This window comes from Ornithorhynchus anatinus, chromosome 2, assembly GCF_004115215.2.
Source record: "Ornithorhynchus anatinus isolate Pmale09 chromosome 2, mOrnAna1.pri.v4, whole genome shotgun sequence".
NCBI lineage: Eukaryota > Metazoa > Chordata > Mammalia > Monotremata > Ornithorhynchidae > Ornithorhynchus > Ornithorhynchus anatinus.
In genome coordinates, this window is record NC_041729.1 from 137598191 (window position 1) to 137670279 (window position 72089).

Consider the following 72089-nt stretch of genomic DNA (forward strand, 5'->3'; position numbering starts at 1 on the left):
GCTCTTTCAGGCTAGAAATGCCTGTAGGGTGGTGATTCAATTACTCTATCAGAGATTCTACTGTATTAGTTGTCTTGTTTTGGCGTATGCTGTCGAGTAATCTCCGACCCATAGTGATTCCATGGACACATCTCTCCCAGAACACCCCACCTCCAACTGCAATCGTTCTGGTAGTGTATCCATAGAGTTTTCTTGGTAAAAACGCAGAAGTGGTTAACCATTGCCCAGCACAGATAAGTTCTGACTTGTAGCAGAATGCCTTCCACTTGCCAGGCACTGGCCAAGCTAGGAATGGATTGGGTATGTCACTGCTTGACTCTCCCTCCCGTAGCCGAGACTGGTAGAGTACTGGAAACTCTCCAGGTGAGACCCTGAGAGGGGTATTAGGTGTAGACTTTGCTAATTCATAAAAAGAGGCTTCACTATGGAATTAACAATGTGTGGGGAAAAAAACTGAATGTAAAGAAAAAATGTGTTCCTTTCTTAAACAATTTAATTTGGAAATTTGTTGTAAAAGAAAATGTTCTGGGGGAAAAAAGCCAAGATCAGAAAGGGAGAATTTGGGATGATAACTGAATTTGGATTTTTCATGAATAGGAATTAAAAGAAAATTTGAGGAATCTGTGCCAAACTCCAGGAGGCCTATCAGGTTGCACAAATATCTTGGGAAAATGCCCCTGGAGTGTGACATCTTATTTGATGGGGGATTTTAGGTCCACATAATGACCCATAGAGAAGCAGCGTGGCTCAGTGGAAAGAGCACGGGATTTGGAGTCAGAGGTCATGGGTTTGAATCCCTGCTCTGCCACTTGTCAGCTGTGTGACTGTGGGCAAGTCACTTAACTTCTCTGTGCCTCAGTTACCTCATCAGTCAAATGGAGATTAAAACTGTGAGCCCCACGAGGGACAACCTGATCATCCTGTATCTCCCCCAGCGCTTAGAACAGTGCTCTGCACATAGTAAGCGCTTAACAAATACCAATATTATTATTATTACCCACCTCTCAAAATGGCTATTAAGGGTTAACTGGAATAGGATTAGGCTGAGAAACTGTTAGCCAGTAGTCTTAAGAAATGCATGATAAGGGGGGCAGCTGTCACAACATCACAACCTTCCCTCTGCTCCCTCTACCCCCTTCACCTCTCAGCAGCTAAACCCTCTTCTCCCCCCTTTCCCTCTCCTCCTCCCCCTCTCCGGTCCCACCCCCTCAGCACTGTACTTGTCCACTCAACTGTATATATCTTCATCACCCTATTTATTTTGTTTATTTTGTTTAATGAGATGTACATCACCCTGATTCTATTTATTTGCCATTGTCTTTATGAGATGTTCTTCCCCTTGACTCTATTTATTGCCACTGTTCTTGTCTGCCTGTCTCCCCCAATTAGACTGTAAGCCCATCAAAGGGCAGGACCGTCTCTATCTGTTGCCGACTTGTACATTCCAAGCGCTTAGTACAGTGCTCTGGACATACTAAGCGCTCAATAAATACTACTGAATGAATGAATGAACCTTGCTTGTGCTCCAAAATCCTACCCCATAGGCAGTCTTTTGGAGGACATGTACAAAATATGTGGGCACAGCAAACACAAGTTAATGAGGTGAGTCAGTTACAAGCTGAGATTGCAAAAAAAATTTTAAAGACAAAATCCAGGACATCCTCAAATAATATGTAATTATACCAGCCTGGCATGAAGCAATTTTATGTGGCTCACTTTGATTTATGGCTTTCTTGTCTTATGCTCTCTAGTCATTTCCGACGCGTAGCTTCTCCATGGACGCATCTCTCCCAGAATGCCCCGCTCTCCATCCGCAATCATTCTGGTAGTGTATCCAGAGAATTTTCTTGGTAAAAATACAGAAGTGGTTTACCACTGCCTCCTTTCGCGGTTATCGAGTCTCCACCCTCGGCTCTCTCCCACATGGCTGTTGCTCATCACAGGTGAGCTTTGACTTGTAGCAGACTGCCTTCTACTCGCTAGCCACTGGCAAAGCTAGGAATGGAATGGGTAGGCCTCTGCTTAACTACCCTCCTCCTTAGCTGAGATTGGTAGAGTACTGGAAACTCTCCAGGTGCGACCCTGAGAGGGGTTTATAGCTTTAGGCACAATGTAAGACAAAAGGCAAAGGAAGAAAAGTTCCAGGCAATGCAAGGACAGAGTGGTACAGTAAAATAGTACATTGTCTGTGGAATGTGGTAGGACCAGCTACTCATAAGAAAAATGTTTTCTTCAAGAATACCTACATTCACAGATAATTACTGTCATTTGTTTCTTCAAATATGAAGGAAAACTACCTAATGAAGATGAAGTTAGTCTGCACCTTTGCTTAATTCTTCTACTTCCCTCTCTGCTTGAAATATCATATTTACATATATGATTGTTCCTGACCAGTTGTTTCACATTGTTTTTGTAACAATAAAATAGGGGTGGAGTTATTGCACAGGGCAGATAAGAATTAAGTCTAACAATAAGGGGAGGAGGACAAAAAGGTGTGAGTCCATTGTTGGGTAGGGATAGTCTCTATCTGTTGCCGAATTGTACTTTCCAAGCACTTAGTACAGTGCTCTGCACAGAGTAAGTGCTCAATAAATACGAATGAATGAATGAATGAATGAATGAATGAATGAGAAGAAAGAAAAAAGGAGGAGGGAAGAAAGTAAGAGGACACTTGAGACTGCTAGTGGAAGGAACACGGGTGTAGGAGTCAGAGGACATGGGTTCTAATCTTGTCTCTGCCACATGTCTGCTATGTGACCTTGGGCAAGTCACTTAACTTCTCTGTGCCTCAGGTACCTCAGCTGTAAAATGGGGATTAAGATGGTGAGCTCCATGTGGGACAGGAACTGTTCCAATCTGATTACCTTGTAACTACCCCAATGCTTAGAACAGTGCTTGGTACATAGTAAGTGCTTAACAAACACCACACATTATTATTGTAATTATTGTCATTGTTATTATTATTGTCTCTTTTAGCTAAGATCTGCTCTTTCCTACCCATCCAAACTGCTACCTTGCTGGTACAAGCTCTCATGATATTCCGAATGGATTACTACATCAGATTCCTTTCTGATCTCCCATCCTCCTGTCTCTCCCCACTTCAGTCTACACTTCACTCTGCTGCCCAGATTATCTTTCTACAGAAACTCTCTGGGCATGTCACTCCCCTCCTCAAAAATCTCCAGTGGTTGCCTATCAATCTCATATGAAACAAAAACTCCTCACTCTTGGCTTCAAAGCTCTGCATCACCTGGCCCCGTCCTACCTCATCTCCCCTTCTCTCCTTCTACAACCCACCCCATACACTCTGCTCCTCTGCCGCTAACCTCCTCACACTGCCTTGTTCTCGCCTTTCTCGCCATCAACCCCTGGCCCACATCCTACCACTAACCTGGAATGCCCTCCCTTCTCATGTCCGCCAAGCTCTCTTCCCCTCTTCAGAGAGTTCACCCTTTCCGGAAGGCCTTCCCAGACTGAGCCCCCCCTTTCCCTCTGCTCCTCCTCCCCTCCCCATTGCCCCTACTCCCTCCTTCTGCTCTACCCCCTTCCCCTCCAGATAGCACTTGTATATATTTGTACATATTTATTGCTCTACTGATTTTATTAATGATATCTATTTATCTATGATTCTATTTATCTATTTTGATGGTATTGATGTCCACTTACTTGTTTTGTTTTGTTGTCTGTCTCCCCCTTCTAGACAGTGAGACTCGTGTTGGGTAGGGATTGTCTCTATCTGTTGCCAAATTGTATTTCCAAGCACTTAGTACAGTGCTGTGCACACAGTAAGTACTCAATAAAAATGATTGAATGAATTAACGAATGAATTCATTTTATCATATTTATTAAGTGCTTATTCTGTGCAGAGCACTGTCCTAAGTTCTTGGGAAAATTCAACACAATTCCTGCCCACAACGAGTTCACAGTCTAGGGGGGTGAGACAAACAATACAAATAAAGAGACAGCATTACAAATTAATAAAATGACAGATATGTACATAAGTGCTTTGGGGCTGGAAGGGAGGAAGAGCAAAGGGAGAAAGCCAGAGAGGCGAAGAAGGGAGGAGGAGCTGAGGAAAAGTGGGGCTTAGTCTGGGAAGGCCTCTTGGAGGAGATGTGCCTTCAGTAAGACTTTGAAGGGGGGAGAGTAATTGGTGAATTTGAAGAGGGAGGGCATTCCAGGCCAGAGGCAGGATGTGGGTCAGGGTTCTGCAGTGAAACAGGCAAGATTGGGACACAGTGAGAAGGTTAGCACCAGAGAAGCAGAGTATGCAGGTTGGGTCTTAGAAGGAGAGAAGGGAGGTGAGGAAGGAGAGGGAAAGGTGATGGAGTGTTTTAAAGCCAATAGTGAGGAGTTTTTGTTTGATAAGGAGGTGGATAGGCACCAATGGAGATTCTTGAGGAAGGGGGTAACATGTCCTGAACATTTCTGTACAGAGATGATCCTGTCAAAGGAGTAAAGTATGGACTGGAGTGGGGAGAGGCAGGATGTTGGGAGGTCAGCATAGAGGCTAATGCTGAGGCTGATTTTTGTAACTTGTATTGCACTTTTCCATGTGGGGTCCAGGTCTTAGAGCCCTAGAGAGCAAAGGATAACACTCCAGCTCTGTAGGCTGTTGATTTGGTCTTGAACCTGAAACAATTTTGCTGTCACACTGTTTCCCAATCTCCTAAAGGATATACTGTCCTTGATTTAGTTTCCTACTTCCTCGTCTATTACTGTGTCACTGGTCAGTGTGCTACCAAGATGGCTCTGTGCTGTCAAAATGAATTTTGTATTCGTGTGTGTATGCCTTCTCTAATGTAATTTTCCACAGAATTATCATCAATGTGTAACAGCATGACCTGATGGATAGAGCCCAGGCCTGGGAGTCAGAAGGACATATGTTCTAATCCCAGCTCTGCCACATGTCTGCTGTGTGACCTTGGGCAAGTCACTTAGCTTCTCTGTGCCTCAGTTACCTCATCTGTAAAAATGTGGATTAAGACTGTGAGCTCTATGTGGGTTAAGGATGTGATTAGCTTGTATCTATCCCAGTGCTGCCTTGCACATAATAAGTGCTTAACAAATACCATAAAAAAGTTTAAAAGCATTTGCATGTCTTTCTGGATTTGTGTGCCTTTGGACATTATGTAATTTTCGAATGACTGTTTATAGGACTTCCTTTTTTCTGTTGACTTCAGCCTCACAGCTCTTATGTCCATATCCATGATTTACTTATATTATTGTCCATCTCGCCCTCTAGACTGTAAGTTCTCTGTGGGCAGGAAACTTGGCTACCTACTCTGTTATATTGTACTCTCCCAAGCACTTAGTACAGTGTTCTGCACACAGTACACACTCAAGAATTCAACTGACTGATTGATTTAGTTGGAAGAGCTTCTAGTCTAACACCCGCATTTATGTGGTATTGCTGCACAGCTGCAATTGATAAGTATCTTCTTGGTGAAGTATACTGTCCTAGGCACCAAGGAAATACACAATAAAGAAGTGACAAATTCCCAGGCCACAAGAAGCTTACACTCTAAAAGAGATAAACATAAAAATATTTGCAATTAGAATGGTCAAAATAATTGCATGCACATACATAATGAGCTCTTAGGGGGATGTAAATAAACTCCTAAGTGTAATTTTCTGGTCTTGTTCCTGAATGTTCTATTTCACTATATGAGCCTTCCTCATGGCACTCAGAGAACTGACTAGAATCCTTGTGCTTTCCCAGAAAACCTGAGTGAAAGTGAAAGTGGAACAAGGGGCAAAATTGTACCAGGGTGGGAGAGATATACAGGGGAGTTTCCCTTCTGCTGAGAAGATAACGAGCACCTCCAGGCAATCTCAGAGATGATTCTGGCTTTGCCCCTCCCTCTCACCTCTGGGTCTTGCTTCATAAATGCAAGTCAGACACCATCCTCCACAAAGACGGCACCCAGTCTTTCACCAACCAGGCCCACCAACTCCGCAGTGTGAGAGGATGCTCCAGAGATCAAAGTAGGTGAATGTTCCCAATTTTCCTTCTCCTCTCCCTGTTTTAGACATCCTTTTGAGATGGTGTCCAACCTGATTTCCTTATGTACGACAGTATTCGGCAATGAGGCCGGGCTTAACAAATATCATTATTATTATTATTATGATTTGTATTTACCCCATATCGTTTCCTACTGGGGATGAGGAAAGGGTCCCACAGGGCTCCTGGGCACCAGCCATTACTACCTTGCACCAAGTAGGTAATGATAATAATGATGATGATGATGGTATTTGTTAAGCGCTTACTACATGCCAAGGACTGTTCTAAGTGCTGGGGGAGTTACAAGGTCATCAGGTTGTCCCATGTGCGGCTCACAGCCTTAATACCCATTTTACAGATGAGGGAACTGAGGCACCGAGAAGTTAAGTGACTTGCCCAAAGTCACACAGCTGACAAGTAGTGGAGCCGGGATTAGAACCCACGACTTCTGACTCCCAAGCCCAGGCTTTTTCCACTGAGAAGAAGAGAGGTGGGGGTTGGAGATGTAGATCTGGGAGTCATCTATGCAGAGATAATAATTATTATAGTATTTACTAAGTGCTTACTACGTGCCAAGCATTGTTCTAAGCTCTGGGGTAGATACAAAGTAATCAGGTTGCCCCACGTGGGGCTCACAGTCTTAATCTTCATTTTATAGATGAAGTAACTGATGCACAGAGAAGTTAAATGATTTGCCCAAAGTCACAAAGCAGACAAGTAGTGGAGCAGGATTAGAACCCATGTCCTCTGACTCCCAAGCCCGTGCTATTGCCACTAAGCCATGCTGCTTCCTATAATAGTTCTTCCCCTGCACTGCAGAAGGAGTCTTCCTTCCTAGGGATCGTGGTCTCTCTATCCCAACTTCTTGCATCCTGCCCAAAGATTGATCAGTCCCAACTCTGAAACTTAAAATGTCTATGGAACTTCTTGCCCTGCATTCAGAGAGCCCAATCCTCTTTTCTCAGTCCTCATCTGTGATTAGCTATGTTCCAGGTGACTCCATGGGATAATTTCCTGGTATTTAATTTTCTTCTCTGCATACAGTAAAACCTCAGTAAATACCACTGATTAATTAATTGCTTAGGCAGATAAGCTTTCCCTCAGCAGTAGGGCTTTCTGAAGTGAGTTTCTACCTCTGCTAGCAACTTCTGAGATTTTTTTCCCCCATCTATACATTTGTGGGGTTAGATTGAATGTCTGTCAGAGCATTTCAGTTCTGGGAATTAAAACTGTGAGAGCAAGTGAAGAACAGAGGGTAAGGGAGCTGAGCTCAGTTGAGAGGGTGTGGACTTCTACATCAAGAGAAGGGAGAGCTGTTAGGGAGTCTAAAAGGGGTATTCATTCATTCATTCAATAGTATTTATTGAGCCTTTACTATGTGCAGAGCACTGTACTAAGCACTTGGGATGAACAAGTCGGCAACAGATAGAGACAGTCCCTGCCGTTTGACGGGCTTACGGTCTAATCGGGGGAGACGGACAGACAAGAACAACGACAATAAATAGAGTCGAGGGGAAGAACATCTCGTAAAAACAATGGCAACTAAATAGAATCAAGGCGATGTACAATTCATTAACAAAATAAATAGGGTAATGGAAATATATACAGTTGAGCAGACGAGTACAATGCTGTGGGGATGGGGAGGGAGAGGTGGAGGAGCAGAGGGAAAAGGGGAAAAAGAGGGTTTAGCTGCAGAGAGGTAAAGGGTGGGTGGCAGAGGGAGTAGAGGGAGAAGAGGAGCTCAGTCTGGGAAGGCCTCTTGGAGGAGGTGAGTTTTAAGTAGGGTTTTGAAGAGGGGAAGAGAATCAGTTTGGCGGAGGTGAGGAGGGAGGGCGTTCCAGGACCGCGGGATGACGTGGCCCGGGGGTCGGCGGCGGGATGGGCAAGACCGAGGGACGGTGAGGAGGTGGGCAGCAGAGGAGCGGAGCATGCGGGGTGGGTGGTAGAAAGAGAGAAGGGAGGAGAGATAGGAAGGGGCAAGGTGATGGAGAGCCTTGAAGCCTAGAGTGAGGAGTTTTTGTTTGGAGCGGAGGTTGATAGGCAACCACTGGAGTTGTTTAAGAAGGGAGTGACATGCCCAGATCGTTTCTGCAGGAAGATGAGCCGGGCAGTGGAGTGAAGAATAGACTGGAGTGGGGCGAGAGAGGAGGAAAAGAGATCAGAGAGAAGGCTGACAGTAGTCTAGCCAGGATATAACAAGAACCTGTAGCAGTAAGGTAGCCGTTTAGGTGGAGAGGAAAGGGCAGATCTTGGCGATATTATAAAGGTGAAACCAGCAGGTCTTGATAACGGATAGGATGTGTGGGGTGAACGAGAGAGACGAGTCAAGGATGACACCGAGATTGCGGGCCTGAGAGACAGGAAGGATGGTCGTGCCATTCACGGTGATAGAGAAGTCTGGGAGAGGACCGGGTTTGGGAGGGAAGATGAGGAGCTCAGTCTTGCTCATGTTGAGTTTTAGGTGGCGGGCCGACATCCAGGTGGAGACGTCCTGGAGGCAGGAGAAGACAGGGGCGGAGCCCGAAGGGAGGGTGAGAGGACAGGGGCGGAGATGTAGATCTGCGTGTCATCTGCGTAGAGATGGTAGTCAAAGCCGTGAGAGCGAATGAGTTCACTGAGGGAGTGAGTGTAAATGGAGAACAGAAGAGGGCCAAGAACTGACCCTTGAGGAACTCCAACAGTTAAAGGATGGGAGGGGGAGGAGGCTCCAGCGAAGGAGACCGAGAATGACTGGCCAGAGAGGTAAGAGGAGAACCAGGAGAGGACAGAGTCCGTGAAGCCAAGGTGAGATAAGGTATGGAGGAGGAGGGGATGGTCGACAGTGTAAAAGGCAGCAGAGAGGTCAAGGAGGATTAGAATGGAGTAGGAGCCATTGGATTTGGCAAGAAGGAGGTCATGGGTGACCTTAGAGAGAGCAGTGTCGGTAGAGTGGAGGGGACGGAAGCCAGATTGGAGGGGTCTAGGAGAGAATGGGAGTTAAGGAATTCTAAGCATCGATTGTAGACGACTCGTTCTAGGATTTTGGAAAGGAAGGGTAGTAGGGAGATAGGGTGATAACTGGAGGGGGAAGTGGGGTCAAGAGCGGGGTTTTTTAGGATGAGGGAGATGTGGGCATGTTTGAAGGCAGCGGGGAAGGAGCCATTGGAGATTGAGTGGTTAAAAATAGAAGTTAAGGAAGGGAGGAGGGCAGGGGCGATGGTTTTAATAAGGTGAGAGGGAATGGGGTATAGACCTTGGTACTGGTGGACAGGGGCCGGAGACAGAAGGTTTCTGTGGGAGCAAAGGATAATTTGGGGAAGTGAGGGGATGAAGGTGAGAAGGCAGTTAAGAAGGTTCTGGTAAGAGAGTAACTGTTCAGAGATGAAAATGGCATGGGATCCGTTAATTGTGAGGTGCAGAGTGGATCCACGTTTGAATGTGTATAATAAAGATGGTATTTGTTCAGCACTTACTATGTGCCAAGCACTGTTCTAAGCACTAGGGGAGACACAAAGTTATCAGGTTGACCCAGGTGGGGCTCACAGTCTTAATCCCCATTTTACAGATGACGTAACTGAGGCACAGAGAAGTTAAGTGTCTTGCCCAAAGTCACACAGTTGACAAGTGGCAGAGCCAGGATTAGAACCCATGATCTCTGACTCCCAGGCCCGTGCTCTTTCCACTAAGCCACGCTGCTTCACTCTCTGATGGGTGGTACAGGTAAGTTGAATTGAGAAGAGTGGAGAAGGAGGTAGTTGATCAACAGAATCATCAACTTGAATATGGTAGACCTTGAGTTCCACTCTAGGAATGGGAAAGAAAGAAATCACATTCAACCAGAAATGTCAAGATGGGAACAGGAGGGCATGATGGTTCCTAGCAGCTGAACTGGGGGTAGTAATGATGGATGATGTGGCCTTCAAAAGGTGAGACCTGGAGGGGAAGACACTCCAAAAGCAGCACTGCAGAAAAGCACTGGGGAAAAGATTGGCCAGTTCCTTTACAATTTCCCTTGAGTCACTGAGAGTCAGAGGTGGAGTTCCACTCTGGAGAGAGGGCAAGTGGGTAGTGTTATCAGTAGAACCAGGTCTCAGCGATCATGAGAAAATGAGGAAAGTGGGACAGAAACAAGCCAAGGTGAAGAAGCAATCAGTGATATTCGCTGAACACCTATTGTATGCTCAACATTGTACAAATTGCTTGGGAGAGTATAATATAACAGAGTTGGTAGACATGTTCCTTGCCCAAATGACCTTGAAGTAAGCACTAATATAAATAAATGAATTAGAGATATGTATATGAGTACTGTGGAGCTGAGGGTGGTTTGAATGTCAAGTGCTTAAAGGGTATAGATCCAGGTGCCAAGGTGATGCAAAAGGGAGAGGGAGTCAGAAAAAAGGCAGTGTAATCAGGGAAGGCCCCTTGAAGGAGATGTGGCCTTAATAAGGCTTCGAAGGTGGGAAGAGTGATGGTCTGGTGTATGTGACGTATGTGAGAAGCCACATGGCGTAGGAGATGCAGCATAGTATAGTGGATACAGTACGGGCCTGGGAGTGAGAAGGTTATGGGTTCTAATCTTGGCTCTGCGACTTGTCTGCCGTGTGACCTTGAGTAAGTCACTTTACTTCTCTGCACCTCTGTTTCCTCATCTATAAATTGAGGATTGAGACTGTGAGCCCCACATGGGACAGGGACTGTGTCCAACCCTATTTGCTTGTATCCATCCCTGCCTTTAGTACAGTGCCTGGCACATAGTAAGCACTTAACAAATTCTATAATTATTTATTATTATTATTATTATTTGGAGGAGTGGGTAGTTCCAGGCTAGAGGAAGGACATGGGACAGGGTCAGTGGTGATACAGGTGAGATTGGGAAGCAGTGAGCAAGCTGGTATTAGAGGTGGAAGTGTGTGGACTGGGCTGTAGTAGAAGATCAGTGAAGTGAGGTTAGGAAAGGTACAAACTGAATAAGTAATAAATTGGTATTTGTTAAGTGCTTACTATGTGCACAGCACTGTTCTAAGCGTTGGGATAGATACAGGGTAATCAGGTTGTCCCACGTGAGGCTCACAGTCTTCATCCCCATTTTACAGATGAGGGAACTGAGGCCCAGAGAAGTGAAGTGACTTGCCCACAGTCACACAGCTGACAAGTGGCAGAGTGGGGATTCGAACCCATGACCTCTGATTCCCAAGCCCGGGCTCTTTCCACTGAGCCACGCTGCTTCCCTAAGTACTTTGAAGCTAATGGTATGGAATTTCTGTTTGATGCAGTGGTCGATGGACAACCACTGGAAGTATATGAGGAGTAAGGAGATATGTACTGAAAGGTTTTTTTTAGAAAGATGACTTGGCAGCAGAGTCGAGTCTGGACTGGAGTGGGGAGAGATAGTAGATAGGGAGGTCAGTGAGGAGGCAGATGCAGTAGCCGAGGAAGGATAAGTGTTGGTTCAACCTTTACAACATCAGCGTGGCTCAGTGGAAAGAGCCTGGGCTTCGGAGTCAGAGGTCATGGGTTCAACTCCCAGCTCTGTCACTTGTCAGCTGTGTGACTGTGGGCAAGTAATTTAACTTCTCTGTGCCTCAGTTACCTCATCTGTAAAATGGGGATTAAATGCGAGCCTCACATGGGTCAACCTGATTACCCTGTATGTACCCCAATGCTTAGAACAGTGCTCTGCACATTGTAAGCACTTAACAAATACCAACATTATTATTTAGGTACAAATCTGTCTGTAATTTATCTTAATGTCTGTCTTCCCTTCTAGTCTGCACGCTCCATGCAGGAGGTGTCTTCTATACCTACTCTTTTGTATTGTATTCTGCAATACTGTACTCTATAAGAGAAGCAACACGGCATAGTGGATAGAGCACAGGTGTGGGAGTCAGAAGGTCACGGGTTCTAATCCCGGCTCCGCCACTTGTTTGATGTGTGGCGTTGGCCAAGTCATTTTACTTCTCAGTGCCTCCATTATCTCATCTGTAAAATAGGGATTGAGACTGAAACTCTCATGTGGGGCAGGGACTGTGTCCAACCTGATGAACTTATATTTGCCCTAGTGCTTAGGACAGTGCTTGGCACATAGTAAGTGCTTAACAAGTACCACAGTTTTTAGTATCTATTATTATTATTTCTCTACCAAGAATTTAGTCCAGTGCTCAGCCCAGAACATGTACTCAACAAATACAATTGATTGATTGATTGATTGATTGATTGACAAGTATCTAGTTAGAGAAGCAGTGTGGCTCATTGGAAAGAGCACAGGCTTGGGAGTCAAAGGTCATGGATTCGAATCTTGGCTATGCCGCTTGACAGCTGTGTGACTGTGGGCAAGTCACTTCACTTCTCTGTGCCTCCGTTACCTCATCTGTAAAATAGGGATTAAGACTGTGAATTTCATGTGGGACAACCTGATCACCCTGTATCTACCCCAGCACTTAGAACAGTGGTCTGCACATAGTAAGTGCTTAACACATACCAACATTATTATTATTATTATTATTATTATTATTACTTGAAACCAATTGAGATCAGACATCCTTGTGTCCTGAGGCAAGGACAAGGATTACCAGGGGGGTTGAGGAGGAAGGCACCTGATCATCAATGTGCCAAACCACACTGTCATGGAAAGGACACTTATAAATAATGAAATCATTCAACTTGCATCTAGTCTCTTCATCCATTTCTGGTTGGGCTGTAGAGGAGGCTCCCTTTGGAGAGCCCCTGTAGTCAGGGACCACAATACTAAAAACCTGTGCTTGCTAATATGTGCAGTCCAGGTCATTCAGTTACCATGGACCAGAACGGGGGCTGTTGAAGGCACATTACCAGAACAGAGATTTCAGACCACAAGGAATGGGGGGGTTCCAGTTACAGGAGGGACACATTCCCTGTTCACAAGGAGTTTACACTCTGACAGGGGAAATAAACATTCAAACATTTTCAATTAGAGAGGTCAAAAGAAGTTAGCTCTTTTAGTTATGAATGAGTGCTAAGGAGGACGTAAATAAATTCAGAACTACTATTTCCTGATACCGGTATGAGAAAGAGTTTCTCTTTCATCAGTCACTTATCCTATCCTGCCTTGATTACTGCCTCAGACTCCTTGCTGACCTCCCTGCCTCCTGTCTATCCCCATTCCAGTCCCTACTTCACTTTGCTGCCCAGATCACTTTTGTACAGAAACATTCAGGCCATGTTTCCCCACTCCTCAAGAAATTCTAATGGTTGCCCATCCATCTCCACATTAAACAGAAACTCCTCACCATAGGCTTTAAAACACTTAATCACCTTGCCCCCTCCTACCTCACCTCAAATTTTCCTACTACAACCCAGCCCACACACTTTGCTTCTCTAATACTAACCTTCTCACTGTACCTTGATCTCATCTAGCTCGCCGCCAACCTCTGGCCTCATGTCCTGCCTCTGGCCTGGAACGCCCTCCCTCCTCATATCCAACAGACAATTATTCTCCCCACTTCAAAGCCTTAGTGAAGATACATCTCTTCCAAGAGCCATTCACCGACTAAGCTCTCTTTTCCTCTTTTTCCTCTTCCTTCTGCCTCTCCCTTGACTTACTCCCTTTATTCATTGCCCCTCCCAGCCCCTTAACACTTAAATACACACCTGGAATTTATTAATTTATATTAGTATCTGTCTCTCCCTCTAATAATGTTGGTATTTGTTAAGTGCTTACTATGTGCAGAGCACTGTTCTAAGCGCTGGGGTAGACACAATCTCACCTTGGCTTCACGGACTCCGTCCTCTCCTGGTTCTCCTCTTATCTCTCTGGCCGGTCATTCTCAGTCTCCTTTGCTGGCGCCTCCTCCCCATCCCATCCTTTAACTGTTGGAGTTCCTCAGGGGTCAGTTCTTGGCCCTCTTCTGTTCTCCATTTACACTCACTCCCTTGGTGAACTCATTCTCTCTCACGGCTTTGACTACCATCTCTACGCAGATGACACGCAGATCTATATCTCTGCCCGTCCTCTCCCCCTCCCTTTAGGCTCGCATCTCCTCCTGCCTCCGGGATGTCTCCACCTGGATGTCAGCCTGCCACCTGAAACTCAACATGAGCAAGACTGAGCTCCTCATCTTCCCTCCCAAACCCGGTCCTCTCCCAGACTTCCCCATCACCGTGGATGGCACGACCATCCTTCCTGTCTCTCGGGCCCGCAATCTCGGTGTCATCCTTGACTCATCTCTCTCGTTCACCCCACACATCCTATCCGTTATCAAGACCTGCCAGTCTCACCTTTATAATATCGCCAAGATCTGCCCTTTCCTCTCCACCTAAACGGCTACCTTACTGCTACAGGTTCTTGTTATATCCTGGCTAGACTACTGTTAGCCTTCTCTCTGATCTCTTTTCCTCCTCTCTCGCCCCACTCCAGTCTATTCTTCACTCCACTGCCCGGCTCATCTTCCTGCAGAAACGATCTGGGCATGTCACTCCCCTTCTTAAACACCTCCAGTGGTTGCCTATCAACCTCCACTCCAAACAAAAACTCCTCACTCTAGGCTTCGAGGCTCTACATCACCTCGCCCCTTCCTACCTCTCCTCCCTTCTCTCTTTCTACTGCCCACCCCGCACGCTCCGCTCCTCTGCCGCCCACCTCCTCACCATCCCTCGGTCTCGCCTATCCCACCGTCGACCCCTGGGCCACCTCCTCCTGCAGTACTGGAATGCCCTCCCTCCTCACCTCCGCCAGACTAACTCTCTTCCCCTCTTCAAAACCCTACTTAAAACTCACCTCCTCCAAGAGGCCTTCCCAGACTGAGCTCCCCTTCTCCCTCTACTCCCTCTACTGCCCCCCCCTTCACCTCTCTGCAGCTTAACCCTCTTTTCCCCCCATTTCCCTCTGCTCCTCCCCCTCTCCCTTCCCATCCCCTCAGCACCGTACTCGTCTGCTCAACTGTATATATTTTCATTACCCTATTCATTTTGTTAATGAAATGTACATCACCTTGATTCTATTTAGTTGCCATTGTTCTTACGAGATGGTCTTCCCCTCGACTCTATTTATTGCCATTATTCTTGTCTGTCCGTCTCCCCCGATTAGACTGTAAGCCTATCAAAGGGCAGGGACTGTCTCTATCTGTTGCCGACTTGTTCATCCCAAGCGCTTAGTACAGTGCTCTGCACATAGTAAGCGCTCAATAAATACTATTGAATGAATGAATGAATGAATCAGGTTGTCCCACGTGGGGCTCACAGTTTTAATCCCCATTTTACAGATGAGGTAACTGAGGCACAGAGAAGTTAAGTGACTTGCCCACAGTCACACAGCTGACAAGTGGCAGAGCTGGGATTCGAACCCATGACCTCTGACTCCAAAGCCCGTGCTCTTTCCACTGAGCCATGCTAGCTTGTTATGGGCAGGGAATGTGTCTGTGTATTGTTATATTGTACTCTCCCAAGTGTTTAGTACAGTGCTCTGCACACAGTAAGTGCTCAATAAATATTAGTGACTGACTGACTGATTGACTGATCGACTGATTGACTGACTTCCTCATGGGGTCCAGAGCACTTACAAGAATTCTTGCCCTTCCTGGAAAGCCTAAAATGAAAGTGAAAGAATAACACATGCAAATAGTACAAGGGATGGTAGATGGATGGGAGTGCCCCCCTTCTGCTGAGAAAATAGGGAAGCCTCCAGCCAATGTCAGAGCCTGTCCAAGTTTTCTCCTCCCTTCCCATTCTCTGCTTTATAACTGGAGGCAGGACGCTGCCTCCCTACAAATGGTCCCCAGACTCTCACTGGCCTGATAGTGTGAGAAGACGCTCCAGTGATCTAAACAAGTGAGTTCCAATTTCCTTTCTCCTCTGTCTGTTTTCCATTTTCCCTTGAGAAGGTATCTATTTCCCCAACCTCAGTTCTTCCAGGTAATGAAAAGCAGCCTGGCCTAATGGATAGAGTGTGAGCCTGAGAGACAGAATAATAATAATAATTGTGGTATTTGTTAAGTGCTTACTATATACCACGTAATGTACAAAGTGCTGGGGTGGATACAACCAAATTAGGTTGGACCCACTTCCTGTCCCGCATGGGGCTCACAGTCTTATTTCCCATTTTACAGATGAGGTATCTGAGGTACAGAGAAGTGAAATGACTTGCCCAAGGCCACATAGGCAAGTGGTAAAGTCAGGATTAGAACCCATCACCTTCTGCCTCCCAGGCCAATGCTCTATCCACTATCCCATGCTGCTTCCCAGATAGTCCTGGGTTCTAATTTAGGCTCTGCCACTTATCTGTTTTGTGATTTTGGTCAAGTCATTTCTAATAATCTTCATTACCTCATCTGTAAAGTGGGGATTAGGGCTGTGAGCCCCAGGTGGGACAGAGACTTTGTCCAACTTGATTTCCTTGTACCCACCACAGCACTTAGTGCAGTGTCTGGCACATAGTAAGCGCTTAGCAAATACCGCAATCATTATTATTATTCTAATTATTATTATTGAAGGGTCCCATGGGATTCCCAAGAATTGGCCATCATGACATGCACCAAATAGGCCCTTGATGAGGAAGAGGAAGATGGCATCAGCTGCCAGGTTGGTAGGGAGCAGTGTGAGAGAAGTAGTTGCCCCAACCTCCCTAGGCTAACAAGATCCATGATCTCCGTGGCACAACCCCAGCCCCTTTTAGGTGAAGTCCCCCAGAATTCCCCACTAGCCTGGGACATATGCTCCCCTCTGGGAGACTCCATTAAGCTTGGCTCAGGGAAATATATATTACCCCACCCAGAGAACTGAGTGCAAGCTGAAGACAGCCCCGGGTCTCCCCTCTCCCACTCTGCCCTTTCCTTTTCTTCCCTGCCCCTCCAGGTCCCACCACTCTTCCCCTCCTATCCTCTCTCTTACCGACCCACCCTCTGACCCCCTTCAGTCCTTCCCTCCAGCCCATCCTCTGACCCCACCCTTCTTCCCCAGTTTTTCCCTTCATCCATAAGAGGGGACTGTGTCTGATGCTTTCTGACCTTCCAACCTCCTGCCTCTCCCCACTCCAGTCCATACTTCACTCCACTGCCTGGATTATCTTTCTACAGAAACATTCAGAGCATGTCACTCCCCTCCTCAAAAATCTCCAGTGGTTACCTATCTACCTCCATATCAAACTAAAACTCCTTGCTATTGGCTTTAAAACTCCCCATCACCTTGTCCCCTCCAACCTCACCTCCCTTCTCTCCCTCTACATCCCAGCCCACACACTCTGCTCCTCTGGTGCTAACCTTCTCACTGGGCCTCGGTCTTGCCTGTCTTGCCACCGACCCGGGGCCCACATCCTACCTCTGGCCTGGAACACCTCCCTCCTCAAATCTGCCAGACAATCACTCTCCCCCCACCTTCAAAGCCCTACTAAAGGTGCACCTCCTCCAAGAGGCCTTCCCAGATTAGGCCCCACTTTTCCTCATCTCCCACTCCCTTCCGTGTCACCCTGACCTGCTCCCTTTGGTCTTCCCCACTCTCTATATCTATAATTTTATAATTGTATTTATTTATATTGATGCCTATTTACTTGTATTGATGTCTGTCTCCCTGTCTCCAGACTGTCAGCTCGTTGTGGGCAGGGATTGTCTCTCTTTATTGCTATATTGTACTTTCCAAGTGCTTAATACAGTGCTCTGCACACAGTAAGAGCTCAATAAATATGATTGAATGAATGAATCACCTATTTACCCCGGTGCTTAGGACAGTGCTTGGCACATAGTAAGCACTTATAAATACTATAGTAAGTGGTAGCGGTGTAAATGTTGAATTCATGGTTTCTTGAAAACAAAAGATATGGCAGATGCTGGTTTGGAGATTGCTGTCGGATCAGGTGGCCCTGGCCGAGGGGTGGCCCACCACTGGGAGTGAAGGAACAACGGGGACTCCCAGTGGCTCCCAACACCTTTGAGCAGCCACTGGGCAAAGCAACTGAGCATGCAGGGCCTTGGGAGCAGGGGCCAGTTCCCAGTCTGTGCCATGGCTGGCTTCCCTCCCTTCCCAGTGCCCCCTGGCCCTGCCCACCCCTGCCAGACTTAGGAACAACCCCCGGCCGGGGCTGCCCGTGTCCCAGAACGGGTGGCAGGGTGGGGAGGGTCTGGGTGGAGACCGGGGATGGCTGGCACAGGGAAAGGGACTGCAGAGCCGTGACCACAGCCAGGGACCGGACCCACTGACCCCTCCCCTGCAAGGGTTAGGATGGCCGTTTCATTATGAGCAGAAAATCACCCTCTGAGCAGAAAGTCATCTTTGCGTTCAGAACAATGAGGTCATCACGTCCCCGGAATACCTTAGCTCCTGTCACCTTTTTCCTCAATTCAGTGAGTCTCCACTCTCATTAGTTACTTGCCTGACCACTTAGAAGCTACTTAGCCCCTGGGGAGATTAAAGTTCATGGACTGTGGCAGCCAGATGTTCCCCAAATCCCCTAAGAACATGCCAAGAGTGGGCTAAAATTGCCACCAGAATCAATTAATCAATCATACATATTGAGCGCTAACTCCTCAGGAGGATCCAGTGGTTGCCTATCCACCTCTGCATCAAACAAAAATTCCTCACCATTGGTTTTGAATCTCTCGATCATCTTGCCTGCTCCCACCTCACCTCACTGCTCTCCTATTGCAACCCAGTCCAGGCACTTCATTCCTCTAATACTAACCTTCTCACTGTACCTCCGTCTCATCTATCTCAGCTCCAACTTCTTGCCTACATCCTGCCTCTAGCCTGGAATACCCTCCCTCCTCATATCCAACAATTGCTCTCTCCCTCTTCAAAGCCTTATTGAAGGCACATGTCCTCCAAAAGGCCTTCCCTGACTAAGGCCCCCTTTTCTCTTCTCCTTCTCCCTTCTGTATTACCCTGACTTGTTCCTTTTATTCACCCCCGAACCCCCGTCACCCCCACAGCACTTATATACATATCTGTAATTTATTTATATTAATGTCTGCCTCCCCCTCTAGACTGTATGTAAGCTTGTTGTGGGCAGGGAATGTATCTGTTAACTGTTGTTTTGTACTCTCCCAAGTACTCCCGAGTACAGTGCTCAGCACACAGTAAGCCCTCAAGCAATATGAGAAGCAGCGTGGCTCAGTGGAAAGAGCACGGGCTTTGGAGTCAGAGGTCATGGGTTCAAATCCCAGCTCGGCCACTTGTCAGCTGTGTGACTTTGGGCAAGTCACTTCACTTCTCGGTGCCTCAGTTCCCTCATCTGTAAAATGGGGATTAAGACTGTGAGCCCCACGTGGGACAACCTGATTCCCCTGTGTCTACCCCAGCGCTTAGAACAGTGCTCGGCACGTAGTAAGCGCTTAACAAATACCAACATTATTATTATTAATATGATTGAATGAATGAATGACTGAATGAACTGTACTAAGCAACTGGGAGAGTACAATACAACAGAGTTGCTAGATGAGTTCTCTGCCCTCAGGGAGTTTACACAGCAAAAGAAGAAACAAACGTAAAAATACTTACAACTAGAGTAATCAAAATGAATAATTGAGTGTATTATATGCATGAGAACAGACTGTGGTATAAAAGCATTCCTAAGTTGCTTGAGTTCGCTAATGATGGTAAATTAATGGGGGAAAGTTTGGTGGAGGAGAGAGCATTTTAGGAATCTTTGAATATGGAGCAAAATGTCTGATGTGGGGAGGAAGGGAATTCCTAGACAGGGAACAAAGTTGAGAAAGACCCCCATCATCTTGGACCACTTGGAGACTGTACGGCCAGTTTGAATTATAGACTATCCTGTGTTTGCTCTGAGGAGACAGGCTTTAATCAGCAGTGGGTTTCATCAAGATGAAACAAGTTCTTGCTATGTTATTCTGGCTGATGCTGCTGTAAAGGAGAAGCACTGAGGCTTAGTGGGTAGAGCATGGGTCTGGAGAGCATGGGTCTGGAAGTCAGAAGACCTGGGTTCTAATCCTGGCTTCACCACTTGTCTCTGTGCGAACTTAGGTAAATCACGTAACTTCTCTGTTCCTCAGTTACCTCATCTATAAAATGGGGATTAATACTGTGATCTCCGTATGGGACATGGGCTGTGCCCAACCTGATTAGCTTGTATCGCCCCCCAGTGTTTAGTACATGCTTGTCACATAGTAGGAGCTTAATAAATCCATTAAAAAGAAAAAGAGATCATCAGGGCAATTTTTTAACTGACTTCAAAAAATCATCGTTCTATTTTTCAAGTCCATGTCAGATTGGCAGGGGAGGAGGCAAGGAGGGAGGATTTCGAGAGAGGAGCTGCGAGCTGATGGGCGATTAACTCCTTTTCTCAAGCCACAGAACCCTCTACGATGGTCAGTGAAGTTCAGAGGGAGATGAGTTGAGAATCCTGGGTCACTAGGGGGCAGCTTCTGGCCTGCAGTTGCCAGGATTTCACTGTCTCCCGAACACTATAAAAGCCTAAATTTGACAGTAGTAGTAAGAGAATTTATTAAGCATTACTATGTGCAGAGCTGAGCTAAGTGCTGAGAAAAAAAAAATACAGTGGTAGAAATTTTCTCTTCCTCCTGCCTCTCCTCTTCTTTTTCTTCCTCCTCCTTCTCCTCTTCCTCCTTTTCTTTCTCCTTTTCAGTTAGCCCCCAGGGTAGTAATTGACACAGGCAGATGCTAAGGCAGATGCTAAGGCAGATGCTAATTAAGATGTTTATTTTTCCCTAGGGGAAGGTGATTAAGCAGGTGTGAAGAGGGAAGGGAAAGGTGAGTTTTGTATTTTGGAGGCAATTTGGGGATTAGGTGAAATGTAAAATCAGAAGCAGCATGGCTTAGTGGAAAGAACGCGGGCATGGGAGTCAGAGGTCATGGGTTCTAATTCCGACTCCACCATGTGTCAGCTGGGCAAATCACTTTTCTGTCCTTCAGTTACCTCATCTGTAAAATGGGGATTAAGACTGTGAGCCCCACCTGACTACCTTGTATCTCCCCCCAGCAGTGGGCATGTAGTAAGCGTTTAACAAATAACATAATTACTATTATTTTTATCATCATCATTAGAAATCTCCTAGGGGCAGAGAAGATTGGGTGCTCCCTGCCCTTGTTCACTTTCCAGTCGCTTCTTCCCCACTGCCTTCAAATATGCCCATGTCTCCCCTATCCTAAAAATCCTTCCCTTGACCTCACAGTCTCCTCCAGTTATTGCCCACCTCCCTCCTTAACCTCTCTGAGCTTCAGTTACCTTCATTCACTCATTCATTCATTCGATCGTATTTACTGAGCGCTTACTATGTGCAGAGCACTGTACTAAGTGCTTGGAATGTACAATTCAGCAACAGATAGAGTTAATCTCTGCCCAACAACGAGCTCACAGTCTAAAAGGGGAGACAGACAACAAAACAAAACAAGTAGTCTGGCGTCAATATCATCAGGATAAATAGAATCATAGATAAATACACATCATTCACAAAATAATGACTAATTTGTCATAATAAAATAATAAAATAATGTCTCCCCCGATTAGACTGTGTCTCCTCCGATTAGACTGTGTCTCCCCCGATTAGACTGTGTCTCCCCCGATTAGACTGTGTCTCCCCCGATTAGACTGTAAGCCCGTCAAACGGCAGGGACTGTCTCTATCTGTTGCCGACTTGTTCAACCCAAGCGCTTAGTACAGTGCTCTGCACATAGTAAGCGCTCAATAAATACTATTGAATGAAAATAAAGAGTAATAAATAGTATATACAAATATGCACAGTGCTGTGGGGAGGGGAAGGGGGAAGAGCAGAGGGAGGGAGTAGGGGGAATGGGGAGGGGACGAGGGGCAGAGGGAAAGGGAGGGCTCAGTTTGGGAAGGCCTCCTGGAGGAGGTGAGCTCTCAATAGGGCTTGAAAGAGGGGAAGAGATTTAGTTTGGTGGGTGTGAGGAGAGAGGGCATTCCAAGTCAGTGGTAGGACATGGGCCAGGGTTCAATGGCGGGACAGGCAAGAATGAGGCACCGTGAGGAAGTTAGTGGCAGAGGAGCAGAGTGTACGGGGTGAGCTGTAGGAGAGAAGTGAGGTGAGGTAGGAGGGGGCAAGGTGATGGAGAGCTTTGAAGCCAGAAGCGAGGAGCTTTTGTTTCATGCAAAGGTTGATAGGCAACCACTGCAGGTTTTTAAGGAGGGGAGTGTCATGCCCAGAGCATTTCTGTGGAAAGATAATCTGGTCAGTGGAATGAAGAATAGACTGGAGTAGGGAGAGACAGGAGGATGAGAGATCAGAAAGAAGGCTGATGCAATAATCCAGTCAGGATATTATGAGAGCTTGTACCAGCAAGGTAGCAGATTGGATGGAGAGGATAGGGCAGATCTTGGTGAGGCTGTGAAGGTGAGACTGACAGGTTTTGGTGACAGATTGGATGTGTGAGGTGAATGAGAGAGCAGAGTCAAGGATAACACCAAGGTTTTCGGTCTGTGAGATGGGAAGGATTGTCGTGCCGTCCACCATGACAGGGAAGTCAGGGAGAGGGCAGAGTTTGTGAGGGAAGATAAGGAGCTCAGTCTTGGACATGTTGAGCTTTAGGTGACGGGCAGACATTCAGGTGAAGATGTCCTGAAGGCCGGAGGAGTTACGAGCCTGGAGGGAAGGGGAGAGAACAAGGGAGGAGATGTAGATTTGGGTGTCATCTGCGTAGAGATGAGAGTTGAAGCCGTGGAAGCTAATGAGTTCACCAAGGGAGTGAGTATAGATGGAGAACAGAAGGGGCCCAAGAGGTACCCTTGAGGAACCCCTACAGTTAGGGGATGGGAGGGTGAGGAGCAGCCCGCGAAGGACACCGAGAAGAAATGGCCAGAGAGATGAAGAGAACCAGAAGAGGACAGAGTCCATGAAGCCAAGGTTGGATAAAGTGTTGAGGAGATGGGGATGGTCCACAGTGTCAAAGGCAGCTGAGAGGTCGAGGAGGATAAGGATAGAGTAGGAGCCATTGGATTGGGCAAGAAGGAGGTCATTGGTGACCTTTGAGAGGGCAGTTTCAGTGGACCGGAGGGTATGGAAGCCAGATTGGAGGGGGTCAAGAAGAGAGTCTGTAAAATGGGGAATGAGACTGTGAGCCCACGTGGGATAACCTGATTACCTTGTATCTGCACCAGTGCTTAGAACAGGGCTTGGCACATAGTAAGTGCTTAAAAATACCATCATTATTTATTATTAATATAAGTAAATGAATTATAGATATGCACCACATCACTGCTGGGTCAGATCAATAATCTATCCAGCCCGGCATTTTGTGTCTCAAATGAGGTTAGGATTCTGGAAGAGACTGTGAGATGGTTGGACCCCTTAACATCCATGCTCATGATTAGGGATGAATCCTCTAACAGCTCTTACTTTTGCTTCCAAGCCCCAATTTCCCTCTAGCAGCCCATTACGGCTGTTCCTTCATTCTTTCATCTACTTCTGAAAACTTTTCTGGAGAATCTTTCATGGAATAAATTTGTTTGAAAATGTAGTAGTCTTAACTATTAAGCACTTACTGTATATAAAGCACTGAACTGAGCACTGGGAAAGAATGCAAGGATGAGAAGTACATGAAGTCCCTGGTACACAAGTGACTTCATGGCTAAGAATAAAAGTGGGAAACAGGACCAGCAACAGTCACACAGGGAGGGATGAGACACTAAAACAACATAAAAGACAATGACAAATTAACAAAATAAAAACAGAAGATCAGTAGGATAAAAAGAAATTCCATTCCCTCATTCTTAACATGGACGTGACCCCAGGACCCCATGAATGTATTTCCCCTGTCTGATCCCCAGAGGAACAAGTTGACAAGTTGGTAAAGTTGAAAAATACCTCACCTATCCCTCTCTGGAGAGAAAATGACATTTTAGAGGTTTAGATTAGTCAAAATCATTTTCTTTTTCCTTATATTTGTTTTGAGTATTACCGGTGTGCTGTTCCCTTCTAGGTACGCCATCCAAAGTTCTTCCACTACCATGTCTACTCCAGAGGTACCCATGGAAGACTGCTCTCTCCTTGGCTCATCACAGCAGTCGAGGTCTGAGGAAGCGGAAGGCTCATCATTGAAAGCAAAAGTAACAAATGACCAGTCAGGAAGCATTCAAGAACTGGAAGGGAGAGACAATCGAGACGTTCTGAGCCTGATCCAGCGACTAGGCCTGGACAGGTACTACCCTCGGAAGATGGGCAGAGCAAATTTCCACCTGATTTACAAAGCCTCCGTGCATGACAGTCAGCCCCATAGTGACCAGGAATTACCATTTTACTTCCTGCAAAAGCTGCTGATGCTGGACTATCGGCTGAGGTATCTGGTCCGCGAGGATGATGGGAAGACAGCCCTGACCATAACTGAGCCCCTGAGTCCCTCAGGGCATGGGGGTAACTCCTCAGACCTCCTAGATGACTTTTTTAACATTACTGAGACACACCTGGCTCCCTCTGACATCACTCAGACACATATTCATCCAATGGACGTCCAGATGGCAATTTTCCATTGTGCAGATGACTTCATGCGGCAGTATATTTCAACCAAACTTTCCATCTGTCAATTTGCTCTTCCATTTGTGGTCCCTAATCCCTGTTCTTTCCAAATAGAATTCCCTCTCTGGTCTCTGCGCCAAGTCAAGAAGAGCTGGCGACGGATGGAGAAATTGGGGGAAGAGAAGAAGATGAAAAATTACAATGGCAAGCTGATCTGTGAAACGGCCACCCCGATCGTGTCCTTCCTGAGGGTTGGAAATTCCTTCTCCTCCTCCAAGTCCCAGATCCTAAACTCACTGCTGAGTAAAAAGAAACATGACATATTTTTTCATCGTCACTGCCGGGGCAGCAGCAAAAATGTTCTCCTGATGGGAGGTGTGGTGGAAGTCTGCTGGTACTGTCCCGGAGGGAAGGATGATGACAGCTTTGATAACTGCATCACATTCACCAATCTTCATGGAGACGCCAAAGAGCATGAAGCCCAGCTCAGGTTCCTGCAGGATATCTCTTCGGTTACCGTTGTGCTCTTGTCAGCTTCTGAGCAAGGTGAGAGGAACAGACAAGTCGTCCGTGAGCTTCTGCAGTCACCAAAACCTTTAATCTGCCTGTTTGATGACAGAGAGCAGATTGCGGGTGGTAACTGTGGCCTCAAAGTCAGAATGGGGATGAAGAACCAAAATGAAGCAGAGTTAACGGAGGAACTGAGAGCCACGATCACACGCCTCCTGGAGATTCAGGGGACACCCCTCAGTTCTGTTAACTGTGCTGAGATTGCACGCCGGCACGGGTTCTCTGTAGATGAGGACCAGAAGGAATGCAGGGAGGCTGAAATGCTGGCCCAAACACTGGTTTCTCTCTTGACAGAAAGCAAGTTGACAACGATAAAGGAAAAGATCCTGTCCCTCCAAGGAGAATTATGGCACCGGTGGTGTAAGAAGGATAGGGAACTCAGTCACCTGCATGCGAAAGGCAACAAAAACATCGAACAGCATAGGAGTGAGATTGAGTCAGAAAAGCAGGAAATTCGGAGAACTCAATGGCAAATGGCGTTTCCCTTCAATGCTCCCATGAGGTCTGTGGTTGATGTCTTCCAGACCCCATCAGAGACAAACAGGAAGCTCTACTTTCTGCAGTGGCTGAGCATCTTTCTGGACAACTTGACTGCAAGCCACCTGGAAGGCCTTCAACAGAAATACGATGGACTCTGGTCCCAAGTGATTTTTGCAGAAAAGCAAAAAGGGTCAGTCAGTGATTCAGTAAAGTACTTACAAAGTGAATTAGAAATCATATCAAAGGAGATAAATGACTCTACAATTGGCATTGATCACTTCCTGAGAGAGATTGGACAGATTTATGAAGCTGCGGATGGACATTCACCTGAGAAGGACACATTGATGCTTTCCCTTCCGCAGATTGCCGCAGACCTGTTGGCTGCTGGGTACCCCATTGAGCTCATGGATGGGGATGCTTCCTACGTGCCTCTGAAATGGGTGGCAGCTGTTTTGAACAGGTTAACTGAAACCCTGGGAGACAAAAGGCTGTTTGTGCTTTCCATCCTAGGGCTCCAGAGCAGCGGGAAGTCCACACTGCTGAACGCCATGTTCGGTCTGCAGTTCGCTGTCAGTGCAGGGAGATGCACCCGGGGAGCCTATATGCATCTCCTCAAGGTGGAGGAGAAGGTCTGGGAAGACCTTGGGTTTGACTATTTGCTCGTTGTGGATACCGAAGGTCTCCGGGCCCCAGAGCTCAGCAATAAATCACTGAATCATGACAATGAGCTGGCGACCTTTGTCATTGGCCTCGGTAACCTGACTGTGATTAACATTTTTGGAGAGAATCCTTCTGAAATGCAGGACATCCTGCAGATCGCGGTCCAGGCCTTCCTGAGAATGAAGAAAGTGAGACTTTCCCCCAGCTGTGTGTTTGTACATCAGAATGTGGGGGAGATCACAGCCAAAGATCAGAATAAGGAAGGACGCAGGAGGCTGCAGCAGAGACTGGATGAAATGGCCGTGGATGCCGCAGAGCAAGAACAGAGCTCCAACATCACCCGGTTCAGTGATGTGATCCGGTTTGATGTGAACACCCACGTCCATTATTTTGCTCACCTTTGGGAGGGGAATCCCCCCATGGCCCCTCCCAATCCCAGTTACAGCCACAACATTCAGGATCTGAAAAGCTGGATTCTTACGGTGGCGAAAGGAGAATCTCAAGGTCGCATCTTGCGGCTGTCAGCCTTGAAGGACCGCATCCAGGATCTGTGGAGAGCCTTGGTAAATGAGAACTTCATTTTCAGCTTCAGGAACACTCGGGAGATTGTGGCCATGAGCAAGCTGGAGGCGAAATATAACAGCTGGACCTGGCAGTTGAGGAGTCATATATTGGCCTTACAGAATGAACTGAACAACCGGATTCAGAATGGAAAATTCAAAGACCTCACTGTTTGTCATCTCGAGAATCCAGTATCAGAGAAATACATGGCTATCCAGCAAGATCTTGAAAAGTATTTCAGTGAAGATGAAGATAGTGAAATACTGATTCAGTGGAAAGCAAATTTTGGAAGTAAACTGCAGATGCTTAAAGAGACACTTGTCTTAGAAACAAAAAGAAAAACTGAAGAACTCATTGACTTTAAAGTCAGTCAGGATGAATTGGATAAGAAAAAATCCGAATATGAGAATGAGTTGCTGGACAAGAGCAGAGAGCTTGCTCTCTTATTACGAGATAAAGAATTACATGAGGAGGAACTGAGAGTGAGGTTTGATGATGTCTGGGCAACTTGGGTAACAAAATTGTCCTCAAATCACCCTCCTGCCACAGATCCCAAAATTGACTTGGATTTGGAAAACATCGTCTTTAACCACTTTAAACAGGAGCACAATATTGTGGACAAAATCCGTGGTATTTCCAGCCAGGAAACATTTTCTATGAACTATTCCAAGTATGTAAAAACAAATAAGAAATATTGTATTTTTGATCATAAATTAGGGGAGGATGATAAAATGATCATCAATCAAACTACACAGCAAATTAAGGAAGCTGTTAATGAGATCATTGATACCAAAGAGAAGCTGAGGGCAGGCTACAGTTCTAATTACTTCCATGAAATATTGAGAACAATAGACACAAAAGTAGAGTCTGCAAAAAGTGAAAAATATACTTTTACAAACCAGTACAAACTTGATTTGTCCTTGTATCTATGCCATGGAGCAGAAAAGAGATTCTGGAATATGCATGAGGCATTCACCACAGCAAATCATCCTGTCAACTACCTAGAAAGTAAGAAAGAGGATTTCTTCATGAGTTTTAAGATTTCCTGCCAAGGAGCCATCTCCATCAGAGATGTTGCTGATTTCCTGTGGGATAAAGTATCTTCTGCTTTGCTTAGTGCAGTCTGGAACAAGACAGCCATCGATCTCGCTGATGACATGAGGTCTAACACTCCGGCCTTCAATGGTAATAGATCTAACCTGGAGAGATACATTCTGATCTCGCTGGCGGAAGACGAAAGCTTTGATAATTACTGTCAGTATATTCACTCTCCCAGGGACTATTTCAAAAGCTATATAAAAAAACAGGTTGAGAATTTTTGCTCAACCCAGGAATGGGAAAAGTTAAAGCATTTTGTAAGACGCAGTTTTAAGAGTTTCAAGGCAGACATTCTTACAGCTATTCATGAATCAACCTTTGCTACCAAAACCGGGAATGGGTCTGTGTCCATGTGGCTGGATGAATTTTGTCAACGCCTTGGGCATCGCTTAACCCTTCCAAGAGGAGACCTGAAAAGCATCGAACATCAAGAAATCAAGGACATCGAATTTCTCAAAGAGGCAGTGATCAGAGCTGTGGAAGGGCCCCGGTCTCCCACCCTGCAGACCAGTAAACTAGACTGGGCTGGCACGGCTATGCAAGAAGTGGCTCCAAAGGTCCAGAAGATGCTTTCTGACCAGCTCTCCGGCTGTTGGAAGCAATGTCCCTTCTGCATGGCGATCTGTACCAACACAGTTGATGGTCATATTGGGGACCACAGTGTCCCCTTCCATCGTTCCAAGGCAGTGAATGGTTGGAGTTGGCATAAAACAGATAATTTTTCAATAGATTTTTGTACCTCTGCAGTAGCAAGTGATAATTACTTTATACCTAACGATGGCCAAAGCTTCCCATACAAGACATATCGCCTGGCGGGAGGGGACTACGCCACATGGAGTATCACTCCAGACATGGATAACAAGCCCTACTGGAAATGGTTTGTGTGCCGCTTCAAGGACCAGTTGGAAGAGAAGTATAATAAAAGATTCAGGGACAAAGGAGAAATCCCTCACATGTGGACAAAAATTCACAAGGAAGAAGTGATTGCTGACCTGAAAAAATTATAAGTCCTCAAGACTCTTCAGTACTTATTGTCAAATTGAAATAGATCTATATATCTGAAAATGTAAATTTCAATCGATCAGTAGTATATATTTTGGAAGTGAACAGAGACTCTATTGTTTTGTTTGATTAAGAAGCAAATAAAGTCTTTATTCCAACAACTGCAAGAGTGGGGAGATGTGTTAGATGTGTCCCCCCCACCTTGAAGGAAGCAAGCAGAGAGCTTTTGTAGACCCAAACAAACAAGGCTTCCCATGGATGTGGGGTAACAAGCTAAAAGAAGCAAATAGTTACAAGGAAACAGGTACAGATTCAGATAACACAGGCATAATCCTTATCATTGCTCATGTCAAGTAATGGACAAATAATAATCCACCACTGCTCATGTCAAATAATGGACAATTAGAATGCGGAAAGACAAAATGGATTCAAGGGAACAAAATGGTGTTGGCTCAGACTTACCCACTTCTACATTACTGAGCACCTACTGACTTTAAAACACTGTTCTAAGTTTGTGGGAGAATACAAAACATTCCCTCCTCAAGGAGCTCACAACGAATGGAGGAGACAGATTTTTTTTTCAAATAATATGCATAGGGAAGGTATAAAACAAAGTAGTTCAAGTATTTCAGGACGAAATAACAGAATAAGTAAATGAATGGGAAGCAGCGTGGCTCAGTGGAAAGAGCCCGAGCTTGGGAGTCAGAGGTCATGGGTTCGAATCCGGCCCCCACCACTTGTCAGCTGTGTGACTGTGGGCAAGTCACTTACTTCTCTGGGCCTAAATTCCCTCATCTGTAAAATGGGGATTGACTGTGAGCCTCATGTGGGACAGCTTGATTACCCTGTATCTACCTCAGCACTTAGAACAGTGCTCTGCACATAGTAAGCCCTTAGGAAATGCCAGCGTTATTATATTCAAATGAAAATCTAAATAAAAATATACATATATTGTAGCCGACAATTAATAATAATAAAAATAATAACTGTAGTATTTGTTAAGCGCTTACTCTGTGCCAGACACTGTATTAAGCAATGAGATGGATACAAATAAATTGGGGTGGACAGAGTCCCTGTCCCACATGGGGCTCTCAGTCTTAATTCCCATTTTATAGATGAGGTATGGAGAAGTGAAGCAACTTGCCCAAAGTCACACAGCAGACAAATGTCTGAGCCAGAATTAGAACTTGGGTCCTTCTGACTCCCGGGCCCGGGCTCTATTCACTAGGCCATGCTACTTCTGCTTACCAGGATTCCTGTAAGAGATACCCCTTAAAAAGAGCAAGTACCCACCTGTTGCCCAAGTATAATCATTGATCCATGAATGAGACAGCTCATCAAGTGGTCCAAAATAACACAGATTATTGGCTCACTCCTCACTGCTGTATGGTTCAGTGGGCCCCAGCCTGCAGAACAAAGACCACCCTCACCAAAGATCTCATTTCATCCTCTCCAACATCCCCTTCCCCTCCCTAGTTCCACACCAAAGGGGGGATTCCTTGTCTCTGACATCACTTTGGGCTTTCTTGGGTATTCCTGAGGTGTGTCTGCATATTTTGCACCTTGGTCAAGAGTTTACACCCTCCTTGCAAAGATTATGGACATTTCAGCTAGTATGACCTCAGTCTGTTGTTGGAGTCAACAGTAGTTTTAACAGCACAGCTTAGTGGAAAAAGCACAGGCCTGGGAGTCAGAACACTTGGGTTCTAATCCCGGCTCTGCCAAATCCTTACTATGTGACCTTGGGTAAGTCACCTAACTTTTCTGTGCCTTAGTTTCCTCAAATGTCAAATGGGGATTAAATACGGTTCTTCTTCCCTTCTAGTTAGACTGTGAACTCCATGGGGGACAAGAACTGTGACCAACCTAACTAATTTGGACCTACCCCAACATTTAGAACAGCATTTGTAGCAGAGTAAGCACTTAACAAATGCCATAAAAAATCCTATCTGATCTTCCAGAGAAGTGTGGTGGTAGTTTTTCTGCCCCTTCAGTATTGTTGTTTTCCTGGAGATGATAAGCTTCTTTTTACAGTCACATTGTCTATATTGTGCCAGTAACAGTCCTGATTGATTGGCTCAGCAGAAAGAGCCCAGCCTTGGGAGTCAGAGGTCAAAGGTTCTAATCCCGGCTCTGCCACTTGTCACCTGTGTGACTTTGGGCAAGTCACTTAACTTCTCTGTGCCTCAGTTCTCTCATCTGTAAAATGGGGATGAAGACTGTGAGCCCCACCTGGGACAACCTGATCACCTTGTACTCCCCAGCGCTTAGAACAGTGCTTTGCACATAGTAAGTGCTTAACAAATACCAGCATTATTATTATTATTATCATTTAATCAATCAATCATATTTACTGAGTTCTTACTATGTGCAGAACACTGTAATAAGTGCTTGGGAGAGTACTATACAACAGAATTAGCAGACACCTTCACCAATCCCATCATTTCACCTTTGGTGCTCATTCACTGCTGTGTAATTGCCAGTAACTGATCCACCCCATCTTCCTGTTCCTTCCAGTGTTTCTCCATGCCCGCTGTTAAAGGACCCCAAATTACAATACATACATACACACATTTATACATATTTATATCAGCCTCGTGACCCCCACCTAACCTCACTTTCCAGCCACCCTAACATTGTTTAGCATAGTCTAATATGGTGGAGACTTGGCTATGTTTGAAGGCAGATGGGAAGGAGCCATTTAAGGGTGAAAGGCAAGAGGGCAGATGAGTGGGAGGAGGTATTTTAGAAGGTGAGAGGAGATGCCGTCTTAGATACAGGTAAAGGGGATGGATTTAGAGAACAGGTGGGAGATTTCCTTTTGAGAAACATCTGGATAGGAGGAGAAAGGTGAGGAGGGGTGAGAAAGTAGTGGGGAGACTTTGGGAAGATGGATACTATTTAAATAATTAGGGACTAGGGAGGGAGGCAATAGGGACTTTGGGGGACTTGGGAGGACACTGAAGGCCTGGGAAAGTTGGTGGGGATGTGGGAATGGGAGTCAAGGAGGAAGAAATAGAAAAGATATGAGGCAGAAGAGAAAGTTGAATTAGAGGAGAACGAGGTGGGACAACTTCCTGCTCCCCAAGAGAACTGGTATCACTGTCTGTTCCCAGTGACCACATATTTTCCCTTCCTTTCTGTTCCGCCTCTCCATGCCCATTTCCCCTTACATCTGCCCACAGATACATACACACACACACACCTCTCTCCCTAGCCCTTCTTGTGCTGGATACTGATTGGTCCAAAGTACCTGATACATATCCAGATGTTTCCAGAGACCAACCAACACCCTTGCAAGGTAGTCAATCAACCTAGTCCCACAGAGTTGGGGAGTGGCAAGGAGAAATTCCTCCAAGCTTCCCCTCCCTGAGAGAAGAAGGCTTGAGAGACCGATCAGATGCTGACACATGGACTCAGCCAGATCCATGCTTGTTGTGGGCAGGGAATGTCACAGTTGTATTGTACTTTCCCAAGTACTTAGCACAGTGCTCTGCACACAGTACTAAATGCTATAAATACTATTGAATGAATGAATGAATGAAAAGGAAGAACTAGGGGCACTAGATAGTCATTTTTTGAGGGGGGGAGAGAGAGAGAAAGGAAGAAAGGAAGGAAGGAAGGAAGGAAGGAAGGAAGGAAGGAAGGAAGGAAGGAAGGAAGGAAGGAAGGAAGGAAGGAAGGAAGGAAGGAAGGAAGGAAGGAAGGAAGGAAGGAAGAAAGAAAGAAAGAAAGAAAGAAAGAAAGAAAGAAAGAAAGAAAGAAAGAAAGAAAGAAAGAAAGAAAGAAGAAAGAAAGAAAGAAAGAAAGAAAGAAAGAAAGAAAGAAAGAAAGAAAGAAAGAGGAAGGAAGGAAGGGAGGAAGGAGGGAAAGAATGAAGGAAGGAAAGAAAGAAAAAGAAGGAAAGAGGGAAGAAGGGAGGAAGGAAAGAAAGAAAATAAGAGAAAGGAAAATGAGCAAAAAATAAGAAAAGGAAAAGAAGAGAAAAAATAAAAGAAAGGAAAATTAAAAAAAAAAAGATAAGATGGTCTGCTTGAGTGTGATCCTGGAGAGTGAGGACACAAAGATGGACAATTCAGAGGTGTGAGACTGAAGCAACAGGTCGTAGGAGAAAGGTTCTCCAGTGGATGGGGAAAAAATCCTGAAGGAAGTACTCCTGAGGGATAGGCTCCTGCTTTAGAGAAGGAGAAATGATAATGAGGATTGGATAGGTGGCAGCAGACCTACCCTGGTATCCAAAGATCCTGAGGGAGGGAATCTGAGAGGGTGAGACTAGAACAGGGAACCTAAGGAGAGAGAAAGGAGAAGGGTCAAGAAAATGTATGTACCAGGACCTGAGAGGAAAATAAAAAAGTCCAAGGGAAAAGGAGAAAATATTAAAAGAAAAAGGAAAGGTGTTTGGATTGTGATTCTGTTCTACTTGGTAACTAATTAAAGCTTTGATAATACTTGCCATCCTTCCATTAAAAATCCATTTAAAGCTCAAACAACTGTGTCTACTTAGGGTGCAGGATTGGCTGGTTCTAGAGTGGTTCTGGGAGCTGGGGAAATGTACTTGCCTGGGAAGCTGAGGGAGGGGAGGGATTCCTGTCTTCTCCAAGCTTCCTGCAGCCAAGCTCGGGAAGGGGACTGGTGGCTGGCTGGACTCTGACTAATAATAATAATAATTAATAGTCATTATTATCATGGTGTTTCTTAAGTGCTAAACTCTGTGCTTAACTGGGGTGGATACAAGCAGATCAGGTTGGACACAGTCCCTGTCCTACGTGGGGCTCACAGTCTCAATCCCCATTTTATAGATGAGGTAACTGAGGCCAGGAGAAATGAAGTGACTTGCCCAAGGTCACTCAGCAGACAAGTGGCAGAGCTAGGACTAGAACTCATGACTAATGCACCTGACACTCAGGGCATAGGAGGTGCAGAAATGGGGTTCACTTCACTAGGCAAAGAGCTCCAGTGCTATCTTTCCCTGGAAGAGAAGAACGGGAGGACTTTAGGACTCTTCTGAGGGACATCAGAAGCTCTTTAGGCCAAGATTCAGGGCTGACGATTCCTGGAAACACCCACACTTTTTCCCCCTTTCCTCCTCCCTGTTCCTCCCTTAACTTCCACCTATATCTCTCCCTCCCTTTATTCTTCCCTCTCTAATCGTTCTGGGGCTGAATATTGACTGATCTGAAATACCTGATGCATAGGAAGAGGTTTCCAGGAACCTTGTGGTACTAATATGGTAGATGAATGTCAATTATTCAATTTGTGTTTTGCAACTGATATAGTGGGCAAATACTGACAAATGCTCTCTATAGGAATAATGAGTGTCATTACCTTTGCCAGAATCAGTTCAGAACCTGTACCTAAGAAAATACTTTCTCAGATTTCCTTCCCCAAGCTTCAGGACCACTGTACTGCATGCTAAGATCAGAACTCTCCCCATCACTCTCAATCCTCAGCCCCAGGACCCCTCCCTAGTCTCCAGCTCCTATGATCCTGAGACCTCAGATCCAGGGCTGATCCCTAAAGCCTAGGACCCCACAGCGCAGATCCCCACATCTCTAAGTTCTGACCTATCTCTGTTGCCCTGACCCAGTCCTGAGTTCTCAGCACTGTCCCTAGGTTTCCCCTGCTCCTGTTTTCGATTGGGTTTCCCACTAGAAGCCCTAGACAATAACCAGCTAAGAGTCCACCCATTTCTTCTCTCCATTTTCCTTCCCCCCACCATAGGTCCCTTACTGGCTCCTTTTCCTTGGTCTTACCAGCCCTTTAACTCAGCTCTCTCCTCACTGAAATTCCACAATAAAGACTCTAGAAAGGAAAGGGTGAAGCAATCCCCTATCTTCTTATCAGTTGCCTGGACTTGTTAGATTCTGTCAACCAAATCATTGTTTCAGTCCTTCTGTCCAGCAGATTTTCTCCATTACAAAATTAAACTTGCACCTTTCTGTCAGCCCAAGGCCCACATCCTCTGGGGCAGGAGGGGACCATTTCTGTAACCCCTGGGTTGGCACCCTCTCTGGCAGGGAGAAGGCCATTGGCCCAGCTGGGAGATTGATGAAGGTTTTATGTGGGCTCACTGAATTAGTGAGAACTAGCGTTGCCTAGTGGATGGAGCAAAGGCCCGGGAGTCAGAGGACTTGGGTTCTAGTCCCAGCTCCGCCATTCCTCTGCTGTGTGACTTTGGACAAATCACTAAACTTCTCTGTGCCTCAGTTATCTCATCTATAAAATGGAGATTAATGATGATGATGATGGTGATGGTATTTGTTAAAGGTTTACTATGTGTCAAGCACTGTTCTAAATGTTGAATGCTAAATATGATTGATTGATCTGTTAATAATAATAATGGTACTTGTTAAGTGCTTACTATGTGCCAAGTACTGGGGTAGGTACCAGTTAATCAGGTTGGACAGAGTCCCGATCCCACATGGAGCTCACAGTCTTAATCCCATTTTACAGATGAGGTCACTTAGGCCCAGAGAAGTTAAATAATTTGCCCAAATTCACATAGCAGACATGTGGGGAAGCTGGAATTGGAACCCAGTAAGCTTGCCGTGGGCAGGAAATGTATCTGTTTATTGTTGTATTGTACTCTCCCAGGCGATTAGTACCGTGCTCCGCCCACAGTAAACGCTCAGGAAATATGGTTGAATAAACCCAGGTCCTTCTGACTCCCAGGCCTGTACTCTATTCACTAGACTATTCTGCTTCCCAGGCGGTGAGCTCTAGGTGGGACACGGATTCTGCCCAATCTGATTAACTTCTATCTACCCTAGCGCTTAGTACAGTACTCGGCACTTGGTAAGCGCTTAACAAATAACACTAAAAAAAGAGAATGTATACCATTGTTCCATAACAATGGAGAAGCAGCGTGGCTCAGTGGAAAGAGCCCAAGCTTGGGCGTCAGAGGTCATGGGTTCTAATCCAGGCTCCGCCACTTGTCAGCTGTGTGACTTTGGACAACTCACTTAATTTCTTTGTGCCTCAGTTACCTCATCTGTAAAATGGGGATTAAGTCTGTGAGCCCCACGTGGGACAACCCGATCCCCTTGTATCCCCCCACAGCGCTTAGAACAGTGCTTCGCACATAGTAAGCGCTTAACCAATGCCATCATCATTATTATTATTATTATAACGACGATACTGAGGATGCCTGTACGTGTTCAACCACGGGAGGGCAGCCCCGCTCCACATATTATGCTCCTTGGGCAGCTCCTAGTTCCCGTTAAAGGCCTTCAGAGTGATGCTTCTCTCGCCTGCAGAGGGAGCGTGTTTCGGGGATCTGGTGAGCCCAAAATGAACATTCCAAGCGCTTAGTACAGTGCTCTGCACATAGTAAGCGCTCAATAAAAGCAGCTGAGAAGCAGCGTGGCTCAGTGGAAAGAACACGGGCTTGGGAGTCAGAGGTCATGAGTTCGAATCCCGACTCCAATCACTTAGCTGTGTGACTGTGGGCAAGTCACTTCACTCCTCTGTGCCTCAGTTTCCTCATCTGTCAAATGAGGATTAAGACTGTGAGCCTCACATGGGACAAACTGATGACCCTGTATCTACCCCAGCGCTTAGAATAGTGCTCTGCACAAAGTAAGCTCTTAACAAATACCAACATTATTATCCCCGACTAGACTGCAAGCCTGTCAATGGGCAGGGACTGTCTCTATCTGTTGCCGATTTGTACATTCCAAGCGCTTAGTACAGTGCTTTACACAGAGTAAGTGCTCAATAAATACTATTGAATGAATGAAATGAATGAATGAATAAATACTACTGAATGAATGAACATGAGACAGCTACCCCTGCCGTGCTGCCCTTAGCTACACCCTCACACTGCCCCCAGGGGTGGCTCCCCTCTTCCCCAGAGCTCACTCTGTGGCTGAGAGAGGAGTTGTCTGATAAGACAAGGTAACAAATAAATTGTGGTATTTGTTAAGCGCTTACTATGTGCAAAGCACTGTTCTAAGCGCTGGGGGATACAAGGTGAACAGGTTGTCCCACGTGGGGCTCACAGTTTTAATCCCCATTTGACAGATGAGGTAACTGAGGCACAGAGAAGTTAAGTGACTTTCCCAAGGTCACACAACTGATTAGCAGCAGAGCCGGGATTAGAACCCTTGACATCTGACTCCCAAGCCCGCGCTCTTTCCACTGAGCCATATCTGTTAAGCCCTTACTATGTGCGGAGCACTGCATTAAGCACTGGATAGATACAATGTAATCAGATCAGACATAGTCCCTAACCCACAGGAGGCTCACGGTCTCAGTAGAAGGGAGAACAAGTGAGGAAACTGAACTACAGAGAAATTAAGGGACATACCCAAGTTCACACAGCAGTCATGTAGATTAGAATCCAGATCCTCTGATTCCCAGGTCCGTGCTCTTTCCACTAAGCCGTGCTGCTTCTCGGGAGTGGGGTGGGTTCAAGTTGAAGAGAGCACAGTGCACGTGACCTGCATTCTGACCCCCGTCCCCCTGTGCCTTATCTTGCAGGCTGATAGCATCTAGGCAAGAAAATAAGGACCTGTCTTGTGCCCTATGCTGATGTTGCCCTCTGCAGTGGCCAGAGCCCTGTGCAACCAGGATGGGATGATTCCCTGACTAGGGGGACCCCAGATCCCCTTTGAATTCAGGACAGGATGCTGACACCCAAATGCATATGTGCCAAGCACCGTACTAAGCAGTGGGGTAGATACAAGATAATTGGGTCCTACTTGGTCGGACAACATGGGAGAACAAGTGTGAAATCCCTATTTTGCAGATGAGGGAACTGAGGCACAAAGAAGTGAAGTGACTTGTCCAAGGTCACACAGCAGACAAGTGGCAGAGTCAAGATTAGAACTCGGGTCCTCTGACTCCCAGGCATGTGCTCTTTCAACTAGGCTACTTTGCTTTCCAAGTGGCCAAGCCTGCCTACAGCCTCAGGCTAGAACCAGAACTACAATGGGGAGTCGGTTTCCAGCTGAGTGGCTGTCGGCTTGGGGAACTTCCACGGGTGTGGATGGCTTGTGGCACCCACAGCTGAGTTCTAGGAAGGCCCAGATCCCAGCATAGCAGAACCCAGAGGCTGGAAAGTGCCCTGTTCCTCCAGGCCTCTATTATTACATGGGGATGTATGAAATGATAATTATTATATTTATTAAATTTTTACTCTGTGCCAAGCTCTGGGGAAACTTCCCTAAGCCCCCCTTTCCTTTTCTTTCACTCCCTTCTGCCTGACTTCACCCTTCACCCTGACTTGCTCCCTTTATTCATCCCCCCTCCCAACCCCAGAGCACTTATGTACATTTTTAATTTATTTATATTAATCCGACTCCCCTCTAGACTGTAAACTCATTTGAGGTAGGGCAAGTGTCAGTTGATCATTATATTGTACTCTCCCACTTGCTTAGTACAGTGCTATGCACACAGTAAACACTCAATAAATACTCTTGCATGAAATCAGGCACAATCTCTGGGGCTCACAATCTAAGAAGCAAGGAGAATCAGATATGTTACCCCCATTTTCATATGACTAAGGCCCAGAGAGGTTAAGGTTAAGGTCACACAACAAGCCAGTGGCAGAGCTAGGACCCCCAGAATCCAGCCAGGTCTCCTAACTTCCTGCCCCATGCTCTTTCCACTAGACCCTAGTACCCTGCTTTAGAGCAGACCTTCAACTGCACTCCAAAACCTTATTGACAAATTGATCAAGCTTTTTTCTACCTCCACATCCCTCCCCAACCCTCTTAAAGGTATTTAAACACTCACATGGCTGCTCCAGGAGGTGCTAGAATGGCTTTCAGCTGCTAAATAACTGGGCATCACTGGCTGAATGACCACTCAGTGGTGAGAGGTCAACCTCTGCCACCTGATAGATTGCAGGACTGATAGCTACGCGATGCAATTGATTATTGGTATTTATTGAGCACTTACTATGTGCAGAGCACTGTACTAAGCACTTGAGAGAGTACAACACAACAGAATCAGCACACTACTAATTCCCTGCTCATAATAAGCTGACAGTCTAGAAATGAGGCATCTTTTCCCAAGCCCCTCAGCTTTCCAGATGAGGGTCCATTCCCCAGAGCTTGAAGGGGGCAAGATCCAAACAAACACAAGGTCAACATGTCTCCACCCAGCAAGAGGTTAGTATATGGAATTCTTCTGCACAAGAAGGTGAGCAGTTGAAAACACCATCAAGTTTCAGATGGTTTGGTCACCCTTGCACTTGCAGATGAATCTGTGTCCTTTATTCACCCCTCTCAGTCCCACAGCACTTTGTATTGATATCCATAAGCTTGGTGTCATCCTTGACTCTACTCTTTCATTCACCCCACACATCCATTCCATCACCAACACGTGCCAGTCTCACCTTCACAATATGGCCCAAGATCTGCCCTTTCCTCTCCATCCAAACTGCTACCTTGCTGGTACAAGCTCTCATAATATCCTGACTGGATTATCGTGTTAGCCTCCTCTCTGATCTCACTTTCTCCTGTCTCTCCCCACTCCAGTCTATACTTCATTCCGCTGCCCTGATCATCTTCCTACAGAAACTCTCTGGGCATGTCACTCCCCTCTTCAAAAACCTCTAGTGGTTGCCTATCAACCTTCGCATGAAACAAAAACTCCTCACTTGGCTTCAAAGCTCTCCATCCCTTTGCCCCCGCCTACCTCACCTCCCTTCTCTCTTTCTACTGCCCACCCGTACACTCTGCTCCTCTGCTGTTCACCTCCCCCGTTCATGTCTCTCCTGCCGTCGACCCCTGGCCCTCATCCTACCACTATGCTGGAATGCTCTTCCTCCTCACATCTGCCAAACTAACTCTCCTCCCCTCTTCAAAGCCCTACTGAGGGCTCACCTACTCCAGGAGGTCTTCCCAGACTGAGCCCTCCCTCTCCCTCTGTTCTTCCTTCCCTCCCCATTCCCCCCTCCCACCCTCTGCTCTTCCCCCTTCCCCTCCGCTCAGGACTGTGCATATTCGCATATTTATTAATATTATTTATAAATTTATAAATATAAATTTATTTATATTATTTATTACCCTATTTATTTTGTTAGTGATGTGCATATCTCCATGATTCTATTTATCTTGATGATGTTGTTTTGTTTTGTTCTGTTTTGCTTTACTATCTCCCCTGTTTAGACTGTGAGCCTGTTATTGGGCAGGGATTGTCTCTATCTGTTGTCGAATTGTACATTCCAAGCAATTAGTACAGTGCTCTGCACATAGTAAGTGCTCAATAAATACTATTGAATGAATTTATTTATTTATGCTAATTCATTCATTCAATAGTATTTATTGAGCACTTCCTATGTGCAGAGCACTGGATATACCTCCCCCTCTAGACTGTAAGCTCCTTGTGGAGGAGGGAATGTGTGTGCCAACTCTGTTGTATTTTACTCTCCCAAGTGCTTAGTACAGAGCTGTATACACAGTAAGTGCTCAATAAATGCACTTTTCCAAATGATTAGTACAGTGCTCTGCATGAAGAAAGCACTTAGTAAATGCCACTGATGATAAATAAATATGATTGACTGATTGGTTTGGATAGCTCCAAAGACAACTGGTCTATAATATCTTACTAGAGGGAGATTTATGGGTTTAAGATAGTTTGAGATGGCATGGAATAGTGCAAAGAGCACAGGAGGGTTCCACAAAGGAGTCTTTGCAAGTGTCAACCTCTTGAATAACACAAAAGAGACTCAAGTTCTAGTCCTAACTTTGTCACCTCCTACTGTGGTGCCTTGAGATAGTCACTTAACTGCTCCTTGCCTCCATTTCCTCATTGTAAAATAGGTACAATATATCTGTTCTCCCCCTAATTATCAATCAATCAATGATATTTATGGCATGCTTACTGTGTGCAGAGCACTTGGGAGAGTACAATACAATAAAGGTGGTAGATACCTTAATCATAATCTTGAATATGTCTAGGAGGGAAATCATCATGTTTCTCCAAGCATCCTGGTATCAGAATTCTGATGGGGCTAACCTAGTCATGATGTATTTTTTCTTTATCAAGCCACTAACTAGGAATAAGTCTGCAACATTAATGGTCAGAAGTAAATGATGCTATTAAAATAATATTAATAATAATGATGGTATTTGTTGAGTGCTTACTATGTGTGAAGCACTGTTCTAAGCACTGCGGGGGTGGGGGGGGGGAATACAAGGTGATCAGATTGTCCCATAAAGGACTCACAGTCTTAATCCCCATTTTACAGATGAGGTAACTGAGGCACAGAGAAGTTAAGTGACTTGCCCAAAGTCACACACCTGACAAGTGACAGCGCTGGAAGTTGGGATTAGAACCCATGACCTCTAACTCCCAAGCCCATGCTCTTTTCACTGAGCCACGCTGTTTCTCGATATCACCAAGATTTGGTCCTTGATTTCAACTGATTTCTCTATTTAATAATAATAACAATAATAATAATAATTATGGTGTTTGTTAAGCATTTACTATGTGCCAAGCACAGTTCTAAGTGCTGAGGTAGCTACTTGGTAAGCAGGTTGTCCCTCATGGGGCTCAGAGTGTTAATCCCCACTTTTACAGATTAGGTAATTGAGGCCTAGAGAAGTTAATTAAGTGACTTGCCCAAAGTCGCACAGCTGATCAGTGGTGGAGCTGGGATTAGAACCCACGATCTCTGACTCCTAAGCCCGGGCTCTTTCCACTAAGCCACGCTGCTTCTCTATTTCTGGTGAAGCGCTAGGTAGTGAAACTGTAACATCACTTTTGCATCGTAGAGTTTGCCATTGATCTCAGGTAATATGGTTTATGTGACTGAGAGAACTTCATTGTACATTTAGTACAGCCTTCTTTCTCTCTTCAGGCTTGGACTCAGAGGTTGCAGGCATGGTTTCTCTCTAGACAAGTTCGGTTTCAATCTCCAGGGTCACGCTTCAAGTATCTTCAGCTCTTGTCTTATGCCGTCAAGTTGTCTCCTATCCAAAGCGATGCCATGGATTCATCTCTCCCAGAACACCTCACCTCCATCAGCAATAGTTCTAGTAGTGTATCCATAGTGTTTAACATTGCCTCCTTCTGCACAGTAAACTCGAGTCTCCACCCTCAACACTCTCCCATGCTGCTACTACCCAGCAGAGGTAGGTTTGACTTATAGCAGATTGCCTTCCACTAGCTAGCCACTGGCCAAGCTAGGAATGGAATGGACAGGCCTCTGCTTGACTCTCCCTCCTGTAATTGAGAATGGTAGAGTATTGGAAACTTTCCAGATGCAACCCTAAGAGGAGTTCTCCTGCTCTAGTGGGGCCAAAATTGAATTTGGGATGGAAATTTGAGTTTCAGATAATTTGTTTGAAGGGAAACATCTTGAATTGCTTTGAAATGCTGTAAGAATTCTTACAATAAGTGTTATGATAATAAAAGCAGAATGTCCACATTGATTGTAGCAAGGTTTGCAAAACCAAGTGCTACCACTCCCGTTGAGGTGTAGCATAGATAAAATGAACATCAGAGCTTGCTACAAGTCAGGCACCATTAATCCCATTCCCTTCCAGGAGGGCCCAGCACACAATCGTCTATCCTAGACACAGAGCAAACTGTGGACAAAGCGATCCACGGAACAAGCAGTCCAAATACTGAGCCAGGGCCACTTACACAGGCAGGGTTTTAATGCATCCTTTCCTTTGCATCAGGCCACCCCTGGCAGATACTGGCAGCCCCCTTCCCGAAGATGCTCCCAAAGGAGCAAACCCTCATTAGTAGCCATGCTGTCCGTCAGGATCCGAGTCTTCTCAGTGGAAGTTGAGCATTAAGTTGGCATCCCTTGTTCTCCTGTGGTCTCCATTCAACTCTCTTAGTCCCTCTTCCAATCATCCATTGATCTCTGCCTCATGGCCCAATCTGTCATCTTATAGCCATGTGCCCTGGGGGTGGGAGGGAGCACCCCCAAAATACTAAGGCGTTGGGTAGCCCCTTCTCTGCACTGCAGGGCCACCTTGGACCAAGGTGTAGCTCAACCCAGACAACAGTTTGGAGTCAGGGAGGAAAAACTGCCTTTGGCTGGGGCTCTGTGTTAAAAACTGCCTGGGGATGTCCCAAAGCAGCAAAGGCTCTGTGCATGGGACTCTCTGCTAGAGACCAGGCAGGGCTCACCTCTCTGCCCCAGGGTACAAGCCTGAGGAGGGGAAGGGTAGCCCTGAGGAAGCTGTTTTCCAGCAACATACTTCCCCAGAAGAGTCTCATCACATCTTTGCCCCAAGGCCCGCTCAAGTCACTCTCCCCATTCTCCATCTGCTGGCACATCTACAGGAAGGACCTTGAAAAACATCTATCATTGATTGCAAGCTAATATTAGAGTTCCTGACATACTGTTGATATCATTCTGGTTGCAAAGGGTGGATCCAAATCAGGAACTTTCAGAAATAGCTCTCTCAGTTAATGATAATACTAATTAATAATAACTGCCCTCTCCTATGCCTGTACCCTCTCCTATGAATCAACACTGTGTGACTTTGGGCAAGTCACTTAACTTCTCTGTGCCTCAGTTACCTCATCTGTAAAATGGGGATTAAGACTGAGTCCCACATGGGACAACCTGACCTCCTTGTATCCACCCCAGCACTTAGAACAGTGTTTTGCAAATAGTAAGCGCTCAACAAATGTCATTATTAAAACCTTACCGTGGCAGGAGAGTTTGCTTATGCCAGTGAAAACTTAGAACTATGCCACTGAGAGATAATCTCTCACTAGGGTTACTATAACAGAAAGGTCTAAACTGAAGCATCAGACAAAGTTGATTTGCCTGTGCTGGGCAGCAGCAGCATGGGAAAGAGTCAAAGGCGGATGATCAAATGATCAAAACATTGATCAAAGACGGTGGCAGAGACTCAAGTTTTCACTGCAAGGAAGGAAGCAACAGTAAACCACTTCTGTATTTTTACCAAGAAAACTCTAAAGATACTTATACCAGAATGAATACAGATATAGTGCCGGAAGATGAGCTCCTCAGGTCAGAAGACACTCCAGTGAGCTACTGGGGACGAGCAGATGATGTCTCAGAACACCGTGGATGTTTATGACATGACAGGAATAAAGCCTTCAGGACCTCCAGTCACTGATGTTGCCATATGAGAAATGAGTATCTGAAGCTGTGAAGTTACCCTTATTTAATTGGAACATGGAATGTGCAGACTATGAACCAGGGAAAACTGAAAATAGTTAAGAATGAAATGGACCGCTTGAAGATAGACATCCTAGAAATAATCAAACTGAAAAGGACCGGTATTGGGCATTTCCATTTGAATGAGCACATCATCTACTACTCTGCTCTGCTGAAAAAAGAAGAAATGGCATAGCGATAATTGTGATAAAGAAAATTGCTAAGACAGTTATCGGATATAATGTCATCAATGACTGATAGATATCAGTTGGATTCAGAAGAAAATCATTCAATATGACAATACTTCAGGTGTACACCCCAACAACAGAAGCAGAGAAAGAAGAAATAGATAGGTTTTCTGACAAAGTATAGAGACAGATGGATAAAAGATGCAAGCAAGATATGTTGATTATCACTGGGGATTGGACTGCAAAAGTTGGCAATGGAATGGAAATGAAGTTTGTTAGAAAATATGGCCTGGGACATCAGAATCAAGCCAGGGACTGATATTGATTTCTGTGAATCAAATGACTTTTTTATTGCCAATACCTTCTTTATCCAAACTAAATGACAGCTGTACACACGAACTTCACCAGATGGACTATATAGAAATCAAATAGACTATATTATTTGTAGAAAGAAATGGAGGAGTTCTATTTTGGCAGCAAAAACATGGCCTGGAGCTGACTGTGGAACAGATCATAATAAGAATAAGAATAAGAATAATGATGGCATTTGTTAAGCTCTTACTATATGCAAAGCACTGTTCTAAGCACTGGGGAGGATACAAGTTGATCAGCTTGTCCCATGTGGGGCTCACAGTCTTAATGCCCATTTTACAGATGAGGTAACTGAGGCACAGAGAAGTTAAGTGACTTGCCCAAGATCACCCAGCTGACAAGCGGAAGAGCCAGGATCATGAGCTGTTACTGTGTAAACTCAGGCTAAAACTTAGAAAGATGTCATGCTTTAAAGCTGCCTAAATTTGAGCTGACGAATACTCTCCCTGTATCTAAGGATCATGTAAAAAATAGATTTGAGGCACTTAGTCTCACAGATAAGAAACCAGAGAAAATGTGGATGGAGATTAAAAATGTTATCAAGAAAGATAGTGACACACTATTGCAAAAGCTCAGGAAGCAGTAAAAGCCAAAACATATGCCAAACATAACTCTGGAAGTAGCCAGAAAAAGGAAAGAAGCAAAAATCAGAGGACAAAAAAACCTGGTTAAAGAACTAAGCCGAGAATTCCAGCACTCTGCCAGGAAGGACAAAAGGGAATTTTATAACAGTGGAATATAAGTGGAATGGAGTGTAAAGAAATGGAAGTCAATAGCAAATGTGGACAGACAAGATCACTATTTCAGAAGATTAAGGAAATTAAGGGAACATTTCATCCTCGGATTGGCTTTGTCAAAAGCAAAGATGGACTGACAATAAATGATGCCAGTGGAATCAAACAGAGATGGAAGGAATACACACAGGAACGATATGAGAAAAATACAAGAAGTATTTGAAGTTCCTTTTGAATTAGAGCCACGCATCATGGAAAGTGAAATTACATCAGTTTTACACTGTCTTGCCAAAAATAAGGCACCTGGCTTTGATAGGCTTTCTATTGAGGTGTTTCAGGCAGCTGGAGAGGAATCGGTTAAAGTCCTTACCAAATTATGTCAACATGTATGGCTAACCATTCAATGGTTATCTGGTTGGAAGAGATCAATTTATATTCCAATACTGAAGAAAGGAGATACAACTAAATGTGACAATTATTGTACAGTTTTCTTGATCTCACATGCCAGCAAAGTACTGCTAAAAGTTATATAGCATCAAATGGAAACCCACATGGAATGTCAATTGCCCTATGTTCAAGCAGGATTCTGGAAAGAGATGCGAGATATTACTGCTGATGTCTGCTGTATAATTGAAAGGACAAGAGAATATTAAAAGGAATGTGCTTTATTGATTATAGAAAGTCCTTTGACTGTGCAGATCATGAGAAACTCTGGAGCACATTAAGGAAAATGGGCATACCAGACCTTTTAATTGCATTAATATGGAACCTGTATGCTGAACAGGAGGCTACAATAAGAAGAGAATGTGGAGAAACAGGCTGGTTTCCCATTAGTAAGGGTGTAAGACAAGGTTGTATTTTATCACCTTTATGTTCATCCTTTATACCAAATACATAATGAGAGAAGCCGGATTGGAGGAAGACGAAAGGGGAGTAAAGATTGGAGGAAGGAATATAAGCAACCTTCATTATGCTCATGATACTACCCTATTAACAGAAAGTGAAGAAGATTTGAAGGGCTTATTATTAAAAGTTAAGGAACAGAGCAAAACCTTGGGCCTATATTTGCATGTCAAGAAAGTTTTAACACATTTGTAGTGGATGGAGAGAAGATTGAAATAGTTGATAATTTTTCTCTCCTGGGATTGATAATCAATAATAAAAGAACTAGTAGTCAAAAAATACACTGAAGATTAATGTCAGGTGGACTTGCTAGGAAGAGCCTGGAAAAAGTCATGCAATGTGCTGATGTTAACAATTGCCACAAAAATACAAATGATCAATTTGATGGCATTTCCAGTGATAATGTATGTATCTGAAAGCTGGACAGTGAAAAACAGGATAGAAAGAGCACTGATTCTTTTGAAGTGTGACATTGGAGAAGGCTTTTGTGAATACCGTCGACTACCCGAAAAACAAATAAATGGATTTTGAAGCAAATTAAGCCAAAGTGGTCTTTGGGAGACCAAACAACTCGGCTTAGATTAGCATATTTTGGACATGTAATCAGAAGGACTAGCGCCAAATTGTACACTCCAAGCGCTTAGTACAGTGCTCTGCACATAGTAAGTGCTGAATAAACACTATTGAATGAATGAATGAATAATTCTCTGAAGAATACACTAATGCTAGAAAAAGTCCACGGAAAAAGTGGAAGAGGCAGAGCAGCAGCTAGATGGATAGAAACCATAACAATAATAACAGAAGAACTGTTAGGTTACAGATTATGGCAGAAGACAGGACGTTTTGGAGAAAATATATCCATAGAGTCGCAATTAACTGGAAATGACCAGGGGCCGGGGGCATGGGCTGGCTGATGATTGATGTTTCAGGGTTGATGTTTCAGAAGTATTTCCTCAGAGTCTGTCTCCTCTGCCAACTGGGCAGACCTGAGTGAGGAGAGCTGATATTGGAGGAGTCTTGCAAGGGTCAGTCCCAGGGCCCACACAGCTGACCAGAATTCAGAGAATCAGACCTGCTTCTCTGCTGCTCCCCATTCAAGACGAGAGCAGTCCTTGAGTCACTGACTGACCGGCCTTCTTGCCCTCTTTTTCAGTCCCCACCTACCATGGTTTCCCTCCTTGCCCTCTTGTCGTTCGCTATACTTGTTCAGTATCTGCACTGGTCAGCTCTGCCGATTCCACCTTTGGCTCTGCTGAAATGTTGGATCCAGGACCAAGCGCTCCTATAGAGTCACTGTGCTGTCACTTGATTTCATCTGAGCTCTGCCATCTCATTAAAATATCTGCTTAGAAGCCTTCCATTCACTCAATCATATTTATTGAGCACTTATTGTGTGCAGAGCACTGTACTAAGTTCTTGGTAAAGAACAATGTAACAATAAACAAACAAATTCCCTGTCCACAATGAACTTTAAGTCTAGAGAGGGAGATAGTAATATGAATAAATAAGTTATAGACATGTACTTAAGTGCTGTGGGGCTTGGAGGGGAGATGAACAAAGGAAGCAAGTCAGGGCAAGGCAGAATGGAGTGGAAAAAAGGGAAAAGATGGCTTAAAATGGCTTAGTTGAGGAAGGCCTCTTGGAAAAGATGAGCCTTCAATAAGACTTTGAAGTGAGAGAGAGTAGTTATTGGATTTGAGGAAGGAGGGCGTTCCAGGCCTGAGACAGGACATGGGCCAGGGGTCGGAGGTGAGATAAAGATTGAGGCACAGTGAGAAGGTTAGCATTAGAAGAGCAAAGTGTGCAGGCTGGGTTGTAATAGAAGAGTAGCGAGATGAGGTAGGAGGGAGCAAGGTGATTGAGTGCTTTAAAGCCAACGGTGAGGCGTTTTTGTTTGATGCGGAGGTGTATGGGCAACCACTAGAGTTTTTTGAAGAGTCGGGAAACATGTCCTGAAGGTTTTTGTAGAAAAATAATCCAGTCAGCAGAGTGAAGTATCAACGGGAATGTGAGAGAGACAGAAGACTGGGAGGTAGTAAGAAGGATGATGCAGTAATCCAGGCAGGATAGGATGAGTTGCCTACCAACCTTTGCATGAAGCAAAAACTGCTCACTATTGGCTTCAAAGCTCTCCATCCCCCTGGCCCCTCCTACCTCACCTCCCTTCTCTCCTTCCACAGCCCAGCCCGCACACTCCGCTCCTCTGCCACTTACCTCCTTACTGGGCCTTGTTCCCGCCTGTCCCACCGTCAACCCCTGGTCCAGGTCCTACCTCTGGCCTGGACTGCCCTCCCTCCTCACATCCGCCAAACTAGCTTTCTTCCCCCCTTCAAAGCCCTACTTAGAGCTCACCTCCTCCAGGAGGCCTTCCCAGACGGAGTCCCCCTTTTCCTCTGCTCCTCCTCCCCTCCCCATCTCCACTACTCCCTCCCTCTGCTTTACGCCCTTTCCCATCCCAAAGCACTTGTGTATATTTGTACATATATATTACTCTATTTTATTAATGTGTATATATCTACAATTCTATTTATCTATTTTTTGCTATTGATGTCTGTCTACTTGTTTTGTTGTCTGTCTCCCCCTTCTAGACTGTGAACCCGTTGTTGGGTAGGGATTGTCTCCATCTGTTGCCGAATTGTACTTTCCAAGTGCTTAGTACAGTGCTCTGCACACAGTAAGCACTCAATAAATATGACTGAATGAATGAATGGATGGGTGAATGGATGAATGAATGAATGAATGAATGAATGAATGAATGGACAAGGAAATAAATCAGCAAAAGGTCTTTGTTGCAGACATCAGGAGGGAAATGATTCAGGGCCAGCGGAAACAAAAGAAGGCAGATGAGGTTCAACCAGACTGGAGGCTCCAGCAACCTGGAAGAGAAATAACCCAGGTCAATCAATCAATTAATTAATCAATTGTATTTATTGAGCACTTATTGTGTTCAGAGCACTGTACTAAGTGCTCAGGAGAGTATTTTGAAATACACATTGCCTTCCCACAATGAGTTTACAGTCAATAGGAGACACATATTAATATATAATAACTGTATTGTCATACACCATTATTAAGCATTATATTGATATTAATTATTAATGTAAATATTTGTTATTAACTATTGTATATCATGATAATTAAATAAATATAATTTATATGCAACTGAATCCATCTCCAAATTCTACAGTTTACATACAGTATATCATATTTAAAATGAGTGGCTTCTGCAGTTTGTTTTTCTACAAAAGTTGCCTGTGAATTTTATCATTTCCTCTTTACATGAAAATGAAACTTTTCTGAATTTTCTAATACACAATAAATATTGCCTAGTATTACAAAAGGAATTATACAATGTTCGAACACAATTCAATTGCAGCTTTAGAGTGCCACTGACAAATTTTGTTTGGTGTTGATTAAACTCTTTAAGCTGAGCTTGATTTTATACCTGAAAAATGTAAATGATACCACCAGACCCCTCCTTCTTTATAGGATATTGAAAGGATAAAATGTAATTTTTTTAAAAAAATTGTAACCTAAACAATCTCAATAAGACAATTTTAACTTGAAAACTTGATGAGAAGAGAGCACAATCTCTGTAGATAGAGAGAAGTTAAATTTTGTACACATATATTCAGGAAACTTCTAGAGAAAATCAGTGATACAGGCAGATTAACCAGAAGTTGATATCTCATTGACTGAAAATTGGCTAGAGTTGCAGTTTATACCTATATAAAGGATACATTTTATGCAGTGGATTTAGTTTAAAACATATAATTTTTGCTTGTTTTTTAACCACCTGTATTATAAGCCAGTGTTTCCCAGTCTTTTTCAGAAGGAAGCACACCAGGTTGAGGTGAAGGTAGAGAGCAGCAAATGTGATCAATTATATGTTGGGGATGCTCACCAAAGTTGATGAAAAAGCAAGGAGGGCCAGGCTTGTATTACCAATCATCCTGATTATTAACCAGTCTGGAGTATTTATAATGTATCTACTGTATACTATGACCCCTCGGTCTTTCACTAACTCTTACGGAATAATGGTAGTAGCATTTATCAATCAATGGCATTCATTGAGTGCTTACTGTGTGCAGAGCACTGAATTAAGTGTTTGATTGTGCAATGTCTGTACTAGGTGCTTGAAAAGTACAAAATAGGTAAGTGACAAGTTCTCAACCCAGCTTCTGAGTGCCGAAGGTCTAGGGCCCATCCCTAGCCCCCAGGATCCTCAGAGCTGGGTCGGCTCATTGTGGGGAGGGAATATGTCTGCTGTATTGTTGTATTGTACTCTCCCAAGTGCTTAGTACAGCGCTTAGAACAGTGCTTTGCACATAGTAAGCACTTAAATACCATTAAAAAAATAAGGACTCAATAAATACGATTGATCAATTGACTGCCAGCACTTGTGCCCCATACCCGCTGGCTGAACCAGGAGACTCATGCGCTGTGGGGAGCCTGTTTGGTCAGTTGGATGGCTTGTGCCTCTCCCCTCCACAAGGATTCAGATAGGAGGGGCCGACCTTTACCTCAGAAAGACGAGGCCTGGACTGTCAGGAAAAGGTTGAGTGCGAAGCTTTTCACAAGCAGGAATCTGAGCGCCAGAATGACAAAAGACAGGGTGTTCCCATGCTCATGATCTCCTGCAGAGAGCAGAGCAGTGTCAGGCTTCACAGGAGTGTGCTGGGCCCCTGATCCACAGATGGTCCCCAGGATGGCCAGGACTCTCCATCTGCTCATCGATGATACTCCTGCTCTACTCCAAGCGCAATTCCAGCCTCAAGACCCGCACCTCCCAGCCAGAGACCAGCAAACTCTGCAGCCTTGCCTATCGACTGAATAGGCCTCTTCACCCCAGTTCCCCCATCCCCTCTCCCTTCCCTCACTGACAGGGCAACTCCAGGCCTCCTGCTCCCCCAAGGCTGTTTCTCCAAGAAGAGGAAAGCAGAGTTGAAAGAGCAATTAGAAGAAAAAGTGATGTTAAAACCACATTACCTTGTACATCCAGAACTATGGAAAAGAAAGGTTCCCATTAAAGCTAAAGGGGGTTATAATAATAATTATGGTATTTGTTTAGCCCTTACTATGTTCATTCATTCATTCAATAGTATTTATTGAGCGCTTACTATGTGCAGAGCACTGTACTAAGCGCTTGGGATGAACAAGTCGGCAACAGATAGAGACAGTCCCTGCCGTTTGACGGGCTTACAGTCTGATCAGGTCGCCCCTTAATCGAGTCTACCCCCGACCCTGGTCATCACCCCTTTTATTAACACGACTATATTGTATCATACTGTATCATGTTGCTATATTAGCACCACTGTATTGTATCATATTGTATCATGTTGCTATATTACCGATTTCGTTTATTACTGTTTATTGTTGTCAGTGCTGCCACCCACCTCTCTGGCCTCGCCATGTCCCTCCTCCCCCCCTCCCCCCTCCCGCCCCTTCCTATCCTCCCCTTCCCCTTCCCCTCTCTCGCTCAGCTCTTTCCCGCTCTCTCCTCTGTCTCCTCCCCCCCTCCTCTCTCCCGCCCTAGAACCCCACTTTACCAGCGCTACCCCTCTTCCCCCTCCCCCTACTCTTCCCCCCACCAAACCCCCTCTTCACCCCCTCCCCCCTTCTCTCTTCCCCACCCATGCCCCATCCCAGTCCTCTTGTCCCACCGCCACCCCTCATCCCCCTCTCCTCGTCCAGGGCCCCGCCACCTCCTTCCCATCCAAACCCTCCCCTCCCCCCGCCCTTCCCCCCCTCCTCCCCTTGCACCCACAGCTACTTTCAAGTGTGGCCTCTGGAACCCCCGCTCTATTACAGGCAAGCTACCTTTCATCCATGACCTTTTCCTCTCCCGCTCTCTCCTCCTCCTCGCCCTTTCGGAAACGTGGCTCTCTCCCGAAGACACGGTCTCCGCCGCCGCTCTCTCCGGCGGAGGCCTCTCCTTCTCCCACTCCCCCAGACTCACCGGTAAGGGAGGAGGCGTCGGCTTCCTCCTCTCGCCCCGATGCCGCTTCCGCACTATCCCTCCTCCCCCCTCCCTCTCCTTCCCCTCCTTCGAAGCCCATATCATTCGCCTCTACCACCCGCTCCAGTTACTTGTCGCCGTCATCTACCGCCCTCCCGGTCCCACCTCCGACTTCTTCAACCACCTTGACCCCTTTCTCACCTTCCTTCTCTCCTTCTCTCTGCCCACTCTGATCCTTGGAGACTTCAACATCCATACGGATGTACCTGACGACTCCTCTGCCGCCCGCCTGCTATCCCTCCTCGACTCTGCCGACCTCCTCCTCCACCATACCGCGCCCACTCACCGACTCGGTCACACCCTCGATCTTGTCATCTCCTACCGCTGCACTATCTCCTCCCTCACCGACTCTGAAATCCCTCTCTCGGACCATAACCTTCTCACCTGCCTCATCTCTCACACTCCCTCCCCCTGCAAATCTTCGCTACTGCCCCACAGAGACCTCCGCTCTCTCGATCCCATCCATCTTTCCAATAGCATCTCGCCTCACCTTGCCGCCCTGTCCTCTCTTCCCACTCTCGACGATCAGGTCTCCGCTCTCAACTCCACCCTCTCTACTCATCTCGACTCTCTCGCCCCCCTTTCCCTCCGCCGCTCTCGCGCCACTAACCCACAGCCCTGGATCACCTCCTCCGTCCGCCTCCTACGCTCCTATGCTCGAGCTGCTGAGCGCTGCTGGCGAAAGTCCAAGCACCAAGCCGACCTCACACACTTCAAATTTATCCTTTCCTGCCTTAACTCTGCCCTCTCCTCCGCCAGGCAAAGCTTCTTCTCCTCCCTCATCGACACCCATGCCCGTCACCCCCGCCGATTGTTCCGGACCTTTAACTCTCTCCTTAGGCCCCCTGTTCCTCCCCCTCCCCCATCTCTCACCCCTAATGATCTGGCCACCTATTTCCTCACGAAAATCAACACGATCAGGTCTGAGCTCCCCAAAGTCACCCCGCCGCCTCTCCCCTCCCCCCCCCAACAACCCCCTCCCCTACTTTCCCATCCTTCCCTGCAGTATCCTCAGAGGAGATCTCCTCCCTCCTCGCAAGTGCCACCCCCTCCACCTGCGCCTCGGACCCCATTCCCTCTCACCTTCTTAAAACCATCGCCCCTGCCCTCCTCCCTTCCTTAACTTCTATTTTTAACCACTCAATCTCCAAGGGCTCCTTCCCCTCTGCCTTCAAACATGCCCACGTCTCCCCCATCCTAAAAAAACCCGCTCTTGACCCCACTTCCCCCTCCAGTTATCGTCCTATCTCCCTACTACCCTTCCTTTCCAAAATCTTAGAACGAGTCGTCTACAATCGATGCCTAGAATTCCTTAACTCCCATTCTCTCCTAGACCCCCTCCAATCTGGCTTCCGTCCCCTCCACTCTACCGAGACTGCTCTCTCTAAGGTCACCCATGACCTCCTTCTTGCCAAATCCAATGGCTCCTACTCCATTCTGATCCTCCTTGACCTCTCTGCTGCCTTTGACACTGTCGACCATCCCCTCCTCCTCCATACCTTATCTCACCTTGGCTTCACGGACTCTGTCCTCTCCTGGTTCTCCTCTTACCTCTCTGGCCGATCATTCTCAGTCTCCTACACTGGAGCCTCCTCCCCCTCCCATCCTTTAACTGTTGGAGTTCCTCAAGGGTCAGTTCTTGGCCCTCTTCTGTTCTCCATTTACACTCACTCCCTCGGTGAACTCATCCGCTCTCACGGCTTTGACTACCATCTCTACGCAGATGACACGCAGATCTACATCTCCGCCCCTGTCCTCTCCCCCTCCCTTCAGGCTCGCATCTCCTCCTGCCTCCGGGACGTCTCCACCTGGATGTCGGCCCGCCACCTAAAACTCAACATGAGCAAGACTGAGCTCCTCATCTTCCCTCCCAAGCCCGGTCCGCTCCCAGACTTCTCCATCACCGTGGATGGCACGACCATCCTTCCCGTCCCGCAGGCCCGCAATCTCGGTGTCATCCTTGACTCGTCCCTCTCGTTCACCCCACACATCCTATCCGTTACCAAGACCTGCCGGTTTCACCTCTACAATATCGCCAAGATCCGCCCTTTCCTCTCCACCCAAACGGCTACCTTACTATTACGGGCTCTCGTTATATCCCGGCTAGACTACTGTGTCAGCCTTCTCTCTGACCTCCCTTCCTCCTCTCTCGCCCCGCTCTGGTCTATTCTTCACTCCGCTGCCCGGCTCATCTTCCTGCAGAAACGATCTGGGCATGTCACTCCCCTTCTTAAACAACTCCAGTGGTTGCCTATCGACCTCCGCTCCAAACAAAAACTCCTCACTCTAGGCTTCAAGGCTCTCCATCACCTTGCCCCTTCCTACCTCTCCTCCCTTCTCTCTTTCTACCGCCCACCCCGCACGCTCCGCTCCTCTGCCGCCCACCTCCTCGCCGTCCCTCGGTCTCGCCTATCCCGCCGTCGACCCCTGGGTCACGTCCTCCCGCGGTCCTGGAACGCCCTCCCTCCTCACCTCCGCCAAACTGATTCTCTTTCCCTCTTCAAAACCTTACTTAAAAATCACCTCCTCCAAGAGACCTTCCCAGACTGAGCTCCTCTTCCCCCTCTACTCCCTCTGCCATCCCCCCTTTACCTCTCCGCAGCTAAAGCCTCATTTTCCCCTTTTCCCTCTGCTCCTCCACCTCTCCCTTCCCATCCCCACAGCACTGTACCCGTCCGCTCAACTGTATATATTTTCGTTACCCTATTTATTTTGTTAATGAATTGTACATCGCCTTGATTCTATTTAGTTGCCATTGTTTTATGAGATGTTCTTCCCCTTGACGCTGTTTAGTGCCATTGTTCTTGTCTGTCCGTCTCCCCCGATTAGACTGTAAGCCCGTCAAACGGCAGGGACTGTCTCTATCTGTTGCCGACTTGTTCATCCCAAGCGCTTAGTACAGTGCTCTGCACATAGTAAGCGCTCAATAAATACTATTGAATGAATAATCGGGGGAGACGGACAGACAAGAACAATGGCAATAAACAGAGTCAAGGGGAAGAACATCTCGTAAAAACAATGGCAACTAAATAGAATCAAGGCGATGTACAATTCATTAACAAAATAAATACTATGTGCTAAGTCCTGTTCTAAACACTGAGGTAAATACAAGATAATCAGGTTGTCCCATGTGGGGCTCACAGTCTCAATCCCCATTTTACAGATGAGGTAACTAAGGCCCGGAGAAGTTAAGTAGCTTGCCCAAGGATAGACAGCAGAGAAGTGGCAAAGCCAGGATTAAAACTCACTTCCTCTGACTCCCAAGCCCGGGCTCTTGCTGTTATGGCATGCTGCTTCTCTATCATGTTATGTTATGTTACGTCATGTTACGTTACATTATGTTTATGTTATGTAACGTTATGGCTATGTTGAGTGAGGACCAGATTTAGCAATAGAAAATCCTGGGAAACTATTTCCTAGAGCAAAACTCAATGACAAGCTCAGGTCAAAGAGGATGGAGAGAAATGGAATCCACAAAGGAAAATTTGCATTAGTCTCACATATTTGCTTCTGGGTAAACAGTTATGGGCCCCATCATAGGAGAGGAGTGTGAGTTAGCCACTGGAGAGAAGGAAAATATTATATGAAAAGAGAAGTAGAAAAATAGAACCCTTTGGCCTCCAGACAGCTGGTATGATTTCAGTCCTGGCACTAAGGCAGTAGCAGTAATAGCACTGACTACTTTCACTAAGGGACTGAAGGGACTGAGGGCCTGAAGTCCAAACAAGGAAATGCTGCCCCGGGATGCTGGGCAAGAGTGATGGAGCTGCCAGCTACAGCCCCATTTGGCTCTGAGAAGAAAAGTGCTTAGTAGAGTGAAAGCACTTAGTACATTGGTCTGCACACAGTAAGTGCTCAATAAATACTACTGTGATTAAAGCCGGTTATATTCTACACAGGGTGTTTAACAGACAATCCTTAGTGTGCATGACGAACAACTGCTCAGCCTTCTCAGTAAAATCCTTACTATTATATGACATTGAGGATTGAAGAATAAGAAATAGGGCGAAACAGAAACAGGACAAATTCCAAGGGAAAACTTCCAGCCTAACAAGGAGATAAAATCCAGAAACCACTGACCAGAACAGAGAAGTTGTCTCTACTGTGAAAGTCTATAAGGCAAGAACAGAAATCTATTTTTGTCCCTCAATTGTAACTCACCTGTGAAATTTTGCTCCGAACAGGTGAAGACATGTTCCCAGGTATTTTTTAAACTGGCATATACTGAAACAAGAAAAGTATCATCAGTTTCCAGGTGATCTCGGCCTGAGACCATATTCCAGCCCAGAGCCACCGTCTGCAGGTAATACTATGGGCCCTCGGCCCACCTGACCCTCATATCAGAGGAGCACTGGCCAGGATCCAGTCACCGAGAGCCTCTGGAAGAGGAGGTTGGGGTATCCCAGGGGTGTGGAAACCAGGAGGAAGAAGCGGAAGAGGTGAGTTTCAGGAGCTTCAGGGGTTGACATCTCCCTCAATACTGCCTTTCTCCCAGAGATCATGTGACAGGCCATCTGTCAGGGCTCAGCGTCAGGTGCGGCTACGATGGATACCCTGCCTGAGACCCCTGGATCCCACATTCCAGTCCTCCAGCCCTCCATCCCTGGCCCCCACCTGGGGCTGTGTCCTGCTCTTCAGTCACGTTTATCTGCACGGAGCCGTGCTGCACGGAGCAGGTCACCATATCCGCCTCGCCGAACTGTCCGATCCCGACAGCGCTGTAGGTTCCCCAGGAGGTGGGGGCCATGGCCTGCAGAGGCTCCATGAGCCGGGGCTGAGGTGTGGACAGAGTCAGGCTCAGACTTTTGGGGTAGAAATCCTTCACCAGGCAAGCAGCGAAGCTCTGGTTCCTCATGACAAAGACCATGGGTTGGGATTCAGCTGGGGCTCCTGAAACACAGCCAAGTTGGGAAGACTCCCAGGGGGCAGCAGATTTCATCCTGCCCACCCCATCCAGTCCAGTCCTTACCCCTCATCCAGCCCCACACTCCCTCCCCCATCCCCGGGTCCTAAACCCAGGGCCAACTGGGGCCTGAGCCTCCTGTCATCCGCAGGACAGATTCAAGGCCCTGACAGCTCTGAGTGGTGGGAGACAAATCTTTCCTCTTGTCCCTACCACCCCCTACCACCACCTAAGCCCTTTCAGTCCCCGAGGCCCCTCTCAAGAGCTGCTGGGCCAGGTTTCCCCTCAGATGTGGCAATCTACACTAACGGTAGAAACGGTAGAAACGGAACATCACCACAGTCACTTGTCTCCCCCCCCCCAGCTTATTCCCACATCAGACACAGAGTTAGGAGCTGTGGATTGTGAGCACCTTGAGGGTAGGGGACTGTGTCTGTTACTTCTAGGTATGTATTCTCAAGGCCCTAGTATAGCACTCTATACCCACTAAAAGCTCAATACAGTGCTCTGCACACAGTAAGGGGTCAGAAGAGAGAAATGTACAAATTAGGAGCTCAGTACAGTGCTCTGTACAAAGTAGGGACTGAATTCAGAGCTCTGCACCCACTAGCCAGGCTGTACATACGATTAAAGATGACGGCAGTGACAGTGACGGGTTATGATAATAATGTTGGTACTTGTTAGGCGCTTACTATGTGCAGAGCACTGTTCTAAGCACAGGGGTATATACAGTGTCATCAGGTTGTCCCACGTGAGGCTCACAGTTAATCCCCATTTTACACATAAGGTAACTTGAGGCACAGAGAAGTTAAGTGACTTGCCCACAGTCACACAGCTGACAGGTGGCAGAGCTGAGATTCGAACCCATGACCTCTGACTCCTAAGCCCGGGCTCTTTCCACTGAGCCACGCTGCTTCTCTAATGCTTCTTATGATATAAGGAGGAGTGCTTTGGGGCCAGGAGCTGTGGGATGGGGGCAGTGGAGTCTTCCTGGAAAAAACTCTTAAACATTGGTGGAGACACTTGAGTGAGTGAAGGGGAGGAAGCTGATGGTTGGGAGTCAAAGAGAAGGAGAAGAGGAGAGAGATCTTTCAGGATTTCAGTCCCAGTCCCTTGCTTTGGATAGCTTAGGAAGGAAAGAAGGGTTTCGAGAAACTCTCCAAGCTGTTTGTGGAGAGGAAATCTGGGACCAGGGTTCTGCTGTGGACAGTTCACACCCTGCCAGGTGCCCTGAGGTGAAGAGTTTGTGGAGAGGGAGAGAGAGAAGATGCTCCCAGCTGTATCCCCAAGCCCCTCACTCATAGCTCTACCCCTGCAGTGGGTCCCACTGCTGCAGCCCGGTGGATGGGGAGTTCTGACCCGGCTTTCTGCATCTGGATACAACAGGTCACCATGTGGCCAGGGCCTACTGGACCCTTTCTAGCCAAACCAAATAAATTCTCTGACATATCAACCCAGGATCACAGGCCTGGAACCCGAATGAAATCAGGCTGTGAAGTTATAATACAGCAACTCTTGCTTGAAGACAGAGGTCCCTTGGGAAAACCAGAGGCAGGTATTACATGAGAGCTAATGAGGGAGTGACTGTATCTGTCTTCTGAAATCTAGGTGCTATTGGGATGAAATTGAGAGCTAGTAACTGACTGCAAAATGTCTACTTTGCTCACTAATGTGCATAGTGGATAAAGCATGGGCCTGGGAGTCAAAAAGTCATGGTTCTAATCCCAACTCCTCTACGTGCCTACTGGGTGACCTTGGGCAAGTGCAAGTCACTTCACTTCTCTGGACCTCAGTTCCCTCATCTGTAAAAATGAAGATTAAGACTGTGAGCCCTATGTGGGACAGGGACTATGTCCAGCCCAATTATCTTGTATGATGATAATGATGGTATTTGTTAAGTGCTTACTATGTGCCAAGCACTCTTCTAAGTGCTAGGGTAGATACAAGGTAATCAGGGTGTCCCTCATAGGGCTCACAGTCTTAATCCCCATTTTACAGATTGAGATAACTGAGGCACAGAGAAGTTAAGTGACTTGCCCAAAGTCACACAGATGATAAGTGGCAGAAACAGAATTAGAACCCATGACCTCTAACTCCCAAGCCCGTGCTCTTTCTTCTATGCCACGCTGCTTCTTTGGAGTATCTACCCCAGTGCTTAAAACAGTGACTGGCACATAGTATGAGATTAACAAATTCCATCATTAATATTATTATATGCCTTTCCTACCAAAAAAAAAAAAGATGTGAGCCCTATGTGGTACAATCTGATTACCTTGTATTTACCCCAGCGCTTAGAACAGTGTTCAGCACATAGTAAGTGCATAACAAATACCATTATTATTATTTTAAAGAAAAAATATAAAATGTGTCACTTACTTGGTTCCACTATAATTTCTGTTCCAGTTCTGAAAACTAGCTTTTCATCTTTGGCTTTCCGCTGTCCCAGTGATACACAGCCTAACAAAAACCTTGCCCCAGCCTGAGCTCTGAGTATGCCAGAGTCAGGCTCCTGAGTGGAAAGGGTTTCCCTGGGGCTGGGAAGTCTGCAGGGATCACTGTCAAAGAGCTCATGGAATGGTGGTGAAGTTTTTGACCTGAAGGTTAAAAAATGTCCTGGGGCTTTGCCTCCACCCTGGAACAGTAAGGGTGTCTTAGTCTTTTACCTACTATATACCTGCAGTTTGTGGCTGCTTGCTCATGAGGAGCAGTGTGGCTTAGTGGAAAGAGTGCGGACTTGGGAGTCAGAGGTTGTGGGTTCTAATCCTGACTCCGCCACTTGTCAGCTCTGTGACTGGTCAAGTCACTTCAGTTCTCTGGGCCTCAGTTACCTTCTCAGGAAAATGGGGATTAAGACTGTGAGTCCCACGAGGGACAAGCTGATGACCTCGTTTCTACCCCAGCACTTAGAACAGTGCTCGGCACATAGTAAGCGCTTAAATACCATCAGCATAATTACTATTATTATTGTACCTCAGTCTCACCTGCCTCTCCAACAATTCCTGGCTCAAGTGCTCCCTCTAGCCTGGAACTCCCTCCCCCTTAATATGTGACACACAATTTCTCTCCCCATCTTCACACCCCTACTAAAATCAAACCAATAATTCAATAAATCGGTGTGCATATGCTGTGTACATTTTAAGTGCTTGGGAGAGTACAGTAGAGTTGGTAGACACAATCCCTACCCACAAGGACCTCATTGTCTGGAATGGGAGACAGACATTAAGACATTAAAATAAATTATTCATTCTTTCAATCGTATTTATGAAGCACTTACTGTGTGCAGAGCACCCTACTAAGTGTTTGGAAAAGTACAATACAGCAATAAACATTGACAATCCCTGCTCACAACGAGCTCAAAGTCTGGCAGGGGGAGGAGTCAGACCTTGATACAAATAAACAAACATCAATATAAATAAAAAAATACAGATATATACATAAGTGCTGGGGTTGGTGGTGGGCAGAGCAAAGGGAGCAAGTCAGGGTGACACAGAAGGGAGTGGGAGATGGGGAAAAGTGGGGCTTAATCTGGGAAGACCTCTTGGAGGAGATGTACCTTCAATAAGGTTTTGAAGGTGGGGAGAGCAATTGCCGGATTTGAGGAAGTAAGGACATTCCAGGCCAGAGGCAGGACGTGGGCCAGGGGTCAGTGGTGAGACAGGCGAGATCAAGGCACAGTGAGAAGGTTAGCACCAGAGGAATGTAGTATGTGGGCTGGGTTGTAGAAGGAGAGAAGAGAGGTTAGGTAAGAAGGAGCAAGGTGATGGAGTGCTTTAAAGCCAATGGTAAGGAGTTTTTGTTTGATATGGAGGTGGATAGGCAACCACTGGAGATTTTTGAGGAGGAGGATGAAAGGTCCTGACCGTTTCTCTAGAAAAATGATCTGGGCAACAGAATGAAGTTTGAACTGGAGAGGAGAGAGGCAGGAGGTTGGGAGGTCAGCAAGGAGGTTGATGCAGTGATCTAGGAGGGACAGGATGAGTGATGGTATTAACGTGATAGTATTTTGGATGGAGAGGAAAGGGCAGATATTAGTGATCTTGTGAAGGTGGGATGGAGGATTTGGTGACAGATTATGTGGGTTGAATTATTAATTAATTCATTCATTCAAACAATTGTTTTTATTGAGCCCCCTACTACCTCACCTCGCTACTTTCCTACCACAACCCAACCCCCACGCTTTGTTTCTCTAATGCTCACCTTCTCACTGTGCCTCGATCTCATCCATCTTGCCGCCAACCCCTCGCCCATGTCCTACCTCTGTTCTGGAACTCCCTCCCTCCTCAAATCCAACAGACAATTACTCTCCCCCTTTCAAAGCCTAATTGAAGGCACATCTCCTCCAAGAGGCCTTCCCTAACTAACCCCCCCCTTTCCTCTTCTCCAACTCCCTTTCACATCACCCTGACTTACTCCCTTTGTTCTCCCCTCTTCTCAGCCCCACAGCTCTTATGCACATCTGTAATTTACTTATTTTCGTTAATGTCGGTCATTTCCCCCTCTAATAATAATAATGTTGGTATTTGTTAAGCGATTACTATGTGCTGAGCACCATTCCCAAGCACTGGGATAGATACAGGGTAATCAGGTTGTCCCACTTGAGGCTCACAGTCTTCATCCCTATTTTATAAATGAGGGAACTGAGGCACAGAGAAGTTAAGTGACTTGCTCATAGTCACATAGCTGACAAGTGGCAGAGCCGGGATTCAAACCCGTGACCTCTGACTCCCCAGCCGGTCTCTTTCCCCTGAGTCACACTGCTTCCCAAGGTAAGCTCCTTGTGGGCAGGCTGCTTCCCAATGTAAGCTCCTTGTGGGCAGGGCATGTGTCTGTTTATTGTTACACTGTACTCTCCTAAGCACTTAGTACAGTGCTCTGCACACAGTAAGCGCTCAGTAAATACAATTAAATGAATGAATGAATACCAAGGGAGGAACAGGAGTTCCACCAACCTAAGGCAAATTCTGGGATGTGACAGAGGCACAAACCATTCTAGAACCCTCCTGGTGGGCATAGGGTTGGGCGGTGGGTCAAGGAGACACAGGGGCCCTCATTGGTCACCTTGCTATTCATTCAATTGTATTTACTGAGCGCTATGTGCAGAGTACTGTACTAAGCACTTGGACAATTCAGCAACAGATAGAGACAATCCCTGCCCAATGATGGGCTGGAGTTGGGCTGGTTGAAGAGGGCTCTCCCCACTTCTCCACTCCCCTACAGGATTTCCCAGAAACCCCTCTTCCCCTCCACCCTACAACCACTCTCCTGATCCGAACTCTCATGACTCCCCTGATCCGAACTCTCATGACTCCCCTGCTGTACCATTATTACTGTACCATTCTTCTCTCAGGTCTCCCCATCTCCAGCTCATCAGTCTATCTTACATACATCTTCATGGATCATCTTCCTAAAAGATCATTTTGAGCACATCACGCCCTTCTTCATAAACCTTTGTTGCCTGTTCATGGTGTATATCAAATGCTTAATGATACAAGATAATTAATTTTTCTCCACCTGTAATGGAAACTTCCAACAATTGGTTGAAAACTCTCCAGTTTGCTTGCATCTACCCCATTGCGTAATACAGTGCTTGGCACATAGTAAGCACTGAAATACCACCATTATAATTAGTAGTAGTAGTAGTAGTAATAACAGTATACAACAATTGTATTCACTGAGCACTTACTGGGTGCAGAGTATTGCTAACTATTACCTGTCAACAACTACTAGAGTTCCCATAAGAGAACCCCCAAAAGAGGGCAGCAGCATGTAGTGGATAGAGAAGGAGTTTGGGAGTCAAAAGGTCATGGTTCTAATCCCAGCTCTGCCACATTTCTGCTGTGTGACCTTGAGCAAGTCACTTCACTTCTCTGGGCCTCAGTTACCTCATTTGTAAAATGGGGATTGAGACTGTGAGTCCCACGTGGGACAGGGACTGAGTCCAACCCCACTTGCTTTATCCACCCCAGCGCTTAGTACAGTGCCTGACTTAGTAAGCGTTTAACAAATACCACCGTTATTATCATTATTATTATTACTACTAATAACCCACCCATCACACCAGGGAAGATAACGTTTGAAGATGACATGTCAAGAAGTCCACAACAGTACAGTTTCCTGTCTGACCTTTCCACTGTGGTCAATGGGCTCCAGCCTGCAAAGAAAGATAATTACCCCCTGAATTCTCCTATATATCCCCCCTCTGGCATTCCTTGCCCCTCCCCAGTTTTGCCCCAAAGGTGGGCTTCCTTACCTCTGATGTCACTCTTGGTAGTCTAGAGCATTACTGAAGTTATATTTCATGTTGTCTCCCAGTCAGTAATCTGCTCAGTCCTTATAAGAACTCATGATCAGGTCAGCTAGCATGACTTTTGTTTGGGGAGTATTTTGATCTGATTTTCTGGAGAAGGGACTGGGGGAGGGTTCCCTACCCTTAAGTATGACCATCATAAATAATAATAACTGTGACATTTAGGCACTTACTATGTGCCAGGCACTGTACTAAACACTAGGGTAGATACAAGGTGATTGGGTTTGACACAGTCCCTGTCCTACATGGGGCTTACAGTCTTAATCCCCATTTTGCAGATGTGGTAACTAAGGCCCAATGAAGTGAAGTGATTTGCCCAAGGTCACACAACAGACAAGTGGCAGAGTCAGGATTAGAACCCATGTCCTTTGACTCCCAGGTTTGTGCTTTATCCACTAGGCCAAGTTGCTTTCTGGTGATGATGGGATTATTTATTCTTGTAGTACAACTGTCCTCTCTCCATTGTGCTCATAATGGCCCTGATCCCATCATCCTTTTGTGTTCTCTTTACTACTGTGTGCCTACTAGTACCTGGCCATGACCCATAATTCTACCTTTTATGCAACTGCCAAGAACTGCCCACCCCACCCCATCCTCCTACTCCTTCCAGCATTCCCCATATAGAGAGTCTGAGTACCTAACCAGTCTCCTTAACACAGAGCACTGGACTAAGGTCTGGGGAGAATATGACAGCAAAAAGTTGGTAGACACAATCCCTGCTGACAAAGAGCATACAGCCTAGAGGGGAACACAGACATTAAAAGAAATTACAAATAAGTGAAAAGTCAGGATTTAAGGATATGTACATAAATAGGCTTTGGAGTCAGGGCTCATGAGTTCGAATTCCGGCTCTGCCACTTGTCGGCTGTGTGACTGTGGGCAAGTCACTTCACTTCTCTGTGCCTCAGTTCCCTCATCTGTAAAATGGGGATTAAGACTGTGAGCCCCACGTGGGACAACCTGATTCCCCTATGTCTACCCCAGCGCTTAGAACAGTGCTCGGCACATAGTAAGCGCTTAACAAATACCAACATTATTATTATTATAGTGTGAGGTTGAGGGTGGAGTGAATTTCAAATGCATAGTGTGCAGATCCAACATACAAGAGAGGTTGACCCTTGTAGGGGAAATGAGGGCTGGAAAGCCCTCTTAGGGGTTGTAATTTTAGGATGGCTTTGAAGGAGGAGTGATTGCCATTCAGATATGAAGGGAGAGGAAGTTCAAGGCCAGAAAGAGACCGTGGGCAAGGGGTCAATAACAAAAGAGATCAAGATAGAGTGAGTAGGTTGTCACTAGTAGAGTCAAGTGTCTGGACTGATTTAGAGCGAAAGATCAGTGAGATAAACTTAGAAGAAGAGAGACACTGAGTACCTTAAAGCTAATGGTAAGGCCTTTATGTTTGACATGGAGGTGGAAGGGTAATCACTGGAGGTTTTTGAAAAGTAGGGAGACATGAGCTATAGGTGTTTTTTTAGAAAAATGATTAGGGCACCACAGTTAAGTAGTAACTGGAGAGGGGAGAGATAGGAGGCAGGGAACTCAGCAAGGAGGCTAATACAAATAGTCCAGGAAGGATATAATGTACTTGCATCGATGTGGTAGCAGTTTGGATGGAGAGGAATAGTAGTATTCTAGTGATGCTGTGAAGATCAACAGTGTGCAGTGTGCAGTGTGCAGTGTGGCTCAGTGGAAAGAACATGGGCTTTGGAGTCAGAGGTCATGAGTTCGAATCCCAGCTCTGCCACTTGTCAACTGTGGGCAAGTCACTTAACTTCTCTGTGCCTCAGTTACGTCATCTGTAAAATGGGGATTAAGACTGTGAGCAACCTGATTCTCCTGTGTCTACCCCAGCGCTTAGAACAGTGCTCTGCACATAGTAAGTGCTTAACAAAAACCAACATTATTATTATTATTAAGATAGAATTTACAGAAATTACAGGTCAGTGCTCTGCACTCAATAAATTCTCAACATTATCCTGGGTGATCCTCTGCTCAATGTTGATGGGGGTGGTGGTGGTTATGGCATCCACCTAAGTTGTGCTGATTGCACCACCAGGCAGAATCTATGATCCTAGCCAAGAGTGTTTCCATGGCATTCAGGGGGATAGGGAAAGGAATGGAAAGTTTCATATTTCCTGCACTGTGGATGGATGTCCTCTGTGGTGGGAGGGTAGTGGGCTTTGTTTCTTCTTTTTCCTAAGATTCAAGAGGTCCAGGATTTGGGGGTCTGGGGAGGGGAGGCAGAGGAAAACAATGCTTTGTCTAGAATGTAGATAGGAGTGAAAGCAGACACAAACACCACACAGATTGAATTCCACTGCCTCTTCTCCTCAGCAAGAGAACCTCTGGTCCCAACTCCCTTTTTTCCCCTGCCCCAGAGTTGAGAAGCAGGCAGACCTCTCTCTGACCCTCTCCACATGTTTCCTTCCCCTCCTGCCCCCAGTGACTCAAGCAGGGATCCAACTTCTGCCAAGCACCCAATCCCCAGACTCCACCTGTGTGGTATTAGCAAACACAAGATGGGTGTCCCACCTGGAGGAGTGAACTTGATGGTGGTGACCACTGACTGATTATGGAAGCAGATTGACCACCCAGCAATTAATGAAAGACTATGAAGGATTAGCACTAGCATTACTGTCTGGGAAAAGGGATAGGTGAACAGCCAAAGCAATAAAATCTCAAATTTGTGGGTAACACATGCTCATGATCTGGAGCTGAGGACATGTGCTAGAATCTCCTGGGAGGGAGTGGGAATAAAGGGGCTTGGACTGGAATAAGCAACCCTCCTCAAGAGAAGGGTAGCATTCAGGACAGTGCTCTGTACCCAACCAGTATTGGTGATGAGGAGGAGAAGAAGGATGAAAATGATTAAGAGCTAGTCCTTTTTTAGGGGAGCAGACTCAGGAGGTGGTGGAATCTGAAGTAGAAGAGAGAAGTAGTGTGGCCTACTAGAAAGAGCATGGGCCTGGGTGTCAAAGGTCCTGGGTTCTAATCCTGCTTTGCCACTTGTGTACTGTGTCACCCTAGTCACCTCATCTGTAAATTAGGGATTAAATCTTCCTGCCTCTGATGGACTGAGCCTCATGTGGGATAGGGATTGTGTTCAACCTGAACAGTGCTTGACACATAGTAAGTGCTTAACCATTCTCAAAAAAAAAAAAAAAAAAAAAGGCTGGAAGACCTGAGAGCAGAGGCTTTGATCATTAGCTGTTTGTTTAGAGTTCTTTCTGGGCTGTTCCCTTTGGGTCTCTGGTGCCACCAAGCTCAGGCAGAGCTCTGCCCCCCTCAGTTGTTGCGGCTGGGAGACAATTTCCTCTGTGGTTTTGTGCCACAGATGCTCAGGACTTGCCTCTTACAGGGTTGAGGGGAAACAGAGAATGGTTTGTGTGGGGACTCCCAGTCCCTTCTCCTCACTGTGAGTCTCACACAGTAATACCGGCCGCTGTCCCCGGCTTGCAGATTGTCCAGCACTAGGTACAGCTGGTCTTTGGTGTTGTCTCTGGAGATGGTGAAGCGGCCCCTCACGGCCTCTGCATACTGCAGGTTTCTGCCGGTGGGGTCAATGTGGGAGACCCATTCCGGCCCCCGCCCAGATGCCTTCCTGTACCAGCCCATCTCGTAGTCTCCGAAGTTGAATCCAGAGGCTGTGCAGGAGAGAAAGAGAGACTCCCCGGCCAGTTTTACAGCTCCCCCGGACTCCACCAGAGACTCAATTTCTGCCAGTAGGAAACATGGAAATGGAGATTTTGCAGGGCTGCCCAAAGAGTGGCCAAACGTCGCACATTTTGGAGACAGTGTACCATTTTCCTAACCCAGGGCACTTTGGATAATCCCAGAGACACCTCAATTCAAAAGAGCCCTGATCCTACCAGGCAAACTCTCTGAGATGGGTCAACTAAACCTCCATGAACAAATACAGCCTGTTACCCGAGAGGGCAGATAAAGGACCCTGCAAGGTTTCCAGTGTCTGGGACAGCCAGTTCTCCAGCTCAAGGGCAGACTTAGAACTTCAGCTGTGTACGTTCATGACCACCACGGTGGACTAGGGGGTCAGTTGCTGAGCAACACAGACCTAAGGGGTGCAGCCTTTCACCCGGAGGAGAAAACCAGTGACACAGAGAGGGGTTTATTGTGACAGCCACGCCTCGAGCAGCCAGGACTGGGTCACCAGGAGGAAGCTGCGATGTAGCCCTGGCTAAAGAGGCTGGCAGAGGGACAAAAGAGAGTGGAGAGCAAGAGGGAAGAGGGCACTGAGGGTACCAGGAGAGTGAAGAGAAGGGGGACCTGGGGAAAGGAAAAGGCTTTTGGAATTGGGAGGGAAAAGAAAAAAAATCAGGGTCACTGAACACTGAGTGCAGAGGGAGGCTGAGGAGGTAGAATGTTGTCATTCATTCAACTGTATTTATTGAGCACTTACTATGAGCAGAGCACTGTACTAAAAGCTTGGAAAGTACAATTCAGCAATAGAGAGAGAGAATCCCTGCCTACAGTTTAGAGGGAGGAGACAGACATCAAAACAAGTAAACAGGCAACTCTTCGGGGCCAGGAACAGACTGTTCTTCCAGCCTCACTGAGGGCAGCCTGGGGTAACAGGTTGGTCCTGCAGAGGTTCTCAGAAAAACTTTCTGACAGTGAGGGATTTTAAACCATCCAGTGACTGAGAAACCCTCCTTCTCTGGAGTTTTATACACATTCTTATCTGTCTCAATTGGCTAGGGGTCATTCTGCTGGGAGGCAGAGGGATGGAGCAGATAGCCCCTAAAGTGTTTACTGTTATGATCCCTCATAGCCATTACAGGGAGATGGGTGGGGTTTGAAAACAAAACAAAGCTTCACCTCCTCCTCCAGCCCTGACCACTCTGGTCTGGGAGGTTACCGGTCCTTTCCATCCCACCAACAGCCCCAGGACAAACACAGGACCCTGGAAACCCTACTATGGGATCCTCTCATCCTTCCTGAGAAGCCACATCTCCCCTAGCAAGGCCATTAGTTCCTGAAACCATAGTTACTGGTGATCACCTTTCTCCCAGCCACCTTTCTGAGAGAACAAATAATGCAATCTCCACCAGAGTTTTAGGAACCATCTTTCTGCCTGTTATAAAACAATGTATTAAATTGGTTACTTACTTGGTTCTTCTCCAGCACATGTTTTTACTGCAACTGTTGCCCCCAGTCCGATACCTACTGCAGCAATCAACCCAGCAGCACAGTGACACATAACATGACCCAAACTCCCCTGTCTCCCCAAGATCCTCTCTGAAACCTTAGACATAGAGAGAAGTAACAAGTCTGTTCAAATGTTTTTCCACATTTGGTAGGTCCCTGGGGTTCTTGTTTGGCTACCTATACCTTTGGCAAAACTTGGTTTGGCTTTTTTTTATCCCTTTTCTGATGTTGCCCAGCATTTTCTTATCTTGCCTTACTAAGACAAATTGGACCAATAATGAAAAAGACTAATCTACACAAAACACAGAAAGGGAAAACAATTGAAAACAATTGAAGAAAAGAAAAAAAGAAGAAAGGGATTTGAAAATCACAGAAGAGGGAAGAGTCAGAAATCTAAAGAAGATGAAAACTCCTTATGAAGAGAAATGCTATTTGTATTTGATTGGATTTTGGGTGCACCTGGGGGACACGTATCTGTTCTTCCTCCACCCAGCTGGAGTCAATTTACAATCTCCTAAAAGCCACCCCCCTCAATTGGATCCTGTAGATGGGATCTGATTCACTTGAATCATCTGCCACTCATGTAATACAATCTGACAAGGGTGATTGACATTATTTACATATGCATATCTGCTCCAGTTTATCAGCTAGGGGAAGGAAACCTTGTCTGGTGGCTTAGGAAGACTTAAAAGCCTAGGGAAGACCATAACATATTATCTTTGATCATTATCTCACCTCTTATTTCTACAGTGCTTCCAGCTTTGTTAAGTCTTTTATAACTGAGGGTCATTTTCATTCCCTACAGTGATGTAGGGAAGCAGAGAAGCAGCGTGGCTCACTGGAAAGAGCACGGGCTTTGGAGTCAGAGGTCATGGGTTCGAACCCCGGCTCTACCACTTGTCAGCTGTGTGACTTTGGGCAAGTCACTTAACTTCTCTGTGCCTCAGTTACCTCATCTGTAAAATGGGGATTAAGACTGTGAGCCCCACGTGGGACAACCTGATTCCCCTGTGTCTACCCCAGCGCTTAGAACAGTACTCGGCACATAGTAAGCGCTTAACAAATACCAACATTATTATTATTATTATTATTATGATGTTGTATGGCTGCCATTATCTTAAAGATACAACCATAAAGTAGCTTAGCGTAGCCACTCTCTAAGCAAACCTTATAAATTGTCAATAAGTGTTAAATGTGTTCATTCAATCAAATTTATTGAGTGCTTACTGTGTGCAGACCACTGTACTAAGTGCTTGGGATAGTACAATGCAACAATAAACAACCACAGACCCTGCCCACAGTGAGTTTATTGTCTAGAGAGTTTACAGTCTAGACAGTTTACAGTCTCCATCAACATCACTTACAGAAGCAGCATAGCCTAGTGGATAGAGCATGGGGTGGGGAGGACCTGAATTCTAATCCCTGCTCTGCCACTTGTTTGCTGTGTGACTTTGGGCAAGTCACTTCATTTTGTCTCAGTTACCTCATCTGTACAATGGGAATTAAGACTATGAGCCCTATGTGGGCTAGGGACTGTTTCGAGGGGTGGAAGTGGTATGAATGTTAAAGCACTAGGAAGTATGAACTCAAGTGTTTAGGCAACACAGAAAGGAAAATAAGGTGAAGAGATGAGACAGGGAGAGCTTCCTGGAGAAGATATGATTTTAGTAGAGTTTTGAAAATAGAGAGTGATGGTCCATCGGCTATGAAGTGGGCAGGAGTTCCAATTAAGAAAGAGGACGTGAGTAAGGGACCTACGGCAAGAGTGAAGGAACAGGATGGAAAACAAAGCTGTGTGGCCTTATTTGTCTGTCATTCAAAAAGGAGTCCTGATGAGAAAAAGAGAGACTGTTTTCTGAAATCTCTAACTTAATATCCTTTTCTGGGCATAATGACCCATCCCCCAACTGCCCCATTGCTGCTGCTCCCAGTGTAAATGTCTAAATCCATAGCTACCGGGAAAGAGAAGAAGAGCAAGATGAAAAACTGAAGCTGTTCTTAGAGATCATGTTTGTTCCTTAGCCCAGGAAGGATAGAAGCCGAGCTCACCAAATGTCCCACTCTCCATTTTGCCCAGCTGCACAAGAGTCCTGTCTGAGAGACTGTCAGGGAGGAAAGGAAATCATCACCTTTCCTCTTTCCCGGCTCTGCCCCCTTCTTAGTTTAAACTATAGTTTGCTGTTTCCTAGGCAACAAAGGAGAAGCTGACATAGGGCATCTGCTTATCAGGTGATCTTGAACGATTTCACCTGATAAAGGGTCAGGTGAATTAGCAAAATCTCCTAGTCTTTCATGGAATTGTGTGAAGCACCTCAGAAATGTAAAAATCTTCAGAGCTGAAGTGCTCTGCAACCTTGCCTATGGCTGTGAGATAGGAACTCCACACAGTCGCCACAGCATTATGGGCTAAAGGTAACATCAAGTGGTACGACTGGATCACAGATGAAGTCATCTCCTAGTTTTAAAGCTATGCTCATCACAACACAATTGAATTAGGTGGCATATGTGAGAGCAGGCCAATTAATGAATCATTCAGTGGTGTTTTGTTCTTCTGAGATTTATTTACCCTAATGCTCTCTCTCATGCACTTAGAACAGTGGTCTGCATGCAGTGAGTTCTAAACCAGTCGATCAACCAGTCAAATGTTAAGGGATTACTATGTGCAGAGCACTGTACTAAGCACCTGGGAGAGTACAGTTTAATGAATTTGGCAATGTCCCCTGCCCAAACTGACATTAGAGACAATAGGTACCCTTGAGAACGGTAATGTATTGAGCACTTACACTGTGCAAAGTACTGTAATAATAATAATAATGTTGGTATTTGTTAAGCGCTTACTTTGTGCAGAGCACTGTTCTAAGCGCTGGGGTAGATACAGGGTCATCAGGTTGTCCCACCTGAGGCTCACAGTTAATCCCCATTTTACAGATGAGGTAACTGAGGCACAGAGAAGTGAAGTGACTTGCCCACAGTCACATAGTCTCAACTCCACCCTCTCTACTCATCTCGACTCTCTCGCCCCCCTTTCCCTCCGCCGCTCTCGCTCCACTAACCCACAGCCCTGGATCACCTCCTCCGTCCGCCTCCTACGCTCCTATGCTCGAGCTGCTGAGCGCTGCTGGCGAAAGTCCAAACACCAAGCCGACCTCACACACTTCAAATTTATCCTTTCCTGCCTTAACTCTGCCCTCTCCTCCGCCAGGCAAAGCTTCTTCTCCTCCCTCATCGACACCCATGCCCGTCACCCCCGCCGATTGTTCCGGACCTTTAACTCTCTCCTTAGGCCCCCTGTTCCTCCCCCTCCCCCGTCTCTCACCCCCAATGATCTGGCCACCTATTTCCTCACGAAAATCAACACGATCAGGTCTGAGCTCCCCAAAGTCACCCCTCCGCCTCTCCCCTCCCCCCCAACAACCCCCTCCCTACTTTCCCATCCTTCCCTGCAGTATCCTCAGAGGAGATCTCCTCCCTCCTCGCAAGTGCCACCCCCTCCACCTGCGCCTCAGACCCCATTCCCTCTCACCTTCTTAAAACCATCGCCCCTGCCCTCCTCCCTTCCTTAACTTCTATTTTTAACCACTCAATCTCCAAGGGCTCCTTCCCCTCTGCCTTCAAACACGCCCACGTCTC

The 72089-nt window shown here is 46.1% G+C and overlaps 1 protein-coding gene, 2 non-coding genes and 1 gene segment (V, D, J or C); 1 reads left to right on the forward strand and 3 right to left on the reverse strand.

Moving 5' to 3' along the window:
* Positions 1-243: 243 nt before the first annotated feature.
* On the reverse strand, positions 244-381 carry LOC114809337. Its single transcript, XR_003757124.1, has one exon. It is a non-coding gene; the product is annotated as a small nucleolar RNA SNORA7 (small nucleolar RNA).
* Positions 382-9886: 9505 nt separating this feature from the next.
* On the forward strand, positions 9887-28927 carry LOC100074285 (interferon-induced very large GTPase 1-like). Its single transcript, XM_039914622.1, has 2 exons — positions 9887-9909; positions 23861-28927. Exons 1-2 carry the CDS (start codon positions 9887-9889, stop codon positions 28767-28769), a joined length of 4932 nt encoding a protein of 1643 aa, XP_039770556.1. The 3' UTR covers positions 28770-28927.
* A 12931-nt stretch (positions 28928-41858) lies between these two features.
* On the reverse strand, positions 41859-41996 carry LOC114809287. Its single transcript, XR_003757074.1, has one exon. It is a non-coding gene; the product is annotated as a small nucleolar RNA SNORA7 (small nucleolar RNA).
* A 6836-nt stretch (positions 41997-48832) lies between these two features.
* On the reverse strand, positions 48833-59422 carry LOC120638233. The segment is given in 5 exon segments: positions 48833-48940; positions 50588-50701; positions 56245-56307; positions 56698-56973; positions 59363-59422. Coding segments are annotated over 3 exon segments (429 nt in total).
* Between the last annotated feature and the right edge of the window lie 12667 nt (positions 59423-72089).

What these genes read in the sequence shown, in the direction of transcription:
- LOC100074285 (XM_039914622.1), top strand. Translation starts at nt 9,887, where the DNA reads ATGGATGATGTGGCCTTCAAAAG. An exon ending in GATGATGTGGCCTTCAAAAG is followed by an intron (nt 9,910 to 23,860) that starts GTGAGACCTGGA and finishes GTTCCCTTCTAG; the next exon opens with GTACGCCATCCAAAGTTCTT.